The 59,980-nt window shown below is 40.9% G+C and overlaps 3 protein-coding genes and 1 long non-coding RNA gene across 5 annotated transcripts in view; 1 reads left to right on the top strand and 3 right to left on the bottom strand.

Moving 5' to 3' along the window:
- Nucleotides 1-9,934: 9,934 nt before the first annotated feature.
- LOC124289125 lies at nt 9,935-14,816 on the bottom strand. Of its 2 annotated transcripts, none has more exons than XM_046725729.1 (2): nt 14,667-14,816; nt 9,935-10,824 (listed from the first exon to the last, which is right to left on the bottom strand). In XM_046725729.1, the coding sequence occupies exon 2, from the start codon at nt 10,816-10,818 to the stop codon at nt 10,018-10,020; it is 801 nt and encodes a 266-aa protein (XP_046581685.1). In that variant the 5' UTR covers nt 10,819-10,824; nt 14,667-14,816; the 3' UTR covers nt 9,935-10,017. The 2 variants fall into 2 exon arrangements, with proteins under 2 accessions (XP_046581685.1, XP_046581692.1); XM_046725736.1 differs by lacking the exon at nt 14,667-14,816 and adding an exon at nt 11,363-11,440.
- Nucleotides 14,817-30,661: 15,845 nt separating this feature from the next.
- LOC124289008 lies at nt 30,662-36,299 on the bottom strand. The gene has a single exon (XM_046725610.1). It carries the CDS (start codon nt 35,725-35,727, stop codon nt 33,964-33,966), a length of 1,764 nt encoding a protein of 587 aa, XP_046581566.1. The 5' UTR covers nt 35,728-36,299; the 3' UTR covers nt 30,662-33,963.
- An 11,554-nt stretch (nt 36,300-47,853) lies between these two features.
- LOC124289000 (beta-1,3-galactosyltransferase 1-like) lies at nt 47,854-53,310 on the top strand. The gene is made up of 2 exons (XM_046725599.1): nt 47,854-47,990; nt 51,751-53,310. Coding segments are annotated over exons 1-2 (1,350 nt in total). The 5' UTR covers nt 47,854-47,988; the 3' UTR covers nt 53,099-53,310.
- Nucleotides 53,311-57,868: 4,558 nt separating this feature from the next.
- Nucleotides 57,869-59,980, bottom strand: part of LOC124288992 — a 2,894-nt gene continuing 782 nt past the window's right edge. The window contains exons 2-3 of the long non-coding RNA XR_006901558.1: nt 58,718-58,833; nt 57,869-57,886 (exon numbers count right to left, since the gene is read on the bottom strand). This is a non-coding gene — a long non-coding RNA (uncharacterized LOC124288992). The remainder of the gene's footprint in view (nt 57,887-58,717; nt 58,834-59,980) is intronic.

The raw sequence follows: 59,980 nt of genomic DNA, 5'->3' as shown, positions 1-59,980 counted from the left end.
GAAGACACATCTACTGAGTAATCGGATGGAAAAGGGCACATCAACAACCGTAATGATGTGAAGGTCGAAAGGACCCCCAAAACCAAGTCAATGGCAGAGACACGTTCGCCGATGAAATGAGTGACGAATCACCTTCTTAACATCATCATGGAGTGACAAGTAGATTCTGTGTAACATCTGTAACTTAAAAAGAGGAGGTAGTGAGACAATATGTGACAAACATAATGTTTGTTTGAATTATAACTGTCTAATTAATGTATAGAATCTCTTGTTTACTCGGATTGCGTTACATCGTTTTCATAAGCGAATGTAATAAAACAGTATCAATTTCAGAACTTCAAATGCCAACTTGCAAATAAGTTACATACAAAGTCTATGGAAACTACTTGAGACAATCAATATTTTAATAATCACCTGTTAATAAATCGGTTGAAGCAAATGTACCACGTGCACTTCTGTGAGGCCATATTTTAGGGCTATGTAAACTTCTTTACCGATAATACCCCTTATAGATGCCATAAAGTTCAACAACGTTGTGTCGGTGTTTGTTTAAGATCTTGTTTTGTCTGGCAATAAATAACTTCAAAGACACCGCCGGTTTACTGGTAGCATGAACCACAGAAGAACAATGGATTAATGCAAATACACCTGATGTTGATTGGTTACATTTATTGTAAACATTGACTAGATACAATGCGAGCAGTTGCAGGTATGATCACATATATCAGTGCCCCTGTTACTGTAGATAAACATATACAAAGGCAATGTATAGAAGTCATTTATGTTTCATAACTCATCTTTGATTTCTACTGCATTGTTTCACACTGATATTTCCACTGTGTGACAGGTCTGATTAACCTCTGCAGAATCAATATACCTAGGATGTTTCTACTGTGAAGCTAATAGCTCTGTCTACACCGACACCGCGTTTGTGCAGGATCCGTATCTACTGTGTTAACCTATGATGCCCCAGTGCATCCATCTACATGTATGTGTCATAGGTCTCCAGTAAATAACGTTTTGGAGACCGAATGTAACTCTATCTGTTGTTATTTTTGTGTGAAGAAAGAGTACCATTACAAACATTTTCCCCAAACAAAGGTATTTATGTTCCCTTACATCCCACTACCCATAGAAAATGTTTAAAACCGGTTTACTGGAACCACGTGAAAAGAACAATGGTGTAATAAAGAAATTTCCTTGGCCTATTTGTATTGGCAAATTGACTAGGAAATACCTGTATGTGTTTATCTTTCGTTGTTGTGTTTGTTTTCTGTATTTGTTTAAATGTTCATTGTATGGCAGTTTTATGATTTCACATCGTGACTGTCTATTGCAATATATGAAGTGGGACAAAACTCTTGTCCGATAAATAAACATCATTGTCCGATATGGAAACACCCTTGTCCGATAACTAAACACCCTTGGAGAATGAGATATCGTTTCACCGACCCTTAATTTGCAATGGGAATCAACTGTACTGTACAATACGTTATACATAAATATCCATACATCCACCCAAACACACACGCACATACAAACATACGTACATACACACACACACACACACACACACACACACACACACACACACACATACATACATACATACATACATACATACATACATACATACATACATACATACATACATACATACATACATACATACATACATACATACATACATACATACATACATACGTATATTTACCTTAGCCTCATTTATTGACCACGTATACATAACTTAAGGCCTAGCCGTTTCCCCAGTGTAGAAATATCCAATTCACCTATAGACACACAACACACTTCAGTATGTATCGACACGTATGTTTCACAAGCTGCTTATTTGATCTACATGGATTATTATAGATATAAGATTTATCTACGTCTGAAGTCCACCACCTGCTCATGCAGATGTGTTAATATAAATATGTATACATAGCTGACGTAAAATATAATCTACATGTATAAAGACGAAGAAATTGCGATTTTCCTTTGATGTCAAAATACGGATACAATCAGGTTAATGTTCCACGAAAGAGTGTACAAGCTCTTGTGTCAGGCCCAATAAATATAATTGCATAATTAATTTTACCTTTGTATCAACATGCTTACCGAACAGGTAGGAACAGATTGGTCTGGTACAAAATGTGTCTCGCGAACGTAATGAAAGGTAAATGTACATTTATGCATACTACCAATACTAACACAATGCCTCAGACTAGAATCAGCTATGTTATGTAATTCATTGACTTAAATGTACTGTTTCAACTCCATCTTTGTTGGAGGTGAGGTCGGGAAGTCCAGATCCTTGGATACCGTGATGAAGGGTTGGAACTTCCGGTTATATGTCGATACCCGGATGTTCTGAAGGCTCTAACGGTATGTTGTCGTCTGGTCAGCAATGGCGGATGAAGGGAGAAGGTATCGTGGTCGTACACAAGACCTTTGAGGTCACGTTTTCTAGACACAGGGAACGCATTCTTTCCATTTCCATCCTTTATACCTTTAATCTTTTTCTCATCCTTTTGTGGAGTGAAGTTGGTCATGTACACACGAACAGGGCCAAGGAGTCTGCCATACACACAGTAGCAACAGCCATGAGGACATGGCAGTGATAACCTACACATCACATCATCTCCCATAGCACCTTTTTTCACCATTGGGCAACTATTAGGGGTTCCTCTGCCACTTAACATGGCACTTTTCCTTCCTGTAGGTTTGGAGCCTTGGGTCTTCAGGGCGGTGAAACTGGATGACACAACGGAGTTTGTGGTAAGGTTTGGTCTGAGTGTAGGACTGGGCGTGGGAAGCTTGGATAAACTGGCCCGTGGTAGTAAGGACCTACTGGACATTCTCCTAAACAGGCTCTGCTCCGCTTCTTTAGAACACAGAGTGCCTGGTTGGATTCCCATCAACTCTATTTTCACCATTTTGAACTGGAAGGAGTATGTCGGTATCCTTGACGCTTTCCACAATAACACAAAAACTAGCACATTTTGTACATGCACATATCACTTACTGATGTGAAATGCAGTTTGAATCATTTCAGTGAGAATAGATTTCATCCAATAAGGTCGACTCCATCGCAATCGAAACTATATTGGGACTATCACCGTTGTCCCACCGTCCACAACGACACTGACCTCCCATGATTCACATCAGTTAATGCATCAAAGGTTCTTCTGGGATGAAAATATGCAACATCTCTGCTTCCCCTTATTTACAGTCATAATGTTACGAAAGGATTAAAAATTACACAAACCTCAATGGTTCCTTGACTCAAATTAATCCAACACAAGACAACAATTCCATGGTGTTATCCAGTTCCCACACAACCATATAATGTCCCAAAATCCACGCTCACGCCATACGTAAACACACATTGTTCCACTAATAAACCTCTTCGCCAGACAAACCACTTGTATTCTAATATGTCATAATTCTCCACTGCCTGGCGTTTTGCTATTAGCCATTCGTTAAGTAAACTTTGTGAGAGGAGCCTGGCTCCAGCTAAAGTAGCCAATAACGATTGGCTGAGGCCACTCCTCTCTAAGTTAATAACATTCCTATAAATCTCCGCTGAGTCGTCATGTTATTATCACATCAAGGGCTTCTGTCACGGTCGTAGCCACGGCCTTACGCTGACTACAATAAAAGTACAGTCACAATGTCAGGCCACCCAAAGAAAGAAGTATGGATCAACTGCATTCATATTCATCATCTCAATATTCTGGAGTTTTGGTAAACAAGATTAGGAATATGGCACCTCACGCCGGGTCAATCATTCAATCCTATTTCAATCCGATATGCAGCAAATACTTCAATATTGAGACTTGTATACGTCAGTAGGACTAGCACGATTTGAGCAGATAAATCAATGGGGTTTTCGTGTCAAAGGGAGTTAATGGCTGTTGGATCTGAAAATAATATGTGTAGTTCCAATAAAGCAACTGTGTAATCAATGACAAGGCCTCGAAGAGCTGGAGTCATATGTTTTATGATTCTACTCACAGAACAGAATTTTTAAGCACCCGTGCAGGAAATTGGGCAATTTTCTCCTTACAGTTAAATGCATCCATACGTGAGATGTCCTTTAGATGAAGATCGATACTGGTTAACCTGTGAATGTCGTAATATAGGATCAAGATTTAGCACTGAAATGACACAAATTATGTCATACAGTAGTTTTCAGTGATAACAGATCAGCTTTAACGTTTACCCTATGAATGCCGTAATGCAGAATTAAATTTCATCTTTGCCGTTTTCCATGCAAATATCGTTTTGTTGAATCAAATTTGAGCCTTATCATTTACACTTTTGATATAATGAACGGTGGGCAATCAAACTTTGACATTGTAATTCGTATACTTGTGTTACACCGCTACTGTGAACCACAAAGGATCAGCACTGAAATGCTTTAACCCACTGAAACAAATTCCATTCAACGCTATAAGTCTGAAAACATACAGGACTAAAAAATTTAAACGACTGTCAAATAGGATAAGTCCTTCTGTCACAAATTCTTACACAATTTCTGCAAACAAGAAGTGTGGCTAAAATGTCTAACAAGTGATAATCATGTTTCTCGATTGTTTCGATCTCATTTGTAGAGAAAATCCGAAGCACCGTTAAAGACCAATCATGCTTAAACGTGAGAAATAATCGTTTCTTCTGCATTTAAATAGCGTTAGAATATCCAAACCCTGCAAGACTTGAAATGAAATATGCGGCATCTCTTGTATATAAACACTTCTGAACATATTTCTGAAACGTATTCAGCCCTTCTGGAAATTGGCAGTTTATCTGTAAAGCGTTCTTTATTGCGTTGATTAACCTTCTGTGTCCCTACAGAGCGGGTATGTTGTCTATTCGAGGCATATAAACGCATTTACAGAAATGGCATTACATACATCAAACAAATGTGGACAAATGTATTTAACCCATGGGTAGATGCACCCTTGGGAGATTTTGTGTGTGCATGTAAACGCAGTTCGCCATTTGTGTTGTATCGCAATTTGATTGAGGAAGACGTTCACTTGGTGAGCACATTTGTTACATTTCTTCGCTGTTTGTAAATGTGACCTTTCTTTTGTGGTTCAGTATATCATGGATAACGCTTGAAGCAGTTATTTTCATTTTCAAAATGTGAATACTCTGGTACTTGAGATCTTTTCACAAAGTCATTAACGAAGCACCACGTGTCATTTCAGTCGTTGCTAAACTGCAGGGTCAATGTATGCCTGATGCTGGTGCCACCCGCATGTAGGTGCCCCATATTGTTGTTCCTGGCTGGACTCTTGTGTATTCTTGGACTACAGCAGGTCAGGCTGGTATGTAGGGCTTATAATTGTTTTCACACAGTTGGGTAGTGAGACAGGTGCAGCCACACGTCAAAGTCAACTTCCTTGACGAATAGTCTCCATCTCCATTTGAACCACCCGAATGTGTTCTCACTAGTCATATGGGTAAGTACCCGTTAAGATCCGGGTTAGAATATTGATCTTCAGTAACCCATGCTTGTCGTAAGAGGCGACTAAAGGGATCGGGTGGTCAGGCTCGCTGACATGGTTGACACATGTCATCGGTTCCCCATTGCGCAGATCGATACTCAATTGCTCATGCTGTTGATCACTGGAATGTCTGGTCCAGGTTCGATTATTTACAGACTACCGTCACATAGCTGGAATATTGCTGAGTGTGGCGTAAAAATAAACTCAGTCACTCATATGGGTAAGATGTAGTACCATTATCCATCCGCAGCCTCTTAACCACTTCTACTGCCTCAACTTTCTGAATTTGACTACAATATTACTGTAAACTGTACATAGGACTAAATATCAATGTCAATATTTCAAACACCATATGTTATTAATACATATATATGTATTAAAATCTTCAATTAAGCCTTTCTTTTCTTTTTTCAGTTACCTGTTCCAGTCCAGAAAAGGTAACAGAGCGGCTGTCAGATCATGAGTACACCTGCACTAAGCTCTGATATGTTTGGAGACTGTTGGGGAAAATGGGGATGTAGGTCTATAGGGAACATAGAATGTCGCTTTCATTGATTTTCCTATTGCTTAATGTTCGAACACACATAGCAACATTCACATTTATTCACAGGAATGATTCATTAGGCTATCTGACTTCATAGCTTCAGGGACATACATCTAACAGTTATTGGTGAGTTAAACGTACATTAGCGTGTTATCCTGTGATGTTTCCTGATGATAATTGTAATTGAGAGAACCCATCCCCTCACTCCCAGAATGAATGGCTTGTGTATCATCTGTGACATACTAATGGTATACGGTTGTGTGGTCCATTCCGTGTATAAAATGGTAAATTGATCTGCATCCACTCATTATTGTTGTTATTTATCAGCAGGTGCTCACGCCATTCATTCTGATTCTGGAGACCAAGAAGACCGGGTGTCCTAGGCTATCGTAAAATCCTAATAAAGGGGACTGGATGGCCAGGATCGGTGACTTGATATCTCGACGGGTCGCATCGTTCACCGTTGTGTCAATCTCAGTGGTTTCCAAGTATGTACAGGCTATGCTCATATAGCTGGAAAGTTGCTGGCTGCGGCATAACTCAATATTCATTCGCGCGCTCATAAAGCTATTCCTATGCAACTGTCTGTCATTATAGTATATGAGCTTATATCCTGATATAACAGAGGAAAGGTGGATAAAAAACGGGTCCGAGTCCTTAGATAATATATATGCAATCTAACTGTGAGCTACTCAAAAATACGAATCTTCCTACATCGCCAGCGGCTGAACGGATGGTGTAAATCCAGCCACGGTCCATGCAGGTAGCAAAAGTAATGTAAGTCCCACGGGCGATCTATAACCCCTGTTTTATATTGTATTGTCTTCTTTAATTCAAATCTTTTAGTTTGACATGCTAGTTTTATGTTCATATATGTGATATTCTAGTATTTTTACTGTCCATCGTCGACAGGTTTTACTCTCCAAAATGTTTTCATTTTTCATTGTATAAATTGTTTTCGTCACGATATGGCTGAGATATTGCCGATGTGACGTTAAATATTAACTCACTCACTCAATCACTCAAGAATACGATGTATGTATCGGAACAATTTTCAAATTATACTTTAAAGAAAATAAACTTATTGAAAAAATAAATGGATTTTAGAAATGGGAGATGCCATCATCGTATCGCAACTGCGTAAATCAATGCTCATGATGTTTCGATTATATACAGACTGCATGGACTATTCATTAAATCAAGATAGGAAACAACTCCATGTGTTTTGAAATGGGAGATGCCATTCATTAAATCAAGATACACACCGCATGGACTATTCATTAAATCATAGGAAACACTCCATGTGCTTTAGATTTTATGTTTATTGTTCGCGTTGTGTGTGTTGTGTGCAAACAGCAATATGTTCTCGAAGTAAAAAAATATATATATATTGTTCATATTATGATACACAAGTAATCATTACTTATAGAAGGCAAAACGGGTTTTTGTGAGAACCAGGTTCTACACGATAGCGTAGATGCTGTTGTGTTGTGGACGATATCATGACAAATTAAAGTAAAGGGGACAATTTTTTATCATTTATAATAAATAAGAGCATATTAGACCAGCTGAGAATATTTCGAAAACTGTATTTGCTATACTTCATCTTTCGCTATACCAAACGCCTTCAATTCCTGGGGGACAATTACAACAACGTGGGTTAGCCATAACATGTCTTCAAAGCACTGGGTAAGTCATGCACTAGCAACGAACCAGTTAAGATCCGGGTTAGAATTAGTCTTCAGCATACCATGCCTGTCGTAAGAGACGACGGCCGCCTCCGTGGTGTAGTGGTTAGAGCGTCCGCCCGGAGAGCGGAAGGTCGCGGGTTCGATCCCCGACCGCGTCATACCAAAAGACGTTAAAATATGGTACTTGTTGGTCCCTGCCTGGCGCTCGGCATTAATGGGTACAACAAGGCCTGGTCGGCTCGGAGTCAGTATAATGTGTCTGAGTGGTGTATTCATGCTTCACTGCGGCATGGTATCTCAGTGGGCTAGCACTATAAAACCAGCTTCAGTCTGGGCTAGTACAAGCAGCCGCACATACACATACACACGCATGCACGTCGTCATATGAGCGAAATATTCTCAAGCACGACGTTAAACCCAATTTCACCTCACCTCATGTAAGAGACGACTAACGGGATTCGGTGGATGATTTATAGACCGTAGTTTGAAAATTGCAGAAAGGGGCGTAAGACAACAAACAAAAACAACAGAAATGTAGTGATAGACATGTGCAACATTAAACTCTCATTGTCTATTGCTATAATGATAATGGTAAGAAGAAGAAGACCATGTATAACGCGCCTCTCCAGGCTCCATATGCTGCACATAGCGCACAATTTGAGCTGAGAACTAATGGTAGGATTGTTTAAACATGTGAGTGAGTTTCAGATTTGAATGTTTGATAGTATTACTGGCCGATAATTTGTAGTAAATATTAAGTAAATATTGTTGTACTCCATTATTAGTTTTAGGATATTTACCAACATGTTTTTTTCTGGTGGGTAAGAAGCTAATAATGTATTTCTGATGAAATGGTAGGCACTGTTCATGTATCTTTTATTATTTGTAAGTGGATGGTACTTGCTTGTTCAATTACGTTATTTCCCACAGAATGATTCTTTTGCCGGCTATGCTGCTGATCACTGAATTGTCTGGTCCAGACTCGATTGTTTACAGACCGCCGCCATATAGCTTGAATATTGCTGAGTATGGCGTAAAACTAAACTCACTCACTTTAAGTAGGTTAATCCTTAACATGATTCTTCTTGCATGGCTGTAGTTCACCTCAGTTTAAGTGATATCTCGTGTATCTACACAATCTTGCCTCCACATGGTCGAGGTAACTTCAGTCTTAGTGAGTTGTAATTACAAAATGAGTCATAACGTGAATAGTGCTGGGTCAATTTTAGCAACAGACACAATATTGAGGCCCATGGTAACAATAACCTAGGAATAAGTGATTACCATTGATTATCGATTATCATATCGGTGCGTTTATGCCTGGGTGGGCACTATCGGGTTAAATGTTAATTATAGTTGCCTTAATGGGCTATAATCACAATGAGGTTAAATATTTTCTGACTACATCCTAAAGCTTTTCCTCTGCGAAGGAGAGATATTATTTGTGTATTCGTCACTATAGACAGGAATATGACGGCAATACGTTCGGTGTAACGGATTACAATATAATGGCAGCTCAAAGGTATGGTTATTTCTGCAGTGGGGGCTTTTCTTGGATACATATGTTAGTAAAACGTCGTTAGTCTATCTACATATGTACTCCTTTAAAGACATACTCATGTATCCAAAACACATTAATCGGACGGTTTCTCTTGGATTGGAAACATCTTGATCAAATCGGATTTCTTGCTTATGGTTACCATTGTTTCTGTTGTTACGATTTGATACAAAGCAATGAAAAAAATAGGATATGGACAAAAAAACAAAACAGTCTTGAATACATATATCCTCAGTATCATGCATATCAATAAGTATTTTTTTTCACAATAAATCTGAGATAAAGCGGGAGAAGAGTCCGACGTGATGCAGGTCTTAGACGTTTATCGCCCGAGGCACCCAGAAACAAAGGCCAACCTGATCTTCAACCCACAATGTTAGGCCACTGGTGTGACCAAGGTACTCAACTCTGCTGAGACTTCCTGACCCGTGTCACCAATATCATTTCATATACAGTTTCATATACCAAATATAACAGTTAAGTTATATGTGAGCACAGTTTGTTTATATCCACATTCTCCGACCCTGTTTAATAGCAAAACATACCTTACAAGTGGTCAACAGGATCGCATACTCAATATTCACCGAGAACAAGGTCCTGTAAAACTTTAAAACAAAAATAATTCTGACAACAATATTCCAGGTTAATGTTATAGATCCAATGCAAGGTTCAAACATTATAACAACAAGATGTCCTACTCCACTGTCACTAAACATTAAAGAATCGCCTTCCTTCTTCTGTTGGTGAGTTGAAGTGGACGGAGACTCGGATATTCTCCACGTTGTAGGTCTCTGGCTCCTCCGTATTCGACAATTCGAGTCTGCCGGGAATCGTTTTAGTTGAAGGCAACGCTTTTCTATGTACCAAACTACATCCGGCCTGGTGCGCATGTCTGACCCTATTGTGAACGTCGTGTTGTGTGTAAACGACGGGAATGTGGAAGGCATTCTCTGCGTCGACGATACATCCGCAAGAAAGTACCCTTTTGTCCTTAAAAGACGATGTAGCCTTTGAGGAATTAAACTGCATCACTTTATTGGGCGCAACTAGGGCTCGCTGGTGAACTGCTATTTGAGGATACATTGCCCTGTGGGTTTCACAGTTCATGTCTTGGCGTCGCGTTTTGGAACAATCGGCGCAGAAGAAAGGGCCTAGTACCTCACACTGAAGATTAGCCAAGGAGGTTCTGTCTGGTTGGAATTTTCGGTTGCATATCGAGGACGTCTGTCGGAACAGTCCGTCGTTGTCTCTGAGATCGGGGCTGATCACTCTATCGGGAACGTTGTTGTAATATTTGGCAATGTTTGCGTTGTTCATCCTCGATGATGTCTTCATTGAGGATCGCACCCGTGTCTTCATGTCGTCCCCATAGTGGATGATGTCGGAGATTGTTTGAAGGCCGTCCCTGAACTCGGTTTTCTCTCTCTCTAAGAAGATCGGGTTCTTGACTGGCACGTAGCCCAGTGGGCGTGTCCGGGGACGTTTGGGCCGATTCCCCATGCTTGCCATTTTCGTCTGAAATATGTGATCATTGTAAGAGTAAGACATCGCAAGAATTTCACGAACTACAAGAATTTGTTTAAGTTAACCTAAACTCCTTCAATATATCACATTTCTTGAATGCAATGCCCAGCAGGACTTGTATCTGTTCAGGTATACTCTGTCAAATGGTTCAGAACAAATGACCGTCAGTAGTGATAATCTTAGTATTGGAGCTAACCACAGTATACCAACCCCTCATATCAGTTAAGATATTGCAATAGTTGACGCGGACATTTTAAGGAATAAAATAATTAAAACAATATACGTTTTTAATCAGCATAAAGGAATTCCGTGTTTGTACAAAGAAAACATGTTAGTTTCTAACCATTGAAACATCTTTAAAAGAAACGTTTTCATATGGATATCAGATATTGTGCCATGTATCTTTACTCCAGAACTGACATGCTAGCGCATCTGTAACGAGAGAAGAAAGGGTAATGAGTTATACTGGCAGTAGGCAATATAAGCCTTATACCATGAACTCAGGCCGACACTGTCAATATACACATACCTTCTTTTATGGCTGTATTGTGTTGTGTAAGGCAGCGTTCGAACCCAACACTCTATATACACTCGTGCCTGACTCGACGTTTGAACGCAGCGTGATTATTGAATGTTTGACTTAATGCTCAAAATAAACTACTTCAATAAAGACTTCACTCTCTCTTGTTGGTTTCCGTGATATCAACGACTAGAGAAGTCTCTTATCGTACTTGATTAAACCTCGAGAGAAATGCACCCGTAAATTTGTTCAACTCGGTCCTGGGGGTGTTGTTTGTCAATGCCAAGGATGTGTTCTTCTTGGATTGTTCCGCCATTTCTTATATTGGCCTTATCGTGGGCTTTAACTGTCAGGGTAGTGGCGTTATTGCTGGGGTATTGTATAGAGGGATATCTGTGTCGTTGTGTTGACAAGGACTGGAGTGGGGCTGTGTGATAACGTCTAGAACAATAGGTCTTGTTGATATGATCGTGAGTGAGAACTGGAATAGGGCTTTGAGATAAGGTCTAGAACAATAGGTCTTTTGGATGTGTGTGTATGTGTGTGTGTGTGTGTGAGTGCGTGTGCGTGCGTGCGTGCGTGTGTATGTGTGTACTTTGCAAAAGAAGTAAGTAGGTTTAGATATTTGTTATCTTTCAAAGTACAAGTAATATCGACGGTTTGGAAATTATTATTAACATAAAGCCGTATCCTTGTCAGCACAATTTATTTTTCTTGTGTCACTTTTAAGTGGGAATGATATATTCTTATCTTTTTCAAGCTGAAATTGGTTTCTTTCAGTTTTACTCAAAATGTCATCTCTTGTTATTTATCATATTTCATTTACTCGACCATGTCTCTTTCGCAAAATCGGCCAGATGAATGGCTGTACAAAACAGTGAGGCATCCACATTCAGATTTACTTCAATAATATCGGAGGGCACAATAAATAACGTTTCCAGTGTTTTAAAGTATAAAGTCTTTTCAAAATACAGTCTGAAAAGTGTAGCAATGAAAATATAGCATAGGTGACCATGCCGGTGTTAGTCTTGGTAACAACGACTCTAGTCGACCGCTTCCCTAGCAACCATATGGCGGCGGTATCTCAGTTAACAAAGTGGTATTTACAAAACATCAATCACAGCCATTGACTTTCTGCTGACTTGGAGTACCTGCCTTTCACTGATTCCTTCCTAAATATTGACATTAACCCTTACACTGCTCAGTCAACAGTGATTAGGGTTGCGTGATGAGTACGATGTATAGCGTATATTCAACACTGAAATACGACGCACACAGCCGTGAAGGGGTTCGGTCGTGACGATGGTGTGTCTGTGTCCGGGAAGGTAGAAATTTGGATAATATTACTTGGTGGTCGATGTGATTACGCTTAACGCCAACACGCCCGAGGACAGTACAGGTTTTGAGTAAAGACACAGTCAACAAGTAATGAGTGAATACTAGATATGATAATGATAACTTCCTCAGTTTTCTGGATTTGAATGTGTGTTTTTTTAAATATTCATCTCGAAGTATATTTTAGAATTCAAACCTGGTGCTGCTTGTTGAAGACTGACTGACTGAGTTTGGTTTTACGCCGCTTTTAGCTATATTCCAGCAACATCACGGCGGGGGACACCAGAAATGGGCTTCACACATTGTACCCATGTGGGGATTCGAACCCGGGTCTTCGGCGTGACGAGCCAACGCTTTAACCACTAGGCTACCCCACCGCGCCTTGTTGAAGACCTGGTGAGAGGATGTAATAGTGTGTTCGCAGAAACATACCTGACTATCACTAACCACTGCATTGCTTTCTAGCGGGGGTAGTCTAGTGGTCAAGTGTTTGCCATCCCCCACCGATATCCTGGTTTAACTATCGTCCAGATGGTTGAGTTATAGAATCTGGACCCCCATTGGTTTCAGTGCGTGTGTACATACATTGGATTTAACGCACTGAATTTACTGCTTATGTACATTTGTTTTACTACACATATACAGGTGTGTGTGTGTGTGGGTGTGTGTGTGTGTGTGTGGTTGCTATTGCGTATGTACAGGTGATTTATTGCATATGTAGTCTGGTTTTATTGCATGTACGCAGTATCTGTAATGCATATGCATATTGTTTCACCGTACATATTACCTGTATATATGTAGTGAGCCCTACATGCAGTAAAACCTTATACGTGTGTTGTGAAATCAATGTATATACATGGCTTTCACTACATATGTTCAGAGTTTTCATTACCTATATATATGTGTTTGACTACACATTACAGGGTTCACAACATATGTTCATGGATTTCACTACATTTGGCTTTTAGTACATAAGGAACCGGCTCCGTGGTGTAGTGGTTAGAGCGTCCGCTCGGAGAGCTGAAGCCTGCTGGTTCGATCCTGCGGGATGGTATCTCTGTGAGCTAGCTCTATTAAACCAGCTTAAGTCTGGGCTAGTACAAGCAGCCCGACATATGAGCGAAACATTCTTAAGTACGGCGTTAAAGCCCATTTCACCTCATCTCACCTTCAGTACATAAGAGTTTCACTGGGATTTCAATACATATGTACAATGGTTTCACTACATATAAATTTGGGGTTTTACTACATATCTACAAAGGTTACACTGCATGGTCAGGTGAAACACATGTGTACAGTCACCGACTCTAAATGTACAGTACTTGGGAGTATCACGGTGAGGATACGTACAGTTGGGGGAAGGTTCAAAACGATAACCTGAACGGCACTGGTGAAACCTACGAGTAAGGCTACAGTGAACGTATACCAAGGATCAGCATCGACACATCTGTGATGTACATACAAACAAGGAACACGTCTAGGCATAACTTAAGCAAGCACCGCTGCAATGCGAATCACGTTATCAACAAACCTTGGGTCGCGGGGTCGATCCCCGACCGCGTAATACAAAAAGACGTTAAAATATGGTATTTGTTGGTCCCTGTCTGGCGCTCGGCATTAATGGGTACAAGGACTGGTCGGCTCGGAGTCAGTATAATGTGTCTGATAGGGGTATTCATGCTTCACTGCGGCATGGTATCTCAGTGGGCTAGCACTATAAAACCAGCTTCAGTCTGGGCTAGTACAAGCAGCCGCACATACACATACACTCGCATGCACGTCGTCATATGAGCGAAATATTCTCAAGCACGACGTTAAACTCAATTTCACCTCCACCTCACCTCACAAACCTTGGATTTAGGGTAACTTCATGTGACTATAACCATACCCATTCGGGGAAACGAAGAAATGTAGTTTTCTTATCAATGAGGGAAATATGATTCCAGTAAGTGAGAAAGCTGTTGTCAAATATACTTACTACACTGCTGTCATGGCGGTTCACGGAACGGGTGGTGCTGATAGTTTTATCGAGACCAACAAAGACGAAAGTTTATCCTGTTTCATAACACAGCGGTGTATGTACTAAGCAGGTATTCTACACGCCAGTGGTGAGCCCTCCCTGGCTGGGGTGACGTGACGACAACTGGAGTGTTACAATCGGTCATGTCACCAGGTTCGGGTTCGTCACTTGATAGCACGGTGCGTCACCATGATAGCAGGAAATCAACGTTCTACTATTTACTGGTTTTACTTGTCAACATTTTTCTATGTTAATCACTATAACATAATTATTGTTAATATATATTACATCATTGTTTATTTCATTTTTCATATAAGTATTTGGTTGTCTTTTTTAGTAACTGTAGTAGTAGCTGCAGTAGTGGTAGTGGTGATGGTAGTAGTAGTAGTAGTAGTAATGGTAGTGGTAGTAGTAGTAGTAGTTGTAGTAGAAGTAGTAGTAGTAGTAATAGTAGTAGTAGTAGTAGTAGTGGTAGAAGTAGTGATGGTGGTGGTGTGATATTTGTAGTAATTGTGTTTTGCCCATGGCTTACAGATCGAATTCAAGAAATGATTCAGCTAATTGCAACCCCACACCAAGTATCAACTTTAATCCTTGGCACAGGCGTCAAGTTTGCGTGGATCTCATTGAAAGGTCTTCTTATCAAAGGTATCTAAATGACGTCATAATAAATACAACCAATGAAATCATGGGTAATGTATGAATAAGATTTCCTGATTCGAATATCTGTAGAGTAAGAAACGTCATTAAATAGCATGCACATTGCTATGATAGACACATTTAAAAAGACGTCTTACCTACTACCGAGTCAGTGCATGGCTGTACCGTGGCTCCGTCTGACTTAAGGGAACGCTGTCGACTCCCGATTTCTCCGCGATTGTTTCCGCCAGCCTTAATATTTACGCTACTTTTTATGATCAATGACCGTCTGACCTCACCATTGTAAGTGAACGTTGAGCTCAATTAATCACGATTTTGAACACTCTGAGGCACAGAAGATATCCGAATATTAAGTACCGTGTTCTTTGAAGCAAAAGCAAATATTGACTGCGTTATTGTTGAACGCGGTGTTGATACAGACAACCAGTCGTAGATAGGCGAACACTATAGCGGCGCTCTCGATTACTTTAATCTCTCCATGGTCTGATGGACGAACAAATACAGGGTAAGGGCGGAGAGTAACGTAAGAAGTTGGGTGGCATTGCCTGAATTTAAAGAATGCCTTTCTTATCTTCGGTACTGAAAGCAAACACTCTTGAATACGAATACATAGGGGGACTTACGCTTTTTGATTTCATTTTATTTCATTTCGAGACAACCGTGAGTTCGACACATCAAACTTCGACACAACTGTCTTTGACTGTATTTCATTTGTGGGAGCCGGAATAGTGATTGAACTAACAGAACTACTAATATGACCAAATCATCCAGATCTTCAAAAGAACAGCTTACTTCCCACCTGCTTAAACTAATGACGCTTGTAGTATTTGCTCTGAGTTAGTGATTATGGTTTTACGCCGCTTTTAGCAATATTCCAGCAACATCACCGCAGGGGACACCAGAAATGGACTTCACACATTGTACCCATATGGGAAATCGAACCCGGGTCTTCGGCGTGACAAGCGAACGATTAGACCACTAGGCTACTCCACTGTCCCGCCGAATAGTGACTGCTGTTTGGGTCAGTCGTCACCGCGGTAAGGAAGGAAGACGGTGCTTATTCCTAGTAAGTTCTTGTCAAGGATGCAATGGTCATGATATTTCTGTGTTCACCTCTGCACACCGCAGGGACAGTCGTCTATGAAGCAGTATTGTGCAGAGTTGCGTCCCATGGGAACGGCAGAATCCTATGTTTGCAGGTTCGAACCAGATCATATTTCTAGGTTTGTCGCCTCTATCCTCGGCTCATGAGTTTCACCAACGTGGTAACCGTCAGAATTTTACATCATTTGGGGCTTTCCTCCAACTATTATTCATGAAATGTTGTTCAAAGCGGCTTTAAATGCAACTCACTCACTCACACACTCTTCAAGACCCTGTTTATTTACTGATAACACAGTCCGCTTGCAAAGTGATCCATGTACTCGGTGGACATTTTGGTCAAAACTTACTTAAAGAACATGAAAGGTTTCTAGATTATAGTAGTGTAGTTTACACTTTTACCATCCTGTTTGACAACAAATTACTCATTCATGGCGTGAAAGCTTGCTGGAGCTTACCCCTGCCCGCTCACTTGGCCGAAAGGTTGCATGTGCTTATGTTGTAATGATCCCTTTAGTCGCCTCTTACGACAAGCATGCCTTGCCGAAGATCAATTCTAACCCGGATCTTCTAGGGTTCGACAGATGCAGTGCCTTTCTGATCACAAGGAGATTGTGTTTTGAAATGTATTCGCTTTCACATTTCAAACGAAATATTTACAGAGAGACACCACAAAGCATTAATGATGCAATTTTGTAGGAATCATAAGCATTGCAACTGTCTCGTGTTTGTGTGTGTGCGTGTGCGCGCGCGTGCATATACATGTACGTGTGTGGTATGTACATTATGAAGCAGCTTAACACGCCCCACTAAAAGATGTTTTACTTGGTACGGGCCGACCAGCTTTGTTTCATCATGAGACACGATAGAGCAACAATATGTACTAGTTATCTTTTTTTCGTGTTCTGCCATGAAAGGAATCCAACCTTCAGCTCAAGGGACAGACTCTCCACCCCTTAGACCATGGAGGCGGCACACAACACATGTAACGTTTATACACCACATTAACAGAGCACAGTTACATTCCGAACAGATACAAGGGGCGGTAGGGTAGCTCAGTGGTTAAAGCGTTTGCTCGTCACTCCGAAGACCCGGGTTAGATTCCCCACATGGGTATATTGTGTGAAGTCCATTTCTGATGTTCCCCTGCCGTGATATTACTGGAATATTGATAAAAGCGGCGTAAATCCATACTGACTCCCTCCGAGCAAATACTACAAGCATCATTAGTTTAAGCAGGTAGGAAGTAAGCTGTGCTTTGAAGACCTGGTGGAGCTGGTCATATCAGTAGTTCAGTTCCATCACTAAGTGCAGGCTTCACGTATATGTCTACCACGCTGTGGTATCATGGACCGAGGATGCTTTTCAGGCTGGAATGTATCAGGCATTCCGGAAGACAGGTACATTTTGCTGCAGTTGTAGCTGAGAAGATACAGGATGGTGATTATTGATGATCTTAGTTGCTTGAATGTTGTTCAACGCCGTAGTCAGAAATATTCCAGCTATATTCTTCCTCTCCTGAAAGTGTTAAGGTTTGAATTTGAAAAACCGTCCTCAAAGAAAAGACTAAATACTTCGAAAATGTGGACAGACACGATCAGGTCAGTCTGTGCGGATCCAAAGGGTTCAGGTGGAGTGGATGGGTGGAAGATTACAAGAGTTCAACGGTATGAGGGTGCTACGGTGCGCACCTTTACGATACCTCAGGGATCAGGTATACTTTATAGGGTACACAAATTACAACAAAATAGTTGGCTAGCCTCGTGATGTTTCCAACCAAAGTAACGTCACGAAGCTCCAAAGTCAGATTGCTTTGCGGTCACAAAATGCACACTTAGGTTTCCGAAAAGGCGTAACAGAAAGGATTGATTTTTATATTCGAGTTTCCCAACATGCCCCTGATCATGTTACAATGTACATGTTACAATATACATGTTACAATATACATGTTACAATGTACATGTTACAATATACATGTTACAATATACTTGTTACAATATACATGTTACACTATACATGTTACAATATACATGTTACAACATACATGTTACAATATACATGTTACAATATACATGTTACAACATACATGTTACAATATACATGTTACACTATACATGTTACAATATACATGTTACAATATACTTGTTACAATATACATGTTACAATATACATGTTACACTATACATGTTACAATATACATGTTACACTATACATGTTACAAGATAGATGTTACACTATACATGTTACAATATACTTGTTACACTATACATGTTACAATATACATGTTACACTATACATGTTACAAGATAGATGTTACACTATACATGTTACAATATACATGTTACAATATACATGCTACACTATACATGTTACACTGTATATGTTACACTATGCATGTTACACTATACATGTTAAAATATACATGTTACAAATACTTGTTACAATATACATGTTACAATATACTTGTTACAATATACATGTTACAATATACATGTTACTATACATGTTACAATATACATGTTACACTATACATGTTACAATATACATGTTACATTATACATGTTACACTATACATGTTATATACATGTTACACTATACATGTTACAATATACATGTTACAATATACATGTTACAATATACATGTTACTATACATGTTACAATATACATGTTACAATATACATGTTACAATATACATGTTACAATATACATGTTACAATATACATGTTACTATACATGTTACACTATACATGTTACACTATACATGTTACAATATACATGTTACAATATACATGTTACAATATACATGTTACTATACATGTTACTATATACATGTTACAATATACATGTTACAATATACATGTTACAATATACATGTTACAATATACATGTTACAATATACTTTGTTGTTTGGTTGGTTAGTTTTTTAACGCCGCACTCAGCAATACCCCAGCTATCTGTCTGCAGTATGTTAATAATCGAGTCTGGACCAGACAATTCAGAGATCAATGAGATCATGAGCATCGATCCACGCAAATGGGATACGATGACATGTATCAACCAAGTCAGCGAGCCTGACCACCGAGGTGTTGTGTTATTCGCCTGTTACGACAAGCATGGGTTGCTGAAGACCAATTCTTACCCGGAACTTTGCGGGTCAAATATACTTGGCATCATATCGTCGTAACTTCCCAAATGTGAAATGCACAAGATCCAGTGTCATTTAGATCTGATCTGTTAGTCCAAGGTAATACCGGAACTTTGCGGGTCAAATATACTTGGCATCATATCGTCGTAACTTCCCAAATGTGAAATGCACAAGATCCAGTGTCATTTAGATCTGATCTGTTAGTCCAAGGTAATACCGGAATTTTGCGGGTCAAATATACTTGGCATCATATCGTCGTAACTTCCCAAATGTGAAATGCACAAGATCCAGTGTCATTTAGATCTGATCTGTTAGTCCAAGGTAATACCGGAACTTTGCGGGTCAAATATACTTGGCATCATATCGTCGTAACTTCCCAAATGTGAAATGCACAAGATCCAGTGTCATTTAGATCTGATCTGTTAGTCCAAGGTAATACCGGAACTTTGCGGGTCAAATATACTTGGCATCATATCGTCGTAACTTCCCAAATGTGAAATGCACAAGATCCAGTGTCCTTTAGATCTGATCTGTTAGTCCAAGGTAATACCTCTCTACTTGAAGATCTGACAATCCCGCCATGTAGTAGATCGAATTAGGTGAACCCTAAGCAAATTCTTGTCCACTAGTAAAACGATGAATTATGCATGCACTCTTGAGCCAATCAGATGTCAGTTTTCTGAAATGATTCTTTCATAATTTCGTTATCACCTCAAAAAGAAAACCTACACTACCCAAACAGTACACCTTATGATAGTAGATGTCATGGTGCTCAAAAACGACATGGTGTATACACTATTCAACGATGCCTTCATTATGGCCCGTTTTTTGTTCTTTTTCAGACGAAGAAATGCAATATGCTGCAGGTGAGTTTGAAGCCTCAGTGCTAAATTCTCTCATTAGAAAGTGCAACTCTGATGGATGTGTCCTCTGATCATGCATGCTGTGAGGTGTACGGCCGAAGTGAGAGATTGGATGCTAATATTAACACATCGAGTGGGAGGGTAATTCTTTGCCCACCATCAATCACAAACGTTGAAAATATTTTGTGATATTATGAAGCACTCAATATCATTTTTTAAAAGTTTACGAAGGGAGGCAACTCTTTTCTCCGGAAGATTTAACGGTAACCTTGGACAAAGGTATTTTACTGTTGCTTCAAACAACATCGGCCTCCGGCTCATGGTCTTCCTCTGATTCAGCTTCTGGGCAATGTGGCTACTGATTACTATGCTCTGGGTACTATTAGTGAGGTGAAATTGGGTTTAACGTCGTGCTTGAGAATATTTCGCTCATATGACGACGTGCATGCGTGTGTATGTGTAGTCCACTGAGATACCATGCCGCAGTGAAGCATGAATATTCCACTCAGACACATTATACTGACTCCGAGCCGACCAGTCCTTGTTGTACCCATTAATGCCGAGCGCCAGGCAGGGACCAACAAGTACCATATTTTTTAACGTCTTTTGGTATGACGCGATCGGGGATCGAACCCGCGACCTTCCTCTCTCCGGGCGGACGCTCTAACCACTACACAACGGATGCGGTCCGGGTACTATTAGTACATGGGGTTTTCACCTCTCCAGTTTGGGGTTCCGAATCAAAGTTTGACATTTTTCGAACTATGTGATGATGACAGGTCCAACCCCTGTGTTTTTACTCCATTTTAGCTGAGAATTATACTCCCTCAAAAGCAATATTCTTGGTATTTAAACTGACGTATAAAAGAAAGTACGCACCCGGTGCTTTTGGATTACTTTCCCAAAAGCGACGTAAATGTTTTGAAAAGAGTTTTTACAGTGATATATAAGTCACAGACTCTCCTAACATGTTGCCGTAACACCACAGACATAGTGCCCAGTTGCGAAGTCGCCAGTCAAAATCACAACACTTTTCAAATAATCCCAAAACACCAGGTATGTACTTTCTATTGTATGTCAGTTTAGAACATGTACCGCTGTCATATTATTGATATTGTGAGGTTTACACTTCCACTAACAGGTCATTCTCACCCATATTAACGCGATCACTCAAACTAACTGTGCTTCACACTCACACCCAAATTCATACTTCCACTAACACAGAGCACATTCTTACCCATGCTCAAGACTCTTACTCACACAAACACCGTCAGTCACAGCAACACTGACAACCTGTACTTTTAGATGACAAATGTTTATTACACCCAAGTGTAACCTCAGTGCTATCCAAGTGGAAGCACTAGACAGCAGCAATATTTTGTCATATGCTAGTGTTTAGTCACTTGCTTTGTGCACCATGTATACAATGGTATCATACGACCAGTTTCCCCAAGGCCAGTCTTAGTAGAAGGTTGTGTTTATAGTTTAATTGTCTCCTTGGATTTAATTCGGGTTATAATCGAGATCTCACCTATCTGGTTTTATACGGATTAAGGAAGGATAATAATATACTCATGCCAATAATGGTTATCACCCCCTTCAATTTTGTTAATTGGAGAGGTGGTGTAGGTGTGGAGATAGGTGGTGTGTGGGGGTGGGGGTGGGGAGTGACAACCATTATTGGCATGAGTATATATGGATGAAGAACTTCTTTATTACATCTAACACCGTTATCAAGCAAGTGCCCCAACTTCGAAATGCCTCTGAAAATAGTGTTTATGTGACACTTGTTAATATTACATTGTCCTTTCATAATTTTAATAAAGAATAATACCAAATGCAAACAATCAAGTGTATCGTGTATGTACAAATCCGTATACCATATACGGTTAAGGTTTTCTGGCTTAAGAAATCACATGGTTTGTATACCATGCGTGAATATAAGTAGGAGCTGGTATCACCTTAATACTCTTGCAATACAATGTGACGTCTTTCCACAACACACACAGCCGGTACGTATAAACGGATTAAGTGTAGCAAGTGTCTTGATACCTTTGAAGACTCAAAACGGCACACTCTCATACCACGACCTTTGTTGGCGATGACTATGGTTTCAAACTAGGATCATTTCCATAGCACGCCGACAAGCATAAGCATTGAACATTTAATCCAGATCCAATTAGGTGACTGCAGTGACGCAGGCAGTCTTCACGAAGACCTTAACTGCCCATGTTACCGTCTTACTTCAAAGCGGAGTAATCGTTTCTGCTCGAGACCTAATCACTACTTGGATGTATGTCCCTCCGCGTTGGCCACTGTAGGTGGTGGAATCGGTGAAGCATGCACCGGGTGTTTGTTCCTAGCTCGACCACGTCATAACCCGCCGGTTAAAATTCAACACCCCTGTGATACAGTTCGGCGTGTGCTTGTGAACATGCGATCCTATCGTGCCGCTTATCTGCCAAACGTCAAATAACCCCTCGCGGATGAATATGTCTGATTAGCACGTGCAGTGCACATGACGGGACTCATTGACACGATAAAGTACTTCATCATTATCACGTGTGACATCTTGGCAATTAGGGGTATCAGTTCAGGTAGTTATTATGCTGGTAGACTTGTCGCAGCTTTAACTCACGAAGACACTACTGCGGCTGTGTTTAGGCCGATAGATAATGTGATTTGACCTAACGCAAGAATACATTGACGTCGACCCTAAAGTATGGCTCCTTGTCCAACAGTGCTGAACCAGAAAGTAATGCAGGCCAACAATTGAATAACGTTATGCTATGGCCAATCGTTCCCTAAGCAGAGATCATACTCAAATATATTGTTACCGATTATAAAAAAGGTTAGATTGCGATGTATTTAATGAAATCAGGCGAAGGATTGGCCAGCATGATCAAACCCATACCAGCATGATCAAACTCATACATACATACATACATACATACATACATACATACATACATACATACATACATACATACATACATACATACATACATACATACATACATACATACATACATACATACATACATACATACATACATACATACATACATACATACATACATACATACATACATACATACATACATACATACATACATACATACATACATACATACATACATACATTTGTATAGCGCATACGATATCATACATACATCATACTCATACTGCATACATAAGGCGCTTTGTATAGCGCCGATATCCAGCTCAGCTTTCAAAGGCGCTTTGTTTTTTTCCCCTCGTTCACTGGATGTCAATCTCAACCGGCACATCGTATTGTCAATCTCAACTCCCCGGGGAGCATACAACTCTTGCAGCCACTAGGCGCACCGAGTTATTGTGGCATTCCCATCCTTACGAGGTACCCATTCACAGCTGGGTGGACTGGGACACATAGTCACAGTACTTTGTCCAAGTTTACTGCACGTTGCTGTACCCACAACTGGGTGTTTGCACGTATTCATGTGGCCACCATCGGGTCATATACCAACGGATTCCAGGGTTCTTTTAAGTGCACAGGGTTGTGTACTGTACACTAGGGGTTGTGACAACACTGAGAGAGTCTGCACACAAAGTTGACTCCAAGGTTTTTACACCCGGTCACAGGTGGGCTCGATCCCGTCACCTCAACCTCGCTGGATCACTAGCCTGGCGCTTTAGCCAGTTCGCCCACCGCGCCCCCACCGCGCCATACCAGCATAATCAAACCCACACCGGCATGATCAAACTCATACCAGCATAATCATGCCCATACCAGCATGATCAAACTCATACCAGCATAATCAAACCAATACCGGCATGATCGAACCAATACCAGCATGATCAAAACTCATACCAGCGTAATCAAACCCACACCGGAATGATCAATCCTGCACCAGCATGATCAAAACTCATACGAGCGTAATCAAACCCACACCGGCATGATCAATCCTGCACCAGCATGATCCAACCCACACCGTGATCAAACCCATACCAGCATGATCAATCCTGCACCAGTATGATCAATCCTGCACCAGCATGGTCAAACCCATATCAGCATGGTCAAACCCATACCAGCATGGTCAAACCCATACCAACATAATCAAACCCATACCAGCATGATCAAACCCATTCAGCATAATCAAACCCATACCAACATGGTCAAACCCATACCAGCATGGTCAAACCCATACCAGCATGATCAAACCCATACCAGCATAACCAAACCCATACCAGCATGATCAAACCCATACCAGCATGATCAATCCTGCACCAACATGATCAAACCCATACCAGCATGGTCAAACCCATACCAGCATGATCAAATCCATACCAACATGATCAAACCCAAACAGCATGATCAAACCCACACCGGCATGATCAAATCCATACCAGCATGATCAAACCCATACCAGCATGATCAAATCCATACCAGCATGATCAAACTCATACCAGCATGATCAAACCCATACCAGCATGATCAAACTCATACCAGCATAATCAAACCCATACCAGCATGATCAAACTCATACCAGGATAATCAAACCCACATCAGCATGATCAAATCCATACCAACATGATCAAACCCATACCGGCATGATCAAACCCATACCGGCATGATCAAACTCATACCAGCATAATCAAACCCACACCATCATAATCAAACCCACACCAACATGATCAAACCCATATCAGCATGATCAAACTCATACCAGCATAATCAAACCCATACCGGCATGATCAAACTCATACCAACATAATTAAACCAACAACAGTATGATCAAACCCATACCAACATGATCCAACCCCTACCAGCATGATCAAACCCATACCAGCATGATCAAACCCACACCGGCATGATCAATCCTGCACCAGCATGATCAAACCCATACCAGCATGATCAAATTCATACCAGCATGATCAAACTCATACCAGCATGATCAAACTCATACCAGCATAATCAAACCCATACCAGCATGATCAAACTCATACCAGGATAATCAAACCCACATCAGCATGATCAAACTCATACCAACATGATCAAACCCATACAGCATGATCAAACCCACACCGGCATGATCAAATCCATACCAGCATGAACAAACCCATACCAGCATGAACAAACCCATACCAGCATGATCAAACTCATACCAGGATAATCAAACCCACATCAGCATGATCAAACCCATACCAACATAATTAAACCCACACCGGCATGGTCAAACCCATACCTGCATAATCAAACCCACACCAGCATGATCAAACCCATACCAGCATGATCAAACCCATACCAGCATGATCAAACCCATACCAGCATGATCAAACCCACACCAGCATGATCAAACCCACACCGGCATGATCAATCCTGCACCAGTATGATCAAACCCATATCAGCATGATCAAACTCATACCAGCATAATCAAACCCTTACCAGCATGGTCAAACTCATACCAGCATAATCAAACCCATACCAGCATGATCAAACCCACACCAGCATGAACAAACCCATACCAGCATGATCAAACCCATACCAGCATGATCAAACCCATACCAGCATGATCAAACCCACACCGGCATGATCAATCCTGCACCAGCATGATCAAACCCATATCAGCATGATCAAACCCATACCACCATAATCAAACCCATACCGGCATGATCAAACTCATACCAACATAATTAAACCAACAACAGCATGATCATACCCACACCAGCATAATCAAACCCATACCAGCATGATCAAACCCATACCAGCATGATCAAACCCATACCAGCATGATCAAACCCACACCGGCATGATCAAACCAAAGAGGCAAATTCCAGCTACTTGCCTACTCAAGTCTCCCCTCAATAGAGTCGTACGTCAAAAGGAATCGATCAGTACCAAAATAAGTCGACTTTGAACTGTTAAAAACATCAATCCATTATCATGTTTGTGTGTTGTCTTAGGTCGTAGTCAAATAAATTCCAAGTATATTTCAGTTGCTTATACTAAATCAGGTTAGGGACAGTAAAACCAGTGGTTGATAGATCAAAGGTCCCACATGGCCGGGACACGGTGACACTCAATCAGACACGTCACAGAGCCTTACCTCGACATCTCATTAATAGCTGCTTCTTTCAACAAGTTTGACCCGAAAGTTACACTGGTCACCAGTGATTATAACATGGACGGATTTGTCATATACATGGTATCCTTACATATGTAACTAGTCGTGACGTCATTGCTGACGTCAGAGGACAGTGATACAGTTTTCAAAAGACAGTTTTTAATCAACGATCTATTTCATCTGAAAGCCCATCTGATAATAGGTCATATGCTCATGAACGTTTTAAAACAATACAAATGACTGAAATGGACGGATGATAAAAAGTATACGATTAAAGATATGTTATATTTGGGATTGCACTAACATATGTAACATTTGACCACTTTCTAAAATGGCATTGTGTATTTCATATACGATTAAAATAAAGATAACAAAACGTTCAGTTTATTCATAAATAAAGTTGAATTAAACATATATCGATATAAGAAATTACAGAACCTGAATAAATGGATGAAGAACAAATAAATTAATTTAGAATTCAATAATTGTTCCGCAGGTCTTTATCACTGAATACCTGTGAAACTCCGGGTTAGAATTGATCTTCAGTAACCCATCCTTGTCGTAAGAGGCGACTAACGGGATCGGGTGGTCAGGCTCGCTGACTTGCTTGACACATGTCATCATATACCAGTTGCGTAGATCGATGCTCATGCTGTTGATCAGTGGATTGTCTGAGACTCGATTATTTACAGACCGCCGCCATATAGCTGGAATATTGCTGAGTGCGGCGTAAAACTATACTCACACACTCACCATTAAGCATTGAAACATGGCCTGCACTGTTCACACATAAACGTGTAATACCACCAAGGGTTTAATCAAGCGAGACCATAGTACTGGTCTTGAGGACATTACGTCAGCGACACCAAATACCTGAGAGATCGATCTGTACAAAGACCTGTGTTCTCGTTCACACGGTGACGGTTTACTGGGCAATTTAACCCTTAAAGTCAATGAAGCACGTCAGTCAGTGTTTTCACATACATAAAGCATTCAACACATATACTGAATACAACATATGTTATATTTGGGATACACTTTCTTAGTAAAGTACAAATTCTAGTACTTTTTAGTTGAGCCCCATCCGGGATTCGAACTCACACACTCAGTCGGGCACCTAATCGCCAGCACACAAAGTCAGCCGCCTAACCCACTCAGCTACCGCGACTTCCACAAAAAAGGAAGTCGGACAACTGGTAGTCTAGACTGCGGACTTTGTGTACCCCTGTGATAAGTGTTACTGAAGAGTTTGTCAATATTTGTTTGGTTGTTTTGTATTGGTATTCTGTGTGGGTTTAGCGTTGTAATGAGGGTTTCTTTGAGTTGAAGCTGTTGAATTATGTGTCATGTCCAGTATCCGCTGTTGTTGTTGTTGTTAACTCTTCTCACGCATACCAACATGTTGTTGTTGTTAATCTCTATTTGATATATATAACGTTATCCTATAGAACGTCACTCTTGCTTGACAACGGTTTAACAATCTATACCGAAACGTCGCATCAACATAACAAACACGTTGAAGGAAAACCAAGTTCTTTGGATAGTCAACCTCTTTATTGCAATGAGTGCGACTTTTCGGTGTAGGTACTAACTCTTGCTTGATAACGGTGTTAGTACCTACACCGAAACGTCGCACTCATTGCAATAAAGAAGTTGACTATGTATAGAACTTCATCTTCTCAACTTCTAAAATGCCTCTCAAAGAAATAATACGTTGTCATCCTTAAAGTATGCCTTACATGTGAATGATTTCACGATGATTTCAGCGAAAGCACTGGTTGGTTTCATAAGGATTAGATGTCTACTGGTGTCCTGGGTGCTATTGTACAAAGCAACCTTAGCGCTACGCCAGTCGTAAGTCTATGTTAAGGGAATCCAGGAACTTTGCCCACATGAACTTTGCCCACAACATTTTTACAGGGGAGGAACTTTGCCCACAATATAAATGTTAATACTCACCCACCTTAATACCCTGCTCAGGATGTGTTGTTTATAAAAGAGATTAACCATTAATTGCAGTTCACCTAGGCTTCTCTGCTTGTTGGTATTTCTTTTTCTAATTACAATAAACACTTACCTTTATACTCATCCACCTTAATTGACTACATCAACAACGAAAAAACAATGGAAGAATTTCTGAAGTCTGTTGGTGCCACTATTAGACTGAACTAAAAAAATGAAGTACTGAAAAAACCATCAGCAACGAAAAAACAATGGTTAAATGTATTAGAATGATCAATGACGTGCTATTTATTTTTAAATATCAATGTACTATATTATATGCTATTTCTGTGTAGTTATCATATATCATATCATTTATATCATGTTGTATTATCATTGTGGGCAAAGTTCCTCCACTGTAAAAATTGTTGTGGGCAAAGTTCCTGTGGGCAAAGTTCCTGTGGGCAAAGTTCCTTGTGGGCATGGTTCCTGTGGGCAAAGTTCCTGTGGGGAAAGTTCCTCCCCTGTAAAAATTGTTCTGGGCAAAGTTCCTGTGGGCAAAGTTCCTCCCCTGTAAAAAATGTTGTGGGCAAAGTTCCTGTGGGGAAAGTTCCTTGTGGGCAAAGTTCCTGTGGGGAAAATTCCTGTGGGGAAAGTTCCTCCCCTGTAAAAATTGTTGTGGGCAAAGTTCCTGTGGGCAAAGTTCCTCCCCTGTAAAAATTGTTGCGGGCAAAGTTCCTGGGGGCAAAGTTCCGTACACCATGTTAAGGTATGGGAGTTAGAATCACCTTAGCGCTGAGGTCGCTTTGTACAACAACACCCTGTTGACATTCACTTACATGTTTCTGAATGTGAAAAGTATTGAACGTATGGCGCATGGAGATGATTGAAGGACTGCATGTCGTCTAACATTGTTGCGAGGATATCATGAAATGCCTGAATGATACACCCAAACAATTCCTGACCCCCTGTGACTTGATCAATAACCAATCACGCAAATACCTGAGAACAGGTGAGTGATATAGATTACAGATAAGCACCGAGTCACAGCAGGAGGATGGGTGGGTTAACATTGAATGTGTACGTGTGAATGTGTGCAATGAGCAGGTGCGTTTACGGGTTTTGAGGTTGCGTGTGAGTGTATTTGGAAACGTGGGTACAGCCAAGTATGTACGACATGTGTGCAGTGTGCGAAATAGTTTCCACATGTTGCTACCCGTGGGGCTAGCTATGCCTGAAGTCACTAGCCAACAAGATAATTCACTAGACCGAAATTTGAATGTAGAAACCAAGCAAAAGATTACAGAAATAGGTGAGAATAAGATATTGTCGGCATGGCACGGGTTTCATCATTAAGCTGCTAATATGATGAACATTTTTATCAGGCCATAATCTTGCATGATTTAAAAGTGTATCATAACTTAACAAGTCGGAGAGTTATGTATTTTAAAAAAATGACCCCGTGAAAATTCACTAGCCAGTCGGGCCAGTGACTGTGGCGATCGCGGGTCAGTGGATATTTCGCACACTGTATGTGTGCTGGTGCGTATGTGTTTGCCAGTGTATGTATGTGTGTGTGTGTGTGTGTGCGTGCGTGCGTGCGTGTGTAGTCGTGTGGTTGCCAATGTGAATATCCATTCTTTGCAAACGTGATTTTCGTCAGTGTTCGCACGCATGTGTGAATGTGTTGTGTGTAGGTGTGTTTGCACGTGTGTGTACATATGGGTTCACGGTGGGGTAGCCCAGTCGTTTATGCGTTCGGGTTCGATTCCCCACATGGGTACAATGTGTGAAGCCCATTTCTGGTGTCCCCTGCCGTGACTATTGCTAAAACCGGAGTAAAAATACACTCACTAACACACAAGCACGATGGGAGTGCTATTCATTCATTCTATGAATATTGCAGGAACGTAAATAGTTATGTTCTCTAAGTGTGTATCCGTGTACAGAATATATATACAGCTGTGTGACGCCATGTGTACATGTGTCTTTCAAGTGCATGGTAAACCTATTAAAACAGGTTATGTATTTTGTAAATATGCAGATTGTACTACAGATGCATGAGCAGGCGCTTGTATATGCTGTTTGGAATATGTTCAGCATATGGAAGTTACTCTTAATGGAAAACAACGAAAGAATGCGAGATATTTTATTTGGCACTTTGCTGTAGTTGACATGAAGTGCTCTATCATGCACGTGTTTACACAATATATATAGGTAATCAGGATGTAGTGCTTTAGATTAATAGTAATAACAAGCAGAAGATTAAGATAAGGAAGAAGAACAGGCCATGTTCAGTCGGTGGAGCTTTCTGAGTAACAAGAGCTGCATTAACGAGGTGTAATTGCAAATAAACGTACATATATCCTGATCATTGGAATATTTTTGTTTACTGTTACCACACATACACTAATAAACTGCCAGGCCAAAGATGGTAGTATACACTGTTTGGTTGTGGTTACAAATAATATGATCATGTACAGGGGCGGATACAGCTTTTTGAGAAAGGGGGGGTGCACATTATTGAGAAAAGGAGGGGTGCACACTTCATTTTCACCCGAGTTTCAATGGTAATTTAACAAACTTTCAGCACAAAAGGGGAGGTGCGCACCCCTGCACCCCCCTCTGGATCCGCCTATCATGTATACGGGTATCACAGTTTGTGTTTGGGACTTTAAATGTCCAGTATACTTGTTTAATCATTCTTTTATGAAATAACATAATACTATAAAAAGTTAAAAAAATACAGCCTCTCTTTCCTACATTTCCATTTCACTCTCAGCTCTAGCAGCCTGTGCTCTTCCCATTCTCAGCTCTAATAGCCCATGCTGTTGCCATTCTTAACTATGATAGCCTGTGCTCTTCCCATTCTCAGCTCTAGCTGCCTGTACTCTTACCCTTCTCAGCTCTAGCAGTTCACACACTTCATCTTTTCACCCTAGGTATTTAGAGACGTTATCATACCTAAATAGCCAATGGTTCCTTCAAAGAATTACTTTTATTCAACCTTATACATAACGTTGTTTCAGGGACTATACTTCAGTGTACCCCTGAACTGTGTGATACTCGCCCTTTAACGCAGCATTCCATAGAGACCGTCTATCGTCTCCACTGAACCGTACAGATTCCTTGGTGATATGTCGGTCTCCACGCACAATGACATGCACACATGGACGTAACCAGATATCAGCTGCCTAAATCTGTGTGGCGGATCACTTCAGCGTGGTGCAAAACCCACAGTATATTTCTTGCTCAATTGGTTTTATCCTCCGCCATGACACCTGAATTGGGCATAAACTCCATGCACTGTATCGGTTACATAATTCCCTATTATTATGGTATTAGCAATGTACTGGAGCTTAAGGGGATTGGGTCAGTGGGTGTAATAAGCTGTGAAACGGATTTGATATTTCATGTAGTTCAGTTGTAATTAGTCAGTTTAAAGAGAGTATTTTTCATCCCTGGTGAATAAGTATCACTGGGTGATTGTAAATAATTAGGCCTATTTAACAGACATGTCTCATGCTTTCGACATGAGATTGGCGCACGAATGATATAATTCTCAATTGTGTTATATTTAAAGGGAGAAATATAGACATCCTTGAACATTTTAGTACTGATTAAATTAGTCATAAGTATTTATGTGTATACTGATGAAATCGATAAGAGAACACAGAAAAAAATAACAGATGAATGACGTCATTCGTGTAAATAGGAAAAGAAAAAAGGATAAGATCAATCAATCAGGGGCACAAAAAGGCCTACACCGATGTATGTTCCGTTATTTGTTTCCATCAGTATATGTACATCTTTCCAGGAACAACCTGAGATTCCGAACGGCATTGAACAATATAATGTGGTCGATGTATGCAAAGTCAACAATTGCCATTTGAATTATGAAAAAGGACACTATTGTTCACAAAACCGGATTTAAATTCACAAATTTGAAGCTGGACAATTAAGTGCAAAAACATATAAGATAACGCCCTTTTGGGTAGAGTCTGAAATATATGCTACTCAAATATAGGAAAACCAAGTTCTATGGTTCTGACATGACATATTAACTATAGTTGTATGAAAGAATAACATGTTTTATAACGATTTGTTTCTGTTGCATACTTACAGTAACATTTGGATATATCTATTTCAGTCATAGAAGCTTTTAGGTTTCTCTGTGAAGGGCTTTGCAGTGCCCAGAGACCACTTGTACATATAAAGAATATCTGGCCAAACATATTTTGGATGGTTACCTGTTAAGGATTGGTCTCTTTAGATTGTCTTTTTTCATTTTTTCTTATAATAAATCATAGATAAAAGGCCTGGCAAAGGAATAATAATAGTACTTTCTTACCATTGCTTAGTGTAATATTCGGCCCAGAACCATAAATCAACCATTTTAATGAATCGCCCTGTGTGCTGTTTTTATCAACATAACAACATCAGAATGATTGGCCTACAAGGACAGACACTCTAAATCCCAGGTAAACAGAGGTGCAGGTATTCATGGACGTCTTCTGTTATAACACTGACATATCGATTTACCTGACTCGTAAACAGCCCCAGAGATTATACGTATTTCAGCTACTATGGAGGCAGTTGTATTGTCAACGACACTGAAGGTTCAGCGGGAACACTGACAATGATATTGTAATATTGAATACTCTTCTTGACTCCAGGCTACACTACCTCTGCCCTGAACAGATGTCTACGTTGAGAGGAAGATACCTGAGTAAAAGTCAGCCCTTATGTTTGACTATCAATTACCATAGTGGCCATAATGATTCTTTCTCAGGGTATGTGCTCAGTTGGAGAACCTTTTTTCACCTTTAATACCATTTACACTTGTCACTGTGCTGTCCACTATGGTCAGACAGTCGCCATTAGAATTATTATCCCTGTTAATGTTCAGATGCAAGGTTAGGTATGCACATTTTCAGATTGTTTAAACACAAAAGTACAAATATTATTAATCATTATTACATATATTACATCAAACTCCTATCTCGGCAAATACCCGTTCCAACATTTTATCTGTCTATGAAAAAGAAGTGTTGCCTCGTTTAACATGATTTGACAATCAAAACAGCAAGATAAATATTGTCATATTGAGAATTGAATGTCATAAATACGATTTAAAGTAGGAAACTGTGTATAAAATGATTATCAATATATGTCTCACACAGTGATATGAAACACTGGTTTACATTGCAACGTCTACAACTGGAATATCAGACAGGACAAGCTTCTACACTCACTCGGGTCAGGTGTGCTAATGTGGTTTCGGTACTGGTGCACTCATTTCATCTATACAGTAGCACAACGTCACAGCAAAACGATTATTTATCCATTTTCTGTGGTAAGACAAACATATGTACATTATATCACACATTGCTTGATAAATTAAAACAAAACAGAACTGTTCAATACGGACCAGTGATCACGTGACAGCTCGGAGAGTGTCGATGTCAGATTCTCTGCCGCCATCTTTCAACTTGACGTTGGTGCATGGTTTGAAATGCGCTTTTGTAAAATGCGCCCCTTGTACTTCCATTGTTCTGTTTGAAAGTACCCGTGAATCTAACGACATCACGCGACTACCAATATTTGGGCTCGGTTCGGTTATGTACGTGTCAAAACTAGGACTAATCCCGGATGTATAAGAAGAGTTCCTGGAACTGTTCTGATTAGAATCCTTCACTTCCTCCAATCGCATGTCACTTTCCATATTACGTGGTAAACTGTTTCCGGCATCCGTTGTAGGCGAGTTATCTCCCTTTGAAGAGATCGCTTTCAAAGGACTCCCTCTTGAGAAAGGAAAGCTGTTGTTTGCATATGCCATGTATTTGGTTGAAGATTCATCCACCCTGTCGAATAATCCATTATGAAAAGCAGATTCTAGTACACCCGTCCTTGGGCTCTGTATCCCCGAATCAATTTGAACAGCCTCGACTTGACGTAAGTTTCGGTCAAAGGCCACAGGAAGGACTTTCCTGCCACGTGACTGTCTCCAACTTTGCTTTTTCCGCTTGTTAAGGTCTCGACCCTTCCTCAACATCTCCTCCCCTTTAGTCAGAGTTAAAGGTCGGTTGAGATCATGAAACATATTAGGGATGTTAGATTGTGGAAAATATGGCCCTTCGGAAGATATAAAATCCAGATGGCGGCGACACATCTCCATATTGACCTCCATCTCAAATGTTAGTTGTTTTTCAAGTTTCGTTGGAGGTCCATTTTCACTTAGGATCTGTAGAGCGTTCTTAGTCTGGATGCCCCCTATATCCACACTAACGCTTTGCTTCATACTGAATGGTTGACTCAATCTATGATTAATCGGCTTCATCGGAGAACGTACTAGAGCACGACTACCAGTACTGGACACGGATGATACATCACTGCTGACCACCGATGATTTGCTCTGACTGTTTCTTGACTCATGCCCATCAACAACTGACCCTTTACCTGTATGAGGTGCCCGGTAATGTTTCTCAGGAAGCCGTTTGCCAGTTCGCTTCCACTGTCCTGGCTGGCTGTATTCGTCTATAGGGTTGAGGTATGTGAGCTGAGTACGCTGGACACCGGGTGTCCGTTGTACTTTACCTCCGTGTATTTTCATATCCTGGTGTCTTGCTGTCATAACGTCCGTCACTGCCTGCTTGGCAAGGCTGTATTGTCTGTTGGGATTGTCATCACTTGTGGCGTCCTGGAGCGTGGTCTTTGTCCTTTCAACACGAGGTATGAATTCCGGAATGAGAGCGTTCAGTCTTTGGGGACGACAGTTGTAGCTGAAATCTATACTTGGGTGCAGTTTGATTTTATATCTCGGGACATTTAAATCCGACAGTCTTGATTCACTTGAGAAACCCCTCTCTCCGCCGAATAAATACTTAGCAACAAGCGCAGCGTTATTTTCACTCTTGGCGAGCTCTTCCCCAAGCCCATTTTCAAACAGGATCCGTCGTTCAATATTATTTTCTCCTCCTGCACTTAGGGGCTTGTCATAGAACTCGGGTAGACTCTTTTCTCTTCTCCATACCTGTGTAGTAAACGGTTTTAGTTCTACCACCGGAAGTGGCTTCTCTACTTCAGATGCAGCCATGTTTTTGCCTTTGACACCGTTTGCGAAGTTTGAAGAATGGGACACCACCTCCGTGGTTCGTGATCCGCTAAGACGAGGTTCAGCCATGCTGAAACATACATTCATTACCTTTTACGCATTTCCTTAAGCCGGACATCTCTGACCTCCGTATTGCCTCGTGGTCCAGCAGGATAACACACGCTTATCATCCACCCTCGTTGTTAAACTGTCCCTCCTCTGCGGCACCACACATAATATATATCTCAGTCAATGAGGACGGTGTACGGTTCGGAACCATGATACATCTGTCCTATCTTCAATTGTCCTTCATAGTTACCCTCACTCACAAGATACATGCATAACTCGTCTCAGTGTAAGGGCCTTCACAGGAGATATCCTCACGTCCACGGCACGGCAGTCTATGTCCCCCTCCATCGTTACCTAGCGAGGGTAAGGACGCACCCACAGCCCCCTCACTACCGCCGTGGGGTCACAAAAGACGATCAAGTATCTGTCACTGGTTTAAAATCTCTCGGGAAGCTACCCATTTAACGCTAATTCAAAGTTCTCAAATCAAAACGTACCCTTAGTAGTATTTGCTCGGCTGTTCCAGCCCGTGGGTATAGTGTGTCACCACAGACCACTCCAGGTGGGTGACTGAAGGCCGTAGCAACTGACTAAACAATGAGCACTTTAGTCGCCAACATACGACCCATGTACTCACTGGAGCAGAATAGCCTGTGAGACGCTCGTCCTACCGTGGTTTATACTTAGTAATACTATGGCTTTGTGCAACACTAATTCCCATATAATCTCCTGCAGGTAATCCTGTTTTATTCCCGGCAAGAGTCGATAGGCTGCTGGCGTTTATTGGAATCGAAATACTAGACGGACATTATTAAAGTCCCACAGATATTTAGAGGGCAGTTCCCATCAGATTATCAACAAATAAGACGGTGATATAGACTGGTGGCGAAGGTTGTGATTGATTTTATTGTATTGACAAATTGTTTCATAGACGCTGTTTTGTATTGAGCTGGGGATTTTCGTTACGGACACTTCTATGGAACATAATTTCTTTTCTGCATGTGAATATATCATGTGTTGACCATCCATTGACCATCCAGATTCCCCATGACGATACATTGAGGCAGGGGATTTGACATTCTTGAGCCGAAGTGTTTACATATCTAAAGTGATAGGGTGTGTATTATGCATATGGAAATATGATAAGGGTTACAGCAGTGTATATATGCATTACGTGTCATGTGGGCCGTGTTATTGCCGACATTAACAATTCTAAATATTGATGTTAAATTTAAATTAATTTTATGCTAAAGACTTTGTATGTTATATTTTTTGCAGCGATATTTGATGCGTGTGTATGTGTGTTTGTGCGTGCGTGTACGTGTGTTTGCGCGCGTGTGTGTGTGCGTGTATGTGTGTTTTGTTTATGTCTCACTTAACAATATTTCCGCTTTACAACAACGTAATGATAATCAAGTATAAATCCAACAAATCCAGTGAAGGATATTATGAGCAACCAACGGCCCATGCCTTCAACTAACTGACAGAGTCTGCCAACCGTTAAGTCACCTCTGAAATCCACCACAATCTGCTCGAGACGTATTCCAACCCTGTATCCACATGAATTACAATTAGAACATGATAATGTTCTGTAAATACAAGTAGTTGTAGGAATGTATTACCATGAGTGAGGAGTATATGTTCTTCTTTTTTATGTTGTATTTTCATTGTTATTATTCTTGTTGGCGTTGTTATCATTATTACTGAGTGAGTGAGTGAGTTATTATTTAACGTCACATCGGCAATATTGCAGCCATATCGTGACGAGAACATATTTGATTTTGAAGTGGAATACATGCATAATATAAAAACCTGTCGACGAAGGACAGTAAAACAACTAGAATATCACAATTAGAATTAAAACTAGCGTGGAAAGTTTAAAACTAATAGCATCATTATTATTGACGCATTGATCACTCATTATAAGTGACACCAACTTGCTGTGGCATGAATATTGGACCGCCTCCGCCCGGAGAGGGGAAGGTCGCGGATTCGATCCCCGGGCGCGTCATACCAAAAAGACGTTAAAATATTGTATTTGTTGTTCCCTGCCTGACGCTCAGCATTAATGGGTACAACAACGACTTGTCGGCTCGGAGGCAGTATAATGTGTCTGAGTGGGGTATTCATGCTTAACTGCGGCATGGGGGCGGTGGGGTAGCCTAGTGGTTAAAGCGTTGGCTCGTCACGCCGAAGACCCGGGTTCGAATCTCCACGTGGGTACAATTTGTGAAGCCCATTTCTGGTGTCCCCCGCCGTGATGTTGCTGGAATATTGCTTAAAGCGGCGTAAAACCAAACTCAGTCAGTAACTGCGGCATGGTATCTCAGTGAGCTAGCACTATAAAACCAGCTTAAGTCTGGACTAGTACAAGCAGCCACACATACACACGTCGTCATATGACCGAAATATTCATAAGTGCGACGTTTAACCCCATTTTACCTCACCTCACCATGAATGTTGCTTGGAACACTTAAATGTACAAAATGGTATAAGTTTGTGTTACCTATTTCAATGAATCATCAACATGTAAAAACGACCCAAACAATAAATCTTGAGGTTGATACTCAGCTTGTTTACAAATGTCGGCGACAATACAGTCACGTGATTGACGTCGTTGGACCACCGCACATTAAACTTATTGTTTCCTGCTGTTGTTTACTGACTTGCGAAAGAAACAGGTACTCATATTGCAAACACTAGGAGTTCGTGTTGACAAGATAGAAATACAAGTAATGTCATTGCCAAAAACTAATTTAGTGGAGTAGGGAAATATCGCCACAACCAATGTAATGCGATAAGGAGGAGTTGGTTTGTTGTTTTACGCCGCACTCCAGCTATATATCGGCGGTCTGTAAATAATCGAGTCTGGACCAGACAATCCAGTGATCAACATCATGAGCATCCTTCTATACAAATGGGATACGATGACACGAGTCAACCAAGTTAGCGAGCCTGACCACACGATCCTGTTATTCGCCCCTTACGACAATCATGGGTTGCTGAAGACCAATTCTAACTCGGATCTTAACGGGTCTATATGTTACAGGATAGGTGAGGTGAGGAGAAATTGGGTTTAACGTCGTGCTTGAGAATATTTCGCTCATATGACGACGTGCATGCATGTGTATGTGTATGTGCGGCTGCTTGTACTAGCCCAGACTGAAGCTGGTTTTATAGTGCTAGCCCACTGAGATACCATGCCGCAGTGAAGCATGAATACCCCACTCAGACACATTATACTGACTCCGAGCCGACCAGTCCTTGTTGTACCCATTAATGCCGAGCGCCAGGCAGGGACCAACAAGTACCATATTTTAACGTCTTTTGGTATGACGCGGTCGGGGATCGACCCCGCGACCTTCCGCTCTCCGGGCGGACGCTCTAACCACTACACCACGGAGACGGTCTACAGGATAGGTGGGGTGTAGAAGTAAGAGTGTTGGTTCGACACGCCTATGGTCTGAGTTCCATTTTCTTCACGGGTACAATGTGCCAAGCCTGCTTCAGGTGTCGCCAGTCATGTTATGGCTTAGACTGTTGTTGACAGCGGCATATCACAATACTCACTCAATCACGTCCGCTATCTTAATTCCTCAGTAACAGTCAGGTCTGGTGGGAACTTTTGTAAATTAAACCCGGCCCTCAAATAAAGGCCAATTTAGCAATAGTGAGTGAGTGAGTTTAGTTTTACTCCGCTTTTAGCAATATTCCAGCAATATCACGGCGGGGGACACCAGAAATGGGCTTCACACATTGTACCCATGTGGGGAATCGAACCCTGGTCTTCGGCGTGACGAGCCAACGCCTTAACCACTAGGCTGCCCCACCGCCCCCCAATTTAGCAATAGATAGTCATTACCCACTTTCACGTTTGTACAGCATAAAGTCTACTAAGGTTACCCATCCCTCCTCGTCACTTCCGAGTCTATTAGCCCTAATTCCAAATGCGAGTTTTATTAAAACTGACGTTTACATGAACCAGAGATATGAACTAAGGAAAGCCTGTAAATAATGGGATTTGGATGAGATAGCCAGTGTTTAATGTGAGGTAGTTTGATGGTTGTTTAGCTACTGGGGTTATAACATTCCTAAGTTATTAGTTTCATTTTCTCATAACCAATTTCAATTTACACTATAATAAATAAAGCACTCAAATAAATCCAATTTGCGAGCCGTTACATGAAATCAAAAGTATGGGGGGAAAGTAAGATTCTATTATGATCATAGAGAAACAAGCTTAAGCCTTCCTCCACATTATCTTGAACGTGGATCTTGACTTTGCTGAAACACTGTCCGGTTTCCCATGTTAGGATAACCTATGCTGGTCATAAAAGGACAAACTGGATCGGGTTGGCATGACTTTATTGATATCACTCACTGGGTCGCTCGTATATTTCTACGTTACTGGAATAATACTGAGTGTGGCGTAAAAAGCCAAATAAACAAAACACAAAGACATCTTTGCTGGGGGGAATTCTGAGGTCAGAATTGTCAGTATGGTGGGTCATACAGTAGCTTTGATATTTCAAGCAAGGCTGGTTTATCCAAGAGAATCTCAATACGGTACAGACAATCACTCCCCACTCATGTATTGGTGCAGTCCTTGACAGATCGACTGCTATGTTACCATTGAGTGGGGCATTGGAGTAAGGGTCCTCGCTGATTCGAATTGGTATGACGTCACACATCAGGGTGCCGTTGTACAAAGCGATCTTAGCGCTAAGGTGACCGTAACTCCCATACCTTAACATAGACTTGAGGTAGTCTAAGCGCTAAGGTGACCGTAACTCCCATACCTTAACATAGACTTGAGGTAGTCTTAGCGCTAAGGTGACCGTAACTCCCATACCTTAACATAGACTTAAGGTAGTCTTAGCGCTAAGGTTGTTTTGTACAACGGCACCCAGGGCTTCAAACAACGACCTTCCGATCTCCCAGCAGTTGTTCTAGGCGGTCCAGTGTGATTTTAATCGGACTCACTAAGAATCGCTGAGGAATGTAACTGTCAAGGGGCTTTTAACTGAAGAAAGATGACAAAATGCACTTGATACTCGAGGATGGTTTCACCTATATGGTCATCATTTTGGTTGGTTGGTTGGTTGTTGTTGTTTTACGCCGCGCAAAGCATTATTCCAGCTATATGGAGGCGGTCTGGAAATAATCGAGTCTGGACCGGACATTCCAGTGATCAACAGCATGAGCATCGATCCACGCAATTGGGATACAATGACATGTGTCAACCAAGTCAGCGAGCCTGACCACTCGATCCCGTTAGTCGCCACTTAAGACAAGCATGGGCTACTGAAGACCAATTCTAGCCCGGATCTTCAAAGGTATCATCCTTAATTGGCAGTTAGAGAAGGTCCTTGTATGGTCCCATGAATGGATTGGCTGTTGTTCAGTACAATTCCATACTGAATTAGCGTACAATTTGTTAAGGGTTGCATGATCCAGCCGTGACAGGATCTGCGTATTGTAACTTGTCCCTGCTGGTGTTGAGCCGCTTGCCTCGCCCAGAGCTAAGTAGCAATATTACGATCTTTACGCAACAGTCAACGAAAACCTGTTTAACGTAGGTTGTGGGATCAAACAGTCGGATTCGATCCGATAATGAACTTTGGTTGGTCAACACGCCATGGGTGTTAGAATAGGTCCACTTCAACCTATGCTGGGAGCAAGAGGCATCTTTAAGGGCCAGAATCGGTTACTTGGTTAATCGGCGTGGATCGTTGCTCACGATACCAGTCAGTGTATTTTCTGGTTCAAGTTCCATTATGTCGTTGACTCAGAGATGGAATATTAGCGAATGACAAACAAACCGTACAGTGTTCGTGAATGCTTTGAGGCAATGGTGGCCCGTTGTCTGAATCGCCGCAAGTTCGTCCCTTGGTTACGTCACAAACCATAGACGAAATGAAGATCCGGGCTAGAATTGGTCTTCAGTAACCCATACTTGTCGTAAGAGGCGATTTGGTGGTCAGGCTCGCTGACTTGGTTGATACATGTCATTGTATGCCAGTTGCGTGGATCGATGCTCATGTTGTTGATGACTGGATTGTCCGGTCCAGACTCGACTATTTACCGACCGCCGCCATATATATAGCTTGAATATTGCTGAATGCGGCGTAAAACTAAATTCACTCACAAACCATGGATTGTTGGTTTGCCATAAAGGGGTTTCTAGGCTTGACAGCGCCGTACTTCATGTTCGTGGATATCACCAAAATGGTAAGCGTCCGAGAACTGCATCATGTCGGGGTTTCAACCCTCATTTACCTGATCCACGATGTTTCACTGAAATACTCCGCAGAGCACCGATAAACCTACCACACTCACTGACTGTTCACCAAACAGACCTAATGACCCTAAAGTACATTTATCACTTTTTACTGACATTATCGATCTCGTTGGTTTATCTCAATCACCTGATCAGATCTCTCCGATATGTGGGCCCATTCAACATTCAGTGCACATGCGGGTACATTTCAATTGCAATACATTACACCAACAATTGCCGTGTATGTGTGGTTGATTCTGGTCAGAGTATAGATGACAGGTGGCAATGGTAGTATAGTACCACATCCAACAGTCTCATATGTGAGAGTTGTGCATAATATTAATGACTGACTGAGCATGGTTTTACGCCGTTTTTAGCAATATTCCATCAATATCACAGCGAGGGACATTGTGAAATTGGTTTCACAAATTGTACCCGTGTGGGGAATCGAACCCGGGCCTTCGGCGTGAGGAGCGAACACTTTAACCACCAGGCTACATGAATTGTGTTACCGTTGTCTTACCTAGGCTGCATATATAACATCGGTGTATTTATATACACATATAAGTAACACTTTTGTTAGGAACTCAATCGACAATGGAAGGTCACCTTTTTCTATTTTGTTACTCAACTGAAGCGAACTTGACAAATAAGGTCACCTTTTAAGCGTTGTTTTTGGGGTGTATTTTTTTGTGGCTTTTGTGGTGACTAAAACGCTTAGCTACCATTTCTGATAAGCCTGCTAAGAATACCATGCGCTCTGTCGTTGGTTTAACGCTCAAGATACAGTGTTTGAGGTCAATACGTTTATGAAAACAAACAAAACTTAATATTTTGGGGGCACTGTGGTAGGTCAGTTGTTAAAGTGTTCACCCGTCACGCCTGAGACCTGGGTTCGATTCCCCACCTGGGTACGTTGTGTGAAGCCCATATCACATACTCTCTGAACCCTTTTCGTTTAAGCATTCTTTTGATATCGGAAAACAAACTGATCTGCACTGGGATGTGAGAAAAAGTGTAACTCTTAACATAGGTATCTCTTTACAAAAATACAAGGATTTTGTCCAGATAAATGATCAGCTGCATCAAGATTTTGCGGTACCACGAGTGCCGTGAACAGCCTTTTAAAACAGCCTCAACAATTATAACTATATACCTTGCTGTTCGTGTGCAACACTAGAAATATGCAGAGTACCAATTAAAAAATGCAGAAAAATATAAAAAATGTCACTTACAAGTACACCTCGTTTTGTGGAATAACTGGCTTTGAATTATCTCTTAGTTGCCATGGTTGCGGGTTCATTGGGGGGTTTTTTTGGAGCGTGTGAATGAAAATTATAAACAGTGCTAGAATATTATCCATGTCAGGGTTCAAAGAATTCTCGTATGATGGTTGGGTATATTTTGTTATTTGTTGTTTTCAGTCAGAGAACCAATGACCAGTACTACCCATATCCATAATCCAGCTGATCAATGGTCCAACAATCAATATCTTTCTTTAATCGATTTCCAATTACTTTCGAAACACACTTTCCCCATAAGAATAATGGATCGCCAAATGACGAACAATGTATCATGGTATATGGCTAAATGGCGAATAATGGCCATAATATTCGACTAAATGGCGAATAATGGTCATAATATTCGACTAAATGTGAATAATGACTATGCTACGCGTCCAACTGGCCAGTAAGGGCATTATGTATAACACAAAGGCGTTTCCGAGAATATCATCAACCATTCACGTTAGGACGAAGATATTTTCTTATGTTTTCGTAAACAAGGGATTTCGCAAAATACCAGCTATAGTCGTAAACTGGGTTCAGTTGATCTTCACACCCTTGACTTATAAATCAAGGGCTGATGAAAGGAAATTGCAATATGGGAAAGCGAGAAGTGGAAGACACTTCTTGTGGCTTAACTGTAATCAACGCTGGGTAGAACGAACCAAATCGGATAGACCGAATGTGAGCTAATATGTCACTACGTCATAATCTCGAATGGTTACAGCAGAACATTTCACGTGATCAGGGACAACCTTGTAAACATACTATGATAGTGTTAACCCGTCACGCCTAATGACCGGGTTCGATGCCCAGCGTGGGAATAAACGTGTAGCTGATTTCTGATGCCGTGGACGAAATTATTGTTGGATAACGCCAGTGAATGTAACATGAAGATAACGAACTAGATGTTAGATCCCTTGCTATATAATAGTCAATAATTGCAATGATATACGATATGAACCAGTGATGATGTCGGGTAAGAATACACGAAATTCCCCTAAAGCAAACCCGATGCTTGTCGTAAATTCCACTAAATGAATCTGGGTACATTATTGTAAGGCCTGGTGGCTTGGTTGGTTGTATGTCATCATGCTCCTAATTGCATGGGGTGATGCTCATGACGTCCATCCTTGTGTTATATGGTCCAGGTACATACCGCCGTAATATAATATAATATACACTTAGAAGCGTATTGGTCGTTCAGTATTTGAAATGGGCATCAATACAAGAAGTGATTACTTCTTATTGACCAGCTATCACTTATTTTATAACACGAGTGTTGAAAATATGTTTAGCGATATCACCCTCAAGGTATAGTAGTGGTGGAATTGGGTTTAACGTCGTGCTTGAGAATATTTCACTCATATGACGACGTGCATGTGTGTGTATGTGTATATTTATATGTGTGGCTGCTTGTACTAGCCCTGACTGAAGCTGGTTTTATAGTGCTAGCCCACTGAGATACCATGCCGCAGTGAAGCATGAATACCCCACTCAGACACATTTTGCTGACTCCGAGCCGACCAGTACTTGTTGTACCCATTAATGCCGAGCGCCAGACAGGGACCAACAAGTACCATATTTTAACGTCTTTTGCATATGACGTGGTCGGGGATCGAACCCGCGACCTTCCGCACTCCGGGCGGACGCTCTAACCACTACACCACGGAGGTGGTCCCCTCAAGGTATAGACTGATCATGGCCTTGAGAGTACAATCAGAGTTGTGTGCCAGAGACAGAGTATACTATGATTGGAAGAGCGATACCCTGTGGTGTCACGTACCAACTGAATATAAATACTCTCTGTTGTATACAAACTCTTGACTTTTCACGCCCGTGAACATCCTCACCCAGATTTTACTGAGGAGTTTAGGACGTTTTGAGGGGTTGTTTTATCCTCTTTACCTCAATCACAAACTTTATTTGACCATTTGAAAACGTTCGAAGTGATTCGCGGCATAAATCGTTCGATGTTGGGTTTGTTTTAGGTGTACGGCATTGAGGACGACGTGTTATTCATGTCAGCACGCCCGCGTTTGACCTGTCAAACCGACAGAAGTGTTTACTCGGTACACAATGTGATATTACATGTTTGACTTTATGATTGAATACCAAAGGATAAATATTTACTTGTTTTACAAGCAACATGCTTGTAGGCATGCACTTGAAAAGGGTTGAAAAAATGACAGGCATAACCAATCGATATTTCTGTAACCAGGATACTATGTTTAACATCCATTTCAACTGCATGCGTTACTGCTTAATTCTCTTCTCATAAATATATCGTAATATGTGGGATCTAACATATAGATGATCCATACAAATCTGATGTACGTATTATGTATACGAATAAAGTTGAAATTGTTAGTCACTTTTCATCATATTCTATCTGCAAAGTTACATCACAGTATACTGATTTCTTTCCGTAGTTACAGATCTGTATATCGTCCGTGTTTGAAGACATTTGTTTGATGATCGACTTATTTTAATCGTGTCAGCTAATCGATTTCCAAATCATTACCTCGTACAATATTCATGATCAATATATCCAACAATATCGCGGATAAACGATGTTATAACCCTGGCCAATGTTGTGTTATTTTGCATAGGTAACGTGCTACACAAGTTGACTCTGAAGCGAAGTATTCGATTTCCAGTTCTTGTGAAAGGAGAACTGGAAAATTCAAGTTTTTTTAACAGCACAAATTCAATGCTAAGGCCAGTGAACCTGTACAGATACGAACGCCGTCTCCTGGCTCAAATTTCATTACCCTGAGTGTTGACACGCTTAGTGCAGAAAGATACGTCACTACTCGTTGTCCCTCGCGTCATTTCAGGAGGGTGATGAAAGACTTTATTCTTCGCTATGTTATTCCTGGACATTCCTGTTGACTACGGGGAAAAGGCATTCGTCGTAAATCGCATCTTTACGTAACCATGAAGCAATTCGAAATATTCCGGAATTGGAATCGAGAGATATTAAATTCGACCGTCTTGTCGACCTATGATTTATTGACTTCTCGCCTGATGTCATATAAAGAAATGCCACGCGAATTACCCGGCTGGGCTTGTATATATGCCAAGACATGAGGGTACTGAATATATATAGACCTCCATGTATTTTTTATGTAGGCCTTATGAATAATTCAAGAGGGTAAAGCTACCCATGGTCTCAGCCTGGTTCCTTGGGTCTGTTGCGCCTGCGCTAACGCTCCGACACTGACCCAGCCTGGTTCCCTGGGTCTGTTGCGCCTGCGCTAACGCTCAGTGTCGGAGCGTTAGCGCAGACGCAACAGACCCAGGGAACCAAGCTACCCATGGTCTGAGGTCGCAGCTCCCATATTCTGTACTTTCTCTCCAAGCGACACACCGATTTCGCTGTTATGGGACAACAATGTTAACATGATTTGTTAATAGGTTATGTAAAGGCGATACTGTGGGGACATCGGCCAGACAACAAAGCACTCTTTGAGTCAGCGGAACTGAGGTTCTGATGGTCATGATGTGTGATCTAGCATATATCACCATTATGCCCGTTGCTCTGAACACCGTGTTGTTTTTGTTCCGAGGTCCCGACAAGACGACCCGTGAAGCTCCGGGTAAGAATTGATCTTCAGTAACCCATGCTTGTCGTAAGAGGCGACTAACGGGATCGGGTGGTCAGGCTCGCCGACGTGGTTGACACATGTCATCGGTATCCCAACTGCGTAGATCGATGCTTATGCTGTTGATCACTGGATTGTCTGGTCCAGACATTTCAGTGTTTTGTTGAATATATTTTCACCTCAGACTGGAACATTATAAATATGAAGATGATTTTCGTGAATACAAAATATTTATGAAAAAAACCAACATGCATATGCATGATGTATTTCGTTCATGTTACACGTATATTGTTTGCAAACGCCTAATAAGCCTTTACGGGGACAAGTATCGAGAAGATGTTTTATTCTCATAACCTACTTATCTCATTCTGTCGGTTATCCATACAGAACAAAATCTGTATAATTGTTTGGAGAAGAATGGAACAAAAGTTACACAGTGTCATTATAACATACATGCTTGCAGTAGTGAGTTTAGTTTTACGCCGCACTGAGCAATATTCCAGCTATATGGCGGTGGTCTATACCAGGCATTCCAGTGATCAACAGCATGAGCCTCGATCTGCTTGCAGTAATTGCATGTACATGTGAGTGTGTGTGTACGTGCGTGCGTGCGTGTATATATATATATGGGTGAAGTTAAGGGGGTTAGTGGTTAAGGCGTTCGCTCGTCACGCCGAATATCCGGGATCGATTCCCAACATGGGCACAATGTGTGAAGCCCATTTCCCTTGTCGGTAAGAGTTCCTCCCGTTCCCCCATCCCAAATAATATGTATAAATATTCTAGAATTATAAACAATACTTAACACAACAATTACTAGAGAACTCACAAAATGATTAAAAGTCCAAAATTTAAGTTAGGGCTAGGTTTAGGGTTAGGTTTAGGGTTAGGTTTAGAGTTGGGTTTAGAGTTGGGGGAACGGAAGGAACACTTTCCTTCACCTTTTATGTGTATCACTTCTAAATGCCCTTGAAAAACTTTAAGCATTATCCCAGTTTGTAATTCTTCTGACTTGTTAATCTTATGCTTCACGTGCTGCACGCTTTTCTCATTCGAAAACAACACGTGCGCGCGCCAGGTGACTCCAGGTCGTCTGACGGAGGTCCCGGGCTGAGACTCGGCATCAGATATGTAAGTAGGTTACTTGCTTACATCTCCATTGTTTATGTTAAAGTTACTGTGAACGATATAGTACTGTCAAACAAATCTTTAAGATCAGCACTGTAGCAGATCGAACTTATCCATGATTTCAAAACGGCAGGACATCTATTGGTAGTCTCTCTATATATAGCACTTGTATGTAATTTCAAAACCGATAATGATAAAGAAGATTGTACTACCAAAATAAATAGTGTGAATCGTGGGAAAGAGTTCCTTCCGTTCCCCCAACTCTAAACCAAACTCTAAACCTAACCCCCCCTAACTAAATTTTGGACTTAACTTGTGTTAACTTTTGTTTATTTTGGACTTTTAATCATTTTGTGAGTTCTCTAGTAATTGTTGTGTTAAGCTTTTGTTTATAATTCTAGAATATTTATACATATTATTTGGGATGGGGGAACGGGAGGAACTCTTACCGAATCGTGAAATCTAATATCCCGAAGTCATTGGATTTCTGCAATTCACGAAGTACAAGTAAACATTTACTGGACTTTTCATTTAAAGTGATCTGAATGCCTTGTGGCAAATAAGAAATACCTGTCTACTTGGTTTGTTTGTTACATGCTATGAAAGGACATACATTGTAAATTATGAGATTGTGTTTAAACTGGAGTTATTCAGAGTAATTTGGTACCAGTGACTTTCCGGTGTAAACGCAAGCCAGGAACGGAAGGCATGGGTGATTTTATGGATACTTCAGTCCGCCACTCAATCTGAGTAATTTCTTACCCTGACCCGTGACTGTAAATGGTCTTCTGCAACCCATGCTTGTAACAGGTTGGGGGGCGGTGGGGTAGCCTAGTGGTTAAAGCGTTGGCTCGTCACGCCGAAGACCCGGATTCGAATGCCCACATGGGTACAATGTGTGAAGCCCATTTCCGGTGTCCCTCGCCGTGATGTTGCTGGAATATTGCTAAAAGCGGCGAAAAACCAAACTCACTCAGTCAGTGAGTCAGTCAGTCAGTGTAACAGGTTGGGGAAACCTACCGATCGGAAAATAATAGGCGAAACGGAATATTATAGGACGTTCTGCCTATAATTATGATATTTATCAAATAAATTTGAGGTGGTGCATTTCCGCATTCAAGTTTTGGTGTCCTAAGGTTTTCATTCAAACCATTTTTGAGAATTTTCATCACATAATAAAGGAGTTTGGAAATTGCTCATTAAATATAAATCTATAATATTTCTGACAATTTTCACTAAAAATTAATGATATAGTCAGTTTTAGTTTTCAAAAGGAATATCTATGCAAAATTCTGTTCTTAATGAAACATCTTCTCCTGAACATGATATAAATTTCCATTTTGTCCAAAAACTTATTTTTTTTTTAGCTGAGCTGAGGTCCATTAACTATTCATCTCTATGATCATATAAAACAATTTCGTGCGGTAATTGATAGTTTGTGAAATAATTATAAACATGTTCAAATATAGCCCGATCGGCCCTTAGCAAAATAGGCCTATATAGGCCTATCCTGTTCGGCCTATTATAGGCCGATCGGTAAGTTTCCCCAACCTCCTTGTGAAACTAACCGGTTTGTGCCTGCTGGCTCCTTGACTTGGTTAGTACATGTCATTGGTAGATCGATGCTCTTGATGTCAATCAATGGATAAGCTGGTCAAGGTTCGATTACTTACAGACTGACGCCATATAGCCGAATATAGTCACATTTGTAGTGTTAAAAAAATCACATTAAACCTAAACTATATGTTTCGCTTTTCACGAGTGTTGAAACACTGACGACCATTTAAAAAACCCTGACTTAAAGTGTGACCCGCCACTACTGTCAGGTGAAATATAATCATCGATTTTGATAATTCAGATGTAGGGTTTTTGCTTGACATAATATGGCGTCTAAGTAAACTTAGGCTCAGTATTATTCGTTACACTGCTATACAGTATGGCAGTGTAACGAATAACACTGAGCCTAAGTTTACTTAGACTGACATAATATGGTACTTCTGAGGTGCTTCTTAAAAGGAAAACTTTACGGATTAAATAACAGAAACAAATGTACAAGGTCATCTGTGATAAATTTCTAGAACATGTTGCTGAGTTTTGTCATAAGCATGGTCTTAATTGGGGTTATATTTGTTTATTGTCTAACGCTGCACTCATATGGCAAGTCTTAATCAGACAATCCAGTGATCAACATCATGAGCATCCTTCTACGCAACTGGGATACGGTGACACGAGTCAATCAAGTCAGCGAGCCTGACCACCCGATGCAGTTAGGCGCCTGTTACGACAAGCATGAGTTGATGAAGACCAATTCTAACCCGGATCTTCACGTGTCACCTGAGTTATTCATTTGGGGGTCTTGCGAACATGTCACAATCCTTGAAACGGTGACCGTGTTCGGCAGATTGGCTCCAGGATTTTATGGGGGCTTCGGTCTTGTCACACAGTCACGCACATGTAGCATGGGGGATGTCTCCTTTCCGAGTTCGAAACATACCTCCGTTAACTAGCACCGAATGGGTACCCGATAGGATGAGACGTACTGTGACTGTTAACCTTCTTGCGCACCAGAAGCAGCGCTATGTTTGCATAATCCCGTGGGAGTTGAGAATGAAAGATCCTATGCACACTAATCCATTGACTGGGTTATGATTATACATCGTTTTATTTGCACGCTTGTTTGGGTCCCCTTGTTTGTTAGTTACTTAATGGACCGCCTCCGTGGTGTAGTGGTTAGAGCGTCCGCCCGGAGAGCGGAAGGTCGCGGGTTCGATCCCCGACCGCGTCATACCAAAAGACGTTAAAATATGGTACTTGTTGGTCCCTGTCTGGCGCTCGGCATTAATGGGTACAACAAGGACTGGTCGGCTCGGAGTCAGTATAATGTGTCTGAGTGGGGTATTCATGCTTCACTGCGGCATGGTATCTCAGTGGGCTAGCACTATAAAACCAGCTTCAGTCTGGGCTAGTACAAGCAGCCGCACATACACATACACACGCATGCACGTCGTCATATGAGCGAAATATTCTCAAGCACGACGTTAAACCCAATTTCACCTCACCTCACCTAGTTACTTAACGTCGCACTCAGCAATATTCCAGCTATATGGTGGCGGTCTGTAAATCGGGCCTGGACCAGACAATCCAGAGATCAACATCATGAGCATCGATGTACGCTATTGGGTTACGATGACACGTGTAAATCCAGTTCAGCGGGCTTGTTTTAGGGTACTGCGCATTATAAGCTGACTGTTAAAATACAAGGTGGATTGAAATAGCAGTCGTTGTGTAATTTGAATATAAATAATTTGCGTTTAAGGGGAGCTGTATGTTTTGGGTGTCCGTGTTCTGGGTTGAGGATTTTGCTTCTGGTAAATCCCTGAATACATGAAACTTTATTGGAAAACATTTGTGCCATATAACATTGTAGTCTGCGTTCTAATACCAGAATCGCCCTTGTAATGGGTAAGTCTGTGGTCAAGATGCCTTAACTCACTTTGGGCATCTTCACCACCACACACTACATGTCACATCGTGATACAACCTCAATGAAACGCTGTACCAATGTAAGTGGCAACGTGTTTTGTCGGGTAGTTAAACTCGGTATTTTTTCTATTTCATTGTGCTCTAGAAGCATGTAAGATTGGCAATAGTTCATGATACCACAGGTTTCCCTGGTCCATACTCGAATATTTACAAGCCGCCTATACTGGCATCAAAAATGAAATAAACGGCTTTAATCCCAGCTTGCTCACTCATATTTCAGGACCTTGAACAGAACTTGTGGTCGCAGCCTGAAATGGAAGTTCTCCGTCCTTCTGGTCGCTGGTGTGTTCAGCCTGCTTGCCTTCTTTGGGGAGTTCCAGAACAAGGCAATTGGCCGACTCTCACAGTATCAGTTCATAAGGACCCCTTATGCTCATATTCCGAATAAATCCGCAAGGAATACAAGTGGCACTTCCGGTATCAGGGACACACTGAGCAGATTGAATGGAACCCTTAAAGATGCAAGCACGGGACAATCCTCAAGGAAACAGGGGGTTGTTTCCAAGTCGGACAAACCTAAGCTACAAGCGACCCGTATGAAGTCACCATCTGCTGCTGGCAAAAGACATCAACCCCAAGCGAAAGTATCCTCAACAACATCCCCGAAGAGGTTTAAAAATAGACTTTTCAGTAATTGGAAACCCAAACGTTTATCTAAAACATTCAAACTTAGAGCCAAACGACACAGTAGTTTAGATCAACTTAACTCCAAACTGCAATCAAGACCTAAGGAAGAACCTTTATCCGACAAACATTATGGTCTGAAACTCTCCACCAGAACCAAACAGTACTCCTTTCTCCTCAATGTCTTAGGAGTTTGTGATCGTTCTACGGAGCTCGTTGTTATCGTATGCTCGTCACCCTCTAATCTTGTGAAAAGAACTGCCATACGGAAGACTTGGGGCTTGGTCGCCAAAGATCCGAAATACAAAATACGACTAGTATTCCTTGTTGGAAGAAGCCGCTCACCAAAATACCGCGCGCTTCTCAAAAATGAAAGTAGGGCATTTGAAGACATAATCCAGAAGGACTTTGTTGACAGTTACATGAATCTGACGCTCAAGTCGTTATCAATGCTTGAATGGGTGACGCACTACTGTAATTCCTCCAAGTTCATCCTGAAGGCTGATGATGACATGTACATCAACCTGCCCAATCTGATCAAGGCCCTCCACAGACGTAAAGGCGACACGTTTATTATTGGCCACCTTCACGATAAGGGGAAACCAGTACGTGACAAAAAATCCAAATGGTTCATTCCACGAAAAATGTACCGTAAAGATAACTACCCTCCGTTTACTGTGGGCGTGGCTTACTCGATGACGACCAAGGCGGCAAAACGACTTTACGCGAAAGCGCAGACGATGTCTTTCTTTCCCATGGAGGACGTATTCTTGACCGGAATTGTTGCTTCCGCTTCCGGTATACCTCGATACGATCATATCGGTTTCTATGACAAGTGGCGAAAGCCAAGCTGCGAATTTAAGAAGAAAATTGCTGAGCATAAACATTCGCCACAGGAGCTTTACCTGATACATACTTTGCTAACAGGAGAAGCTTGCCAATAGAGGAGATGGGGAACTCGTCGGATACTGGTGGTAGGATCAGGGCACTGAAAAATGTCGCATAGAGAACGCTCTCTCTGGGATTGGTGAAGACGAGTACAGCCAAGCAAAGAGATGATTTATATTCAGCTGAAAATCAGTCAGGTTATACTCCATCCGGTCGTTCCCGTAGACGGTGACGAACCGAAGCATGTAATATAGTATTACCTGAAGTTCATGTGCGTTGTCTTGTTAATTCGTGGGCAAAACTCTTTGGGGACCTGCTATCGCCCTGTCGTTCATAAGATTTACTTTGAATGTCCTCGCCCATGAAGATCCGGGTTAGAATTGATCTTCAGTAACCTATGCTTGTCTAACGGGATCTGGGGGTCAGGCTCGCGAACTTGGTTGACACGTCATCGTATCCCAATTGCGTAGATCGATACTGTTTGATCACTGGAGTGTCTGGTCCAACTCGATTATTTACAGACCGCCGCCATATAGCTGGAAAATTGCTGAGGACGGCGTAAAACTAGACTCACTCAGCCATTGAATGTCCCATGTATAACCACAAAGGGTAGTATGAAACGAGGTTCTCGTCCAAGGATAAAAAGGCTGTTCGGGCAGTATTGACTCTTAAATCTGGGGTATGTTTGGCACATATTCTATCTTTGATATTGTGCCAGAGCTTCGTCCAACCCACTTGGGGCATACGGTTTTACTGGAAGAAAGTTGTGACATGGAGTTGTGTGAACAGTAACGTCTGGATATTATAGTGGATGACAGCATGAGTTGGTTAAGTGAATTGGGGTTTACACCGCTTTTAGCAATATTCCAGCAATATCACGGCGAGGGACACCAGAAATGGGCTTCACACATTGTGCCTATGTGGGAAATCGAACCCAGGTCTTCGGCGTGACGAGTGAACGCCTTAACCACTAAGCTACCCCACTGCCCCGAGTTGGTTGAGAAACATGACATACGATAATCTGCCCTTCAAACCACCAGAAGTCAGTGTCTACAATCCATATGGAAGCCGTGAAGATCCGGGTTAGAATTGATCCTCAGTAAATCATGCGTGTCGTAAGAGGCGACAAATGGGATCAAGCGGCTAGGCTCGATGACTTGGTTGACACGTCCTATCCCAGTTGCGTAGATCGATGCTGATCACTGGATTGTCTGGCCCAGACTTGATTATTTACAGACAGCCGCCGGAATAGCTGGAATATTGCGTAAAACTATAGTTTGGCATGAAATGCATGTGGACCCGGTTTTTTGTAAATATCTCGTCATCCAATGACCCAATCGATCTCAAACTGTGCAAGTGGATGTTTTGTCAAGACAGCGTAATCACATTGTAAATCACCGATTTTATGCATTTGTATGAAAGAATCTGCCTATGTAACTGTCACCAAAATAAACAGCAGACCGCAGACTGCTTGCAGAGGGAGGGAGCCAATGACCTGTAACAACGGCAGCGTTGGGTCATAAAGGTAAATGCACGTGCAGTTCATGATATAGTTACCTGTGCACTGCACAGTGATAGACCGTTTGGATCATTCACATTGACTACTTCTAGCTGTCATCAGGAAAGCTTATTAAGATGATGCTAAACGTTTAATTAGAAATGTGTTGAATTTTTTTTTAAAAATAGAGCAAACGTAGCAAACCGATTTATAAGGTGTCGGATTACATGAAACGTACAACTTTTGCTCTTGGCATGAAAAAGAACATCGTGTTAAAAATTGTGAAAAATAAACCAACAACCAATAAACAAAACCTTGTACAAAAAGGTAGGCATCCAAAGTTAGATTCTTTTGACATCAGGGTCATCAGAGATGTCATTCGCCGTCTATTTGCTAGAAATGAACACCTCTTCATACCTGTCACGTGCACAGCTGACCTACATTGACGAACGTTGACCTTTATGACCCAACACTGCCACTGTTACAGGTCATTGGCTCCATCCCTCGGCAAGCCGTCTGCGTTCTGCTGTTTATATTGTTGACAGTTACATAGACAGATTCTTTAATACAAATGCATAAAATCGGTGATTTACAATGTGATTAGGTTGTCTGACAAAACATCCACTTGCACAGTTTGAGATCGATTGGGTCTTTGGATGAAGAGATATTTACAAAAAAACAGGTCCACATGCATTTCATGCCAAACTATAAACCATGTTATTCTCTTCGAACACTGATACCTATTAGTTCTTAGACCAGGTTAATCTTTGAAGCGAACGTAAAATAATTCGGTCCCATTAAGTAATTTTGTTACTTGGTTGACCGGGGTACTCTCTGCAATATTCCATAGATGCAACGAGGCATATCAATAATCGGGTGAAATATGTCAAATATCCATTAACTAACATAAGGAGGCCTTATGCCACCGGGTGCAATGAAGCCAAGCCTGATAGCCCAATCCATGTCTTCTATGTTAATTATTTGGTGGTTGTTTAATATTCCAGCATTATGGGTCCGTACATATCAAGTATGAACCTGACAATCCAGTGATCAATGCATTAGCATTAATCTACACAATTGGGATACCTTAACCTCGCAAGTAAGACACCTGATCCTGTTAATGTACTCTAACGTTGGTTGTTTAACACCGCACTCACCAGTATTCCAGCCATATGGTGGCAGTCTGTAAATAACATTCTGAACCAGATAATCCAGTGATCGAAGCATAAGCATCCTCACAATTACATTTTATAGGACACGATGACATGTGTTAACCAAGTCAGCAAGTATGACCACTCGATCCTGTTGACTCTTTACAAGGATGGGTTGATGAAGACCAATTCTAATTTATGTTAATTTAAGCTGTTTCTAATCAGGTTTAATGTCATTTACCTAAATATATTTTATTCCCTTTGGTTGAGTGAGGAAAATGGGATTGAAGTCACTTTGAACCATATTTCAGTTATATAGACAGCTAAATGACACCCTCAACATGCAAATCGTACTCATGAACAACCTGAAATGAACCATTCACAGCAAAGGGCACATCAGGTGTTAAGACTAATGAATCCCATGTCTCGGATGTCAAGGCTGGATTTACAATTGGTCTGAAAAGTCGTAGATGATGGTCTCGATCTTGCTGAAATAGTGTCCAGTGAGGGGTAGGCATTCACTTAAACACAACTTTCTGAAATAATGCACTCCATTGAAGAGATTATTCATTATCATTCCAACAATTCGGCCTTGTTAACTTTTTTCCAGATGTATTTTCAAAGCATAGGTTGTGTATCACAGAGTGAGTATGGTTTTACGCCGCTTTTAGCAATATTCCAGCAGTATCATGGCGGGGTACACCAGATATGGGCTTCACACATTGTACCCATGTGGGGAATCGATTGAGGGTCTTCACTTTAACTACTAGCAAAAAGCACAAAGACAACACAAACCAGAAGTTACACCAAATGAATATTTTACTATTGAATATGTACAATGTGTTGCTGCAGCAGCTGTTTTCAACACTATATGATTGATGGCCTCCTCTTGGACAACATTCTGAAACAAGCAAACAGTGATATTACTTCATTGCCCAGTTCATAAAATGACTGATAAACAAGACTGACTAACCATTCACCAGTAGGTGAAATTGGCTTTAATGTCTGGTTCAAGATATATATATGACAGTCAGATTGTGAAATCGGTCATTTCATGAAATAACTAAAAGGATCAGCCATTTCGCTGTTGGCTATATAAATAGGTCTGGACGTTTCCATCAAATTTGATGTAAATGTGCTTGATAACGATTGCCAATGTTTGTGATGCATGAAACTAGTGGTGTTCCGATGATAATTTTTTTTTCGAAAATCGATCGAAAAGATTAAAAATGATTATTGATTGTCAAATTTTTTTGGGATTAATCGGAATTTGGTTGCTTTGGTATAACACTTGAATAAGTATACTAACCATTTAATTTGATGAATATTCATGAACAAACATGCGCTCAACAGTGTAAAGCTATGCGCATTGTAAAATTTTTAACCACTTTTATTGTTTAATTACAATTCCATTGTCTTACTTGCATGCGTGCATTTTATTGCATGACGGTATTAGTTATAAAAAAAACGATTAGGGAAAAACCCCTAAAATTGATTACATTAAAAATGTATATATTTCGATCATAATCGATAATCGTTCACCACAAGTCCTCCGATAATCGATAGTGGATTTGGTTTCCGATTCCCAACACTACACGAAAATGCATTTTGTGGCCCAGACTCTCAGAAACACCAAACATGTCTAAGTCAGATACATGGGAAAGATCGTGCGAAACATCAGTATAAATGGCCAGTCCAACACTGCAATATCACTGGACATAAAGTCACACAGAGAGAATGCCATGGTTAACCAAGGAAGAAAGAGAATGAGCAGTAGGGATAATTGAATGGCTGACCCTCTTAGTCATTTTCACAATCTGAATGTAACATATAAACATGTACGTGTGTGACTGTTAGTCCTGATTTTATGGTGCTAAGATGCCATGCAACAGTTTAAGAAGGATGCCTTGTGGAGACACCAAACTGTACAAGTACCAACTTTTTAATGTCTTTCTAGTATGTGTCTGGTAATGTACAGAAATTATTCGGTTTCAGTGTTGTGATTATGGAAGAAGCAAGCATTAGCTTTGTATGAGGAAACCGATATATTTATCATCACTTACCAATGCTAGATGTATATGCCGACCCAGAGCAGCAGAAAGAGCACTCCAAAGCCCATAAACACGGAGGCAAATAAAGACACTAAAAGCTCCTTGTAGATATCTCGTGTAAACTTTGTTGATGTTACCTCATATCTGACCAAGCTAAGGAAATTAAACAGCACCATCCAAATATGATAAATTATCAAAAACGTTTAGTCCTCATATCTGATGATGAGTGACATACCACTAAAGGTATGTTTTAAACATGCACGGACATGGATTACCTCCCTTTGATTGAGATGGCTTATCACACTAACAGGGCCTTACAACTTGTCAGCATGATCAGATAAATACGCTCTAACATAATTTTTGTTAATCAGTCTTAATTGTAGCCACCATACTAATGGTCAAACTACTGACCCAGACCACTCCCCTACTAATCTGCTCCAGATTATAGATGTCCCAGTAGCAGATCATGCATACATTGAAGGGAGGGATTACACACAGGTGTTTTTGTCAGTAAGAAGCAGGGCTCCAGATAATTTTTCAACATCAGGAGTACGTACTCCTTATTTTTTCAATACAGGAGTACTTGAAAACCTAAAAGAGTACATTAGAGTACTGAATGGAATTTAATGGAGTACCAGTAATCTTGTGTTTCGTTTCATATATGCACCACAATATTGCTACTCTTGTGTAAACAGGTCAATAAACAATAAAACAATACTTTTTTCAGATAAATACGTCTGTAAATGATTCTTAGACCGTACATCATTGTTGTGATGCGCATCTGCTACGTATTCTAAATTATTTCCTACCGTATCGTGCACGTTTTATATCCGTACATACGCCGATGCGGCCCTTATCTAGAGCCCTGAAGAATGCAAATAATTTCATTATTCTAATCAGAACTTTTGATTCTAAAGGTAAACGAAAGGTCATACTCAACACACTTTGACTGTATTCACAATGACAAAAGGATACACAAAGAACCAGGCCATGAAGAAGATGCCTATCCCCAGCAGGACAATAGTAAGATGGGGAAACACAGCCGGGTTGATGGGGCTGACATAGCGGCTCATAGACTCCAGGGAGGCAGACTGAAACAAAGCCAGACATGGTAAATAGCACGACACAATTCACATTCCTATAGACATAAGTCATGAACCGCCTCAAGTGAATTTAGCCGAGAATATGACAACCTGCATCCATGTTAAAACAAAACAAGAACAGTGAAAGTTTGTTGTTTACGCCGCACTGAGCATGAGTAAAAGAAATAGCATCCAAACAAGCAATATGCATGCATAACAATAGCAATACGGACTGCCAGGGATCAAGTTAAACATGTTCATATTCTTGTAACATTGAATGTCATCTGCTGACTGCTAAATACCGTTTTTCTAATTTGGCAGTAAGGGACAATGGCATATCAAAATTACATCATCCCCAGAAGTGGAAGGTTCAACAGATGCAGAGCTCCAGATAAGATTTAGCTCATGTGGGTACTGTACCCATTGTATTTTTTTGGAGTGGGTATTATGAATGTTGATTGGATGTTTTTACCCACTGCTAAATCGCCAATTTCAGACCTCACCTAAGTTGCTTGTGCCGAAGTGTACAAATGTTCTGGTTATGTCATACCTAATCAAAACTGGTTAATAATGGAAATGATTATGAAAATGTACAACAAATGCAATCGATGTCTTTTCATTACGCGTGCAAAAAATGAGCAGGAAACTTTTGTGTATCCAGAGCTCCAGATAAGATTTAGCTCAAGTGGGTACTGTACCCACTGTACTGTATTTCATCCGTTACCCACTGCTTTCAAAAATGTCACTATTTCAGTCATTTTATCTAAGTGGTATGTTCTGCCTTATAGAATAATTTTCCTAAGTAATAGCAATTGATGTATTAAATATAAATTTTTTGTTTTAAACTTGAAATCTAACATTTTAAATCAATTGGTACATAACAATTATTTTTCAATGCATAATTGGAAATTTTCTATGGATATTTTACCGGATCAGGGCCTCAAGATGTGACAAAATCTCAACCACATGGTATAGCATTGACACTGCCTTCAAAGTCTGAAATGTTTCAATAAATACCCACTTTTCTCTCACAAATTGAAAGCGAAGTGATATCACTAAATTGTGAGCACTTTCATTGGTTGTCTATCTTCTGGTATATACCATGTATACAACTGGGAATGCCTGGTAATGGTGGAATAAGTACTTCCTCCAGTTA

The sequence above is a fragment of the Haliotis rubra genome, unplaced genomic scaffold (assembly GCF_003918875.1).
Source record: "Haliotis rubra isolate DU_JTF1 unplaced genomic scaffold, ASM391887v1 Scf1115, whole genome shotgun sequence".
NCBI classification, from domain to species: domain Eukaryota; kingdom Metazoa; phylum Mollusca; class Gastropoda; order Lepetellida; family Haliotidae; genus Haliotis; species Haliotis rubra.
Note: the sequence above shows the minus strand (reverse complement) of the source record. Positions and strands in the feature narration are given on the sequence as shown.

Excerpts from the sequence above, each read along its gene's own strand:
- LOC124289125 (XM_046725729.1), bottom strand. The coding sequence starts at position 10,818 with ATGGCAAGCATGGGGAATCGGCCCAAACGTCCCCGGACACGCCCACTG.
- LOC124289008 (XM_046725610.1), bottom strand. The coding sequence starts at position 35,727 with ATGAATGTATGTTTCAGCATGGCTGAACCTCGTCTTAGCGGATCACGA.